Source organism: Primulina eburnea, chromosome 18 (genome assembly GCF_022965805.1).
Source record: "Primulina eburnea isolate SZY01 chromosome 18, ASM2296580v1, whole genome shotgun sequence".
NCBI lineage: Eukaryota > Viridiplantae > Streptophyta > Magnoliopsida > Lamiales > Gesneriaceae > Primulina > Primulina eburnea.
The window spans coordinates 19,071,111-19,143,199 of record NC_133118.1 but is presented as its reverse complement, the minus strand read 5'-3'; positions in this window follow the sequence as shown (position 1 = coordinate 19,143,199).

Here is a 72,089-nt window from a genome sequence, read left to right as displayed (position 1 = left end):
GCAACACCACTGCCACCTCCATCAATCAGTTGCTGATAATCGATGTGGACTCCTTCATAAACATCTTTCAGCTGCCTACTAATGGAATGGCTAACATCTCTGAAGCGAAAACATCTGATGTTGAGGAGATGCAGACTCTCCTATCTGCAGATGGACGAAAATACAAGGTTTCTGATCCCAAGAAAGAATTGAAGCCAGAAATCGAGTTACTGGCTGACATCGTGGCCAAAGGGCTACTTGCTAAAATAGGATCTTTCGCTGCTCCCAAACTTGAAAAATTTCAATTCATGACTGCTATCAAGGCTGGAAAGAGACTGCAATGGAAAGGTACAATCTTCAACCTTTTGAAAAACATGTTTCAGTTCTCGAAACAGTCCAAAATATTTGTAGTGCCGCTCAGTTATTTGCTGAAAAGCAAGTGCTTGGTGGGTGACTCCTCTGAGAGGTCATCCAAGTTCAAAATATTCAATGTCAAGAATGCTCAGCTACCGAAGCTCAGGCTGGACATCTCTCCTGAACAATTCATTAAGGTGAAAAGGGAGATTGGGATGCGGGAGGCTCCCAAATCAGCTAAGAAAGCCAAAAATGCAATTCAGAAGAAGACAATCAAACACAAACTGATTGTCAGTGAAACTGATTATGAGAAGACTCCCTCACCTAAAATCCCCAAGAAGCCCAGAACTCCGAAGACAAAACCATCCCAACTCAAAGGCTGATATAATTTAGAGCTGACCAGTCGATCAAGGCTACTCCGCTGAGAGAAATACCAGTTGGATCTTCAACTGAAGATCAGTTACCTCCTCCTGTTGCTCAACACTAGAAGACTATCACTGAATCTGACGATAAGAAGAAATTTGTTGGAGTTAAAGCTCCATTGATCACAATCTCTGGCCCAATTTTTTTCCATTTGCCAGACCCAAAGGGGCAGTGATTAGAGAACAGATTGATACAAATAAGTCAGGACTGAGTATTCCTCATGTTCTGACTGACTCGAAGGGCAATGATAAGGTTAAAGAAGATTTCAGACCCACAAAAACAATTCAAACTCATATTGACCTAATCTGGAAAGAGGTCAATGAGTTTTCTGAGAATACACTAAGAACTTATGATGAATGGGTCAGTTTCAGGACTGATGTGTTTGGTAGGCAACTTCATAAGAAATCAATTTTGAAGAAATTCATTGCACCAGAAACTATAGTCCTAAAATTGGTCAAAGCAGCTTCAGTTGTTCAAACTTTTTAGAGAAAGAAGTACTTCTTTAATCAAGTACGTTCAATGAAATTAGGACAAATGATTGTTCATACGCCAAAATTATGATCCCACCAGTCCAACTGTCTTTAATGACAAAGCCGTTAATGATCAATTGGACTCAATCTTTTATCACAACAGATGGAGATTAAACATTGGGAACTCGATCAAGAACTGACTATTCCAGTGGATTCCCAAAATCTTTCATCTAAAGAGGAAGCTGAACAATCAGTTCAACCACAAAAGCCATCCCAAGAACTAGTTGCTGAAGCTTCTGATCAAATAACTGATTCTTATTGAAAGGATGCTCAACCCTCATCATCTGCTCCTCAATCCCCAACTAAAGAACTTCAACTATACACTGAGTTTGAATTATCATTGGAAAACATTGACGAAGTTATTAAATAATTTGCCACGATATTCAGCTGAATACTACAGAAGCAATTGAAGAACAAATAGCAACTGAAGAACCTGCCTCACAGGTTATCTTTCAATGAACTGAAGAGCCAGTTCAGTCAGCTGTCACGACTGAACATGCAGTTGTCATAGAAACTGAAGAGACAGTTCAGTCATCTCCCATGACAGAACAAATCATTCTAACAATTGAAGAGGCTCAGCCGAACTTGGTACGATCCAAAAAGGTGCCAGCTGAAGAGTCAATCACAGTTTCAGTTGTTCAAACAATTGGAGAATCAATTTCTGAATCAGTTGAGCAACCAACTGTTGAACCAACTACCGATTCAGATGATCAACCTCCTGCAGAGCCTTCAGATTCTACTGTTGTTCCGAATATTTCTTCTCTTCCACAGCTTCAGCAGGAAGCTATACCAGACGATGTTTCATAAATGGTTAATCTTGAAGCTGCAACAACTGACAAGGCCTTGGTGATCTTCAATCAAGATAACAGGGAGCAGGAACCAAAAACCTCTGGAGCCATATCTCATGGTATATCAATAGAAACTGAATCCATGTTCAAATAAATGCAAGCTATTCAGACCAACCTTGTCGGCATAATGACTTCCATTTCTGACATCAATACAACACAATTTCTGGATACTATGAAGCTCGACTCTACAAAAGAGTACACCATGGGAAGGTTACAAAAAATAACGAAGGATGCAACTGAATTGTTATTTCAAATTGATGAGCTTAGAAAAGACAGAGGGTCAGCTGAAGCGCATTTCCTGACTCAAGCCTTGTTCTCAAGATGTCTTAATTTCTTGGAAAATACATACTCAAAGAGAATGGATTTGATGCAAGAAATCCTGATTAATGCAGTATCAAACCTATCATCGGATGTTCGAATATTATCCAAGAAGGTTGATGGGTTTGACGAAAAGGGGGAAGAAGGAGGAAAAGATCACCAGGAGCAATCAACAAAGAGAGAATCAACAAAAAACTGATATCTGGCAGATTATGAAAATTATTTTAGTCAGTTTGAAGATTTCTTTATTCTTTCATTCTTTGTACGAATCTGTAAATTTAAAGAGTTTTCATTAAAAACTATTTTATCTACAATGAGTTCAGTTGACCAGTTCATATTTTCTAAGTTTTGTCAAATACCAAAAAGAGGGAAATTGTTGGAAACTGAATTTCGGAGGTTTGACAAACAAAACGTTTAAAATTTTGAACCAAATGATCAAGAAGAAGTATAGAAACTGATCTAAAATATGCAAACTATTGGTTGCCCATAACTGGAGGTTAGTACGCAGATTCTCAAGGAAACTGGACTAGCAAACTGAACTACACAAACAACTGACTGATCAATTGTATATGATCAGTTACTACAATCAGTTGTGGGCTCATAAGCTACACTCTATTAGTTGATCATTCAGCAGGACACGTCATAAGTTAAGGAAAAGTACGTTCAACCGACAACTGTACAAAAGCTTACTGCAAAAAGTATTGGGATCGCCGTATTTCAGAAAAGCTGCAGTGTGCGACTGTCAGAAGAACGTTTATGAGACAATCAATGGATAAAAAGTTTCAAATCATATTCAATATTACCATTGGAGGCAAAGCCTATAAATAGCAGAGAAGAGCAGCTGAGAAACTCTCCGAATCAGATCTCTCCAAGTCTGAAATCTTTGCCCACTCTTATTGTATAATTTATAGCATTCAACGCTATAATTCGAGTATTATAAACTTGTTTGTAACTAAGAATTTCAGTTTGGCATTGTTAAGTCCATAACTGAAGTAGGTCTCTACAACTCATTGTATCGAACAAAGTTTTTTAGTGAAAATCCAATCTTTGTGATCAAAGGGGTGACGTAGGATTGTTTGAAATCTCCGAACATCAATAAAAAATTGTGTCTTATTATTTCAGTTTTATTCTATCTATCAATCAGTTTATTTCCACACTTTTATTGTTAACTGATGGATATCGACTTTCAAGATTATCGAGTATAAGTTTATAACTAAACTGACTCACAAAACGGAGAAAATGTTGTGAAAATTGTTAGTGTTTATTCAAACCCCCCCTGTAAACACTCTTTCACCTTAAACCGATCCTATCAAAGTTCCAAGTGAAGAAGTACCCGACTCATGATCTCGAGTTAGCTGCCGTTGTCTTTGCGTTGAAGATATGGAGACATTATTTGTAAGGCTAGAAATGTCAGATATTCACTGATCACAAGAGTCTCAATTACTTCTTCATACAGAAGAGCTGAATATGAGACTAAGACGGTGGTTGGAGTTGGTAAAATACTACGATTGTGAAATTAGCTACCATCTAGGGAAAGCTAATGTTGTGGTAGATGCTTTGAGCAGGAAATTAGCAGTCGTAGCACAACTATCAGCGCAGAGATCTCTTCAGTCAGAGATTCAGAGGTTTGACCTAGAAGTTTATCCTAAGGACAGAGCTCCCAAATTATCTAATCTGACAGTTCAGTCTTCTTTGTTAAACCGAATCCGTAGAGGTCAGTCTTCAGATTATCAGCTGAAGAAATGGAGACTGAAAGATGAAGCCAAGGGCAGTGTACTCTACGTAGTGTCGGATGGTATTTTGAGGTACAGAGGAATGATGTGGGTGCTTAGTGTTGATTCGATCAGAGAGGTTATTTTGACAGAGGGATATACATCTCCATATTCTATCCATCCAGAAGGTACAAAAATGTACAAGTACTTACAAATATTGTATTGGTGACCAGGGATGAAGCGGGACATTCGTCGAATTGTATTTGAGTGTCTCACGTGTCACCAATTGAAAGAAAAGCATCAGAGACATGCAGGTATGCTTAAGCCAGTCCATATTACCGAGTGGAAATGGGAGAACATCAGCATGGATTTGTTGTTGTATTGTCGAGGTCAATCAGAGGATCTAAAGCCATTTTGGTTATTGTGGATCGACTTACTAAATCTGCACACTTCTTACCGGTGAAGAAGACTCTCTCCATGACTCAGTATGCAGAGCTCTATATCCGGGAGATAGTCTGATTGCACTGGATCCCAGTTTCTATTGTGTCTGACAGGGAGCCGAGACTCACATCGTCCTTTTGGAAGAGTTTGTATTCAAATATGGGGATGAAGCTGCTATTCAGTAAGGGATTTCACCCTCAGACAGATGACAAGACTGAGGGAGTGATTCTGATATTGGAAGATTTGCTGCGAGCTTGTGTGATCGATTTACATGGGAATTGGGAATCAAAGCTACCTCTAGTGGAGTTTACCTATGTGGGGACCCGGGCTCTAACTTTTTCTTTGGGATTCAATGGATCATTAATATAAAAGTGGGTCAAATTTTTCGCTTTTCCACATTAAATCTAATGTATATACACAAGCATAAAGTCTTTATTTATTTAACAAACATAATGTACAAACGTAAGGTACAAACCTGTCTTGTTCCATTCTTATTTAACAACTAGTAATTAAATACAGTACATGATAAAAGTACAACTACTAGTCCTTCTGCTAAGCCCGAGATCACCACGCTATGTCCATCTCTCATCCTCTGCGTGACCCAGATCCTGCCCCACCTGTTGTTATGCACACATACAGACATAAAAACAGCCGGAAACTCCGGTGAGAAAAAATCCCAGTATAAACATGTATACATGCATATAATCAATTAAACATGAAACATGCTATCATGAATGACATCATATGTACATGCAATGCAATGCGAATCAAACCATGTATGGACTCAACTCGACTAGAACTCTAGGGATCCCGATGTGAATAAGACGTCAATGGCTGTCACCTACCCTCCCACTCGGGGTGACTGTACGTCTTATTCCTAGACTTCGGTCTGAGCTGTATCAACGACTGCAATAGGAGTCAAGGCTGCTCCTAAGCTGAGATACACCGAACATCTAGATAGTTGACAATGGCTGTCAACGACTCTCCTATCTTAAATGCAATGATTATCAACCTGTAACAAAGCATGCTCATATTCATATCTGAATATCACAATAATCTTACATGCTTGAATACAATTCTATAATCAAAGTAAAATCATGGAACAAGATTTGAATATAATTCTATAAACAAGTCATAAACATGTTACAATTAAATACAACCAATTCTAGTATGTGATTTTGATTTGGGAAACTCAAATAATATCTTATTTGAGTTGTGGCTTCCCAAACAACATGATTTATACCTTTCTTGTTGCTAAACCTTTATCGATGTCGAGGTTTTGATGTCGAAGTGAGGTATGATAAATCTGAAATGGCAATGTAGAGATGCATTCTATCAATATACAACTCCAAGCAACTCATATGTAATCCATATTCAATCTTGGTAACAATTGACGGCATAACGACATAGTTCCTCGATACTAATCAATCCATTCTCAACATATCACGATCAACTTTTAACATATATTAGATATTCATCAATCTTAACTCATAATCATCATCATAGCACATTCCAAGTTCTAAAATCTGAACATGCTCAATCAAAAATATGCTGAAAATCATAACAATTGAATTCGATATCAATTCTTCGTCCCGGTTTTGAATATACACTCATAATCATCTTAAGAACACATATCTATGAGCGTATTAAAGTTTCTCCAACACCTATATCTCAAATCATGCAGGAATTGAATGAAACTTACATCACCGTGAAGCTAATGATGAGAGGAACTCAAAACCAAAATCGGATTTAAATTTGGATACATAAATCTTACAAAATCATAACCTTAAAGCATGAGGAATGAAGCTTCTCTCCACTCTCTCCCTCGTTTTCAGCTGCTGGAAATGAAGAAAGAAGAGATTGACAACACCTCATATCGCATGGTTAAGGGCAAGTGTCATTATTTTTCACATTACACGCAAGACCGCAGGTGTGGTGATCTTAGGAGCGCAGGTGCGCCATGCTCTCGGCAACCCTATCATTTTCGGAATTTCGAGGACCGCGGGTGCGGTCACTGCACGACCGCGGGTGCGGTCTTATTCTACCGCGGGTGCGGTGTGGCTACTGGAATTTTACTAACTTTCTGCCCATTGCACCGCAGGTGCGGTGCTTGCCAGACCGCGGTGTGGTCTTGCACAATTAAAATTTCATATTTTATCGAATCGTTTCGCCCCGTCTGTTCTTGCGTTTCGTATTCAACTATCTACAAAAATCTCAGGCATTACATTTCTCCCCCTCTAAGAAATGATTTCGTCCTCGAAATCGCATGTCATTCTATCAATGCAAGTATAAAAGTAATCACATCAAATCTAGACAAATACTTACATCATTGAAATAACTCGGGATGTTTCTGGCGCATATCTGCTTCTGTTTCCCAAGTCGCTTCTTCGACGCTATGACGACTCCATTGAACTTTCACTAATGGAATAATCTTGGTTCTGAGCTTCTTTTCTTTCCGGTCAAAAATCTGTATCGGTTGTTCAACGTAGCTTAAAGTCTGATCAAGCTCAGCTTCGTCAGGACGAATGACATGAGAAACATTAGGCTTGTATTTACGCAACATCGATACATGAAAGACGTCATGTATCCCAGATAGAGAAGGAGGAAGAGCCAGTCGATATGCTCGATCGCCAATCTTCTCTAGAATCTCGTAAGGACCAACGTATCTAGGAGACAACTTTCCGCGTTTACCAAATCTCACAACGCCTCTGAAAGGAGAAATCTTCAAGAATACTCTGTCTCCCTGTTCGAATACTAACGGTCTACGTCTGATGTTGGCTTACTTGGCTTGCCTATCCTGTGCTGTCTTCATTCTTTTCTGAATAATCTTGATCTTTTCAGTCATGTCACGAATCATATCTGGCCCAAGTTCTGGCACTTCTGCGATATCATCCCAGTATAGTGGAGATCTGCACTTCTTGCCATATAACGCTTCAAACGGTGCCATCTCAATGCTCGTCTGATTGCTGTTATTATAGGAGAATTCACAAAGAGGTAGGGAATCTTGCCAACTAGTACCAAAATCTAGTACTACGGCTCTCAACATATCCTCTAGTGTCTGGATAGTCCGCTCTGACTTTCCGTCTGTCTGAGGATGATAAGCCGTACTTAGGTGTAATGTCGTACCTAAGGCCTGCTGTAAACTGTGCCAAAAGTGTGAAGTGAATCGTGGATCACGATCTGATACGATATACTTCGGCACACCATGCAATCTGACTACTTCTCGAACATATATCTCCGCCATCTGATCGTGTGTGTAAGTCATTCTGTACGGGATGAAGCAAGCTCATTTGGTCAATCTGTCGATAACGACTCAAATCGCATCACAGCCTCGGGAAGATCGGGGTAATTTCGTCATGAAATCCATGGAAATGTGATCCCATTTCCATTCAGGAATAGACAAACTCTGAAGTAACCCTCCGGGCTTCTTCCTCTCGACCTTCACCTGTTGGCAGTTCAAGCATTTAGACACATACTCTGCGATGTCTGACTTCATCTGTTTCCACCATAACTGTGTTTTCAGATCATTGTACATCTTCCTGCCACCAGGATGAATACTGAACCGACTACAGTGTGCTTCGGACATATCTGATGCTTCAAATCTGAAACATCTGGCACAACAAGACGGTTATTGACGTACAAAATATGCTCACGCACCTGATATTCTGACAAATGCCCTGATCTGACCATTTGAATCGATCTTTGCACATTCTGATCTGTTCGTTGTGCTTCTTTAATCCTCATGATCAAGTCTGGCTCAACTTGAATAACAGCAAGTCGTAGTGGCCTCCTGTCTGTATCAAATTCTAATCCAGAGAAACAGCAATTTTCAACAAGCTTCGTAACACCTATCGTCGATAAGGATAAGGAACAAACCTTTCGACTTAAGGCGTCTGCTGCTGCATTTGACTTCCCTGGATAATATTTGATCTCGCAATCAAAGTCCTTTAATAGATCAAGCCATCTACGCTGTCTCATGTTCAACTCCGACTGAGAGAACAAGTACTTTAGGCTTTTATGGTCTGAATAGATCTCGAATTTCTCGCCATAAAGATAATGACGCCAGATCTTCAGTGCAAATACGATAGCCGCCAATTCAAGATCATGAATGGGGTATCGAGTCTCGTGAGTCTTCAACTGTCTTGAGGCATATGCGACCATATGACCTCGCTGCATAAGAACACATCCCAAACCTCTGTGAGAGGCATCACAATATACAACGAAATTACCCGTACCTGAAGGAATCATCAAGACAGGTGCACTGGTCAGCCTCTTCTTCAATTCTAGAAAGCTTGACTCACACTCCTCAGACCATAGAAATGGCGCATTCTTCTGTGTCAATTGTGTGATTGGTTTGGTAATACGGGAGAAATCTTGGATGAATCGTCTATAGTATCCTGCTAGACCCATGAAACTGCGTATTTCTGGCATAGAAGTTGGTCTCGGCCAATTGATCACAGCTTCCACTTTACTCGGATCTACCGAAATACCATCTCCAGATATGATATGTCCCAAAAATACAACTCGATTCAACCAAAACTCACACTTTGACAATTTGGCATACAGTCTCTCATTTCTCAGTGTCTGCAATACAATTCTGAGATGTTCTGCATGCTCATTCCTGTTCTTAGAATACACCAGAATGTCGTCGATAAAGACAATAACAAAATCATCCAAATAACTCTGAAAGATTTGATTCATCAATCCCATAAATACCGCCGGAGCATTTGTTAAACCAAAAGGCATGACAATAAATTCGTAATGCCCATACCTGGTTCGGAATGCTGTTTTCGGTATGTCTACATCTCGAACTCGAAGCTGATGATATCCGGATCGCAAATCAATCTTAGAATAAACAGAGGATCCATGCAACTGATCAAATAAATCATCAATTCTAGGCAAAGGATACTTATTCTTTATCGTCGCCCTATTCAGTTGCCTGTAATCGATAACACAACCGCATCGATCCATCTTTCTTTCGCACGAATAGCACCGGAGCACCCCAAGGAGATACACTAGGTCTGATATATCCCTTGGCTAGAAGATCTTCCAACTGTGCCTTTAATTCTTTCAAATCTATCGGTGCCATCCTATAAGGAGCTCTCGAAATAGGAGTGGTACCTGGAATGAAATCAATACTAAAATCTATCTCTCGCACCGGAGGTAACCCTGGAATCTCCTCTGGAAACACATCTGCAAATTCCCGTACTACTGGCAAATCTGCCAATGTCGGGCTAGATTTCTGTACATCTACAGCATACACAAGGAACCCATCTGCTCCTTTCTGTAACAACTTATTCATAGACAAAGCCGAAATCAAGGGAATCCAAGATCTGGAACCCTTTCCATAGAATTTCCACTCGTCTGTCATTTCTGGTCTGAATTTGACAATCTTGTGGAAACAATCCACGGTGGCTCTGTACTTTGTTAACATGTCAATTCCAACAATACAATCAAAATCATCTAACCCGAGTACTATGCAATCTAGATCAATTTCATGACCCTCAAACCGTAAGATGCAATGTCTAACCGTGGTCACAGCTATCAAACCACTTCCCAACGGAGAAGTAATAGACACAACATCTAACAAAGACTCAACAGGCAAGGAATGCAATAATGCAAATCGTTCTGATATGAATGTATGCGATGCGCCCGTATCTATCAATATATAAGCAGGATAACCGCAAAGAGAACAGTTACCTACAATGACATCATCTGGGGCATCTTGTGCTTGCTTCTCTGTTAACGCAAATACTTGAGCCTGTTGTCGTGTCGGCTGGCTCCCGGTCTGAACACCTCTGGCTCGAGGCTGGGTCAGTGCAGGTGGCGGCTGAAATGAGTGAACAGATGAAACATGCCTCTCAGGCTGAGTCACTGAGGCAGACGACCCTGCAGCCTGGAATCTCGATGCACCACTTGTGGGGACCCGGACGCTAATCAACTTCTTAATCATTGTTGGGATTTAATTATCAGTTCTGATAAACAGGGCCTAAAAATTTTTCTTTTTAACATGTAAATGCGGAAGGTAATGGAATCTAGATAATATACATGTCTGTATAAAGACTACAATTTGATATAAAGATACAAGAATCTTTTAACTAATCTAAGGTTCAACTACTAAATTTCAAGTAATAAAACCAAATCTATCCAAGTCCGGAATCTCCACGCTAAACTCGTCTTCTCTCGTCGTCATCTCGACCCTGATCCAGCCCCACCTATTGTCATACACACATACAAAACAAGACAACAGCCGGATAACTCCGGTGAGAATAAATCCCAGTATAAAACATGGTAAACATGCCTATACACATTATAATCCATGAAACATGCTGTCATGAATAAATGAGAACAATAGGAATAGATTTCATCGTCTATGAAATCTAATCTAACTAAACATGCAACTTAATCAACGAAACATGCTTATAAACAATCTAAACAATGAAACATGCTGTCACAACTGAAAGCAATAACAATTAGTTCCAAAGTCTATGAAACCAATTCATATAAGCATGCAGTTACAAATCAAATCATGTCTAGACTTGACTCAACTATAACTCTAGGGATCCCGTGATGAATAAGACATCAATGGCTGTTACCTACTCAACCGATCGTGGTAACTGTACGTCTTATTCCTAGACTTCGGCCATGGCTGTATCGTGGTGCTACAATAGGACAATGCCTGCTCCTATGTACGATACACCGAACGTCTAGAAGTCTGACAATGACTGTCAAGACTTTCCTATCTTAACTGCAATGAATAACAATCTGTAAACAAAGCATAATCATATTCATAACTGAATATCACAATTATCTTACATGTTCGAATACAATTCTATAATCAAAGCATAATCAAGTAACAATATAAACAATAATCTAGTATGTGATTTTATTGGGAAACTCAAAATGATATCTCATTTGAGTTGTTCCTTCCCGAATATCACATGAATTATACCTTTGTCGTCCCGGTCTGACGAAGACGATGACCTGTATTCAAATCTGTCCATATCCAATCTGAAATGACAATATCGAATACACTGTATCAATGAATAACTCAAGACACAATCTGCATCTGATCAATGTCTGAACAAAATACCATCTGATTTATATTACGAATATCACGATGAAATCTAAATCATAACTGAATTTGATCAATCTGAATCAACTGATGTTTTAACGGTACAATAATACAGTCTTGATACCCCCGTCAATCTCAACATCACAGATATAATCTCAGAATTCATAATCAATATCGATACAACTCAACTCTGAACGATAATACAATTCTGATATGAAATCTTAGTCCAATCGACTCTGAAAATCATAACAATTACATAAACACTATGTTTCTCAATCTAACATCGATTCTATGATGTCTAACATGACAAGAACATCATATATGAATCCTATTCAATTCTGACAACATCATAAATTCAAAGCATGTCTAAACGTAACAAAACTTACGTCCAGTTGTAGCCTGTGTTGATAGGAACACAGTACCGAAATCGGATTTAAATTCTGACGGACGGATTTCTCGTAATTCAAATTCTAAAATCACGATGAGGCTTGAGAGAATTTTCTGAAATGTTGCTCGGTTGTTTCTGAGGAGAAGAAAAGATGAGGACACTCATATATATATATATATGTTGCATGAAAATCGTACGTGTCATCTTCGAACTTTGCCACAAACCACTCGCGCATATGCGCGCTCATTCTCGCGCATATGCGCGAGACTCTCGGCCTCGACGCATTCGCTACTGGTCCTCGCGCGCATATGCACGTTATCTCATCGCGCATGTGCGCCCCTCCTCGCGCATGTGCGTGCACCCCCATCGCGCATGTGCCCGAGACTTTCTGCTCGGCACTCGTTGGCTAGCGCATACGCGCGACACACTTCCGCGCATATGCGCCCAACCTACTGGACCATACGCGCAAGTGCGCGTGCTCGCTTCGCGCATGTGCGCCAACTCTTCGGACGGCTCGCGCATGTGCGTGCATATCATCGCGCATGTGCGCGCAAGCCTCGGCCAGCTCCGCGCATGTGCGCCATCTTCTTCGCGCATATGCGCTGCTGCTTCTGCCATCTCCGCGCATGTGCGCCCATACATGCTGCGCATGTGCGCGGGACCCTTTCTTGGCACACACATTTACACCTTTCTCATGTGTTCTAGTCCGATCCGTCCCGTCTATAATTATCGCGCTTAATTCAATAAATCATTCCAGATTAATCTCAGATTACAGTAATCGTATCCAAATCCTTTCAGATTACGATAATTAAATTCTCGGGCATTACATTTCTCCCCCTCTTAGAACTGAGTTCGTCCTCGAACTCACCAATCATCAACCCAAATCTATTAGAAAAACTGTAGAACAGAGTTAACATCCAAATTCATTTCACTAGCCGAATCAATCCCATATTATTGGCTATACAACACCCGTATACGCCAATTGCAATCCATAATAAAACAATACCACCTGTAGTTGCTATTCCATCTGTTTATTCCAATTAAGGACATAAGCAATCTTTATCTTCCAATACCAATCGTCATCATCCGACGTTGGTGTCTTAAATCTGTTCATGCTGAACTATCTGGATAACTAGTGCTAACATCCAGCACTAAAGTTCTACCAATATCTGTCAATATCTGATTACTACATCCTGACTATCTATCAATGTCTCTGACTACCTACCAATCTGTAATAAATCTGCACAAGAGAGCTTATGATATAGTCTATCACAAGTACCACTCCATCAAAATCACAATCTGATATCATCTAATTCAATATTCTAATCCATCTGATTATTTCTTTGACATCGATCTATGTCACCTAGTTCTGTTTGTACGTAATCTGGTACAAACTGATAGATATAGAGTGAGAAATCTGTCAATCATAATCATATCATATCAAAATCTAAAGAAATTGTTGTAATGTCATTACGAAAGTCATAGAAATGCCTTCCCATTTCTATTCAGAAATATACAAATTCTGTAATTATCTTCTGATTTCTATCTTTCTGTCTTCTTCTATTGACAATTCATACAATTCAGTACCATTTCTGTCAACCTTTCTGTACAATTTCTGCTATAACTGATTTAATCTGTCTATATCACAACTATCTGTTCGAATATCATACATTCACAATCATTTGAATGAAAACTGAACTCACTTCTGTGCATTTCTGACACTATCTGTGCTTTCAGATTCGAACTATTCTGTATAAACAATAATTTAATAATATAAAGTAAAGAAGAAATACCTACCTGGTATTCGGCACTGACTACAGATATCAAATTCTGTTACAAATTTCGGAAACATTCTGTTATCATAGAATAATCAGAAGCATACAAAGCACAAAATCACATATCTGTTAATCTGACTGATGCTCTGTTCTGATTAGCAAAATACAATTATGAACATTCTGATTACACTGCTACATTGTCATACTCTCAACTGTTTACAATGAGCTGTATCAAACAGACTTTAAACAACAGTAATAGCAATTTCGCTTCAGAATAGAAATAACCTATACTGATCTAGTGAGTTTACTAACTCATAAAACGACAATCTTTGGCAGTTGTTAATTCTGACTATCTGCTTAATCTTCACAGTGCCCGGAACAACTGCTATATCTCATCTGCAAATAGAATATGCTCCAAACAATAAAAGATATCTCAATTACTGATTTAGAGCAATCACAATACGCAAGCAGATATAACATAATAAGGGAATAAGAGAATAAGAAAATCTGTAAAACTCATTAATTCTGACTTTCTGACATTTCTGCTAATTCTGATATATCTGTTACCTGTGTCGTTTACAGTCGCTGATTTCTGTCTCAACTGTGCAAATAAATCGGTATACCACTGCAGATATCACATATTCTGAATACAATCTGTTTCAATTATGATTCATACCTGACCCATTTCTGTACACAATAATCACCATTCTCTGAATATTCAATAAAGGCTTCAAATATTCATTTCAACCAATCAGATGCTGCTAACATATCAAATATCATAGATATAACAAGCATACAATCATCAGAATATCTTCGAACATAAGAGTTAGCCATCTGTACCCTTCTATTAATCTTCAATATCATTCTGTACTGAATTCTAGTATATAACCATTGCCTGATATTGATTCAATTCTGAAATCTACCTTTCTGATATCAAATACATCTGAAATCTTATCTAGGCAAATATCAATCAATCCTTACGTAACTATCTAATCTGTAGTTGCTAAACTCGATTTCAGTAGGTCTACTGAGTACATAAGGATACCATCTGTTTCTTTCTGTAATAATCGAGTCATATATAATATGAGTATCACAAGAATTCTAAATCTAGAATTCTTACCGTGAAATCTCTACTCATCAGCCATATCTGTTCTGAATCTTATATGTTCCTGACTGGAATCTATCATAGTTTTGTACTTGTTCCGCATATACATATCAATAATGCGTTCAACTCAGAAATACAAGTACATCATAATCTATCTCATCTCATTCTCATCTTACTGTAGTATACAATATATACAGAAATCTCTGATATCAACATTTCCTCAACGAGCAAGGAAATCAATACTACGGTACAACTAGACCCAACAGATACAACATACCCCATGCAACTCAGTCAAAGATATTCTTAAAAAATGCATCAGTATATATCAATACATATGCAATAGAATCATAAATACTAGTACCTGTTGTGAATTCTGGATCTGTGGTTTCAAGTGAACTCTGTTCCCTACGATCTTCGGGAACGCTTCTGGGGACAGACTTTAGCAAAGTGTCCCGGCTGTCCACAAATATTACATCTACCAGTCACTCCCTGGCATTGCTCGGTGGAATGTCTCCCTCCGCAACTCCTGCAATACACTCCAGTATATCTTGGACTAGAACTACTGGAACTCGAGGAATCACCCCCTAATTTCTTGAATGGCTTCTTCCGAGCTTTCAGCAAATCTTGCTTCCCACTCGTACTGCCGTGATCATATCGAAGAGGGGATTGCTGTCCCTGAAGTGGCTTCACACACAACCTTGTCAATTGTCTAATCAGACTCGCCTCAGCTCTCTTCGCTCTACTCAAGATATCTGCAAAATTGTAAGGTTGCTGCAAATTCATAAATGCAACTACCTCTGAGTTCAACCCTCTGATGAACTGATGTACTATAGCTTCATCATTTCCAGCTAAATGAGGAGCAAAATGCAGTAGCGTAGAGAACTTAGCAATATATTGGTCAATATTCAGCTGCCCTTGGCTCAAATTCTCAAACTCTAATTTCTTGTCCTCCCGGTACGAAGCTGAGAAAAATCTTCGATAGAATTCAGTTCTGAATATTTCCCACGACATCACTGTACCTCTCTGCGCCCACATTCTTCTACTGGTAATCCACCAACTCCTTGCGGCTTCTCGTAACTGATAGGGCACCATTTTAACCCTCTGTTCATCTGTACAGTCAAGTAAATCAAACAAGATTTCTATATCATCAAACCAGTTCTGACAGTCTTCAGATGTCTCGGTACCATTCAGAACCGGCGGCTGTAATAACTCAAATTCTTTCATCTTTTCTTCTAACTGAGTTTCTGATACATCTCTCAGTTCAGACGAAGTACTGCCCTTTTCTGAAATTCTTCGAGGCGGTATATCTGAATATCAAACAGATTAGTACACAATCTATACAATCTGTCTCAGTCCTCCTCTGATCATATACCTCTGATTCAGACTCGGTTATGATCCAGACTTAGTAATTACATGCTGTAGTCAACTCAAATAACAAACAACATGTAATAGGGAAAGCAATAAATCATGCTAGCACACATGCAAGGAAAGAAAATTCAATCTACCCCGCTCATTCTCTTCTATCTCAGTCTAAAAGATCTATCAGCTCTGACTATCTCAACCTAAAGGATCTATCGCTCTGATAATCTAAGTCTAAAGGAACTATCAGCTCTGATACCACCTGTTGTGGGGACCCGGACGCTAATCAACTTCTTAATCATTGTTGGGATTTAATTATCAGTTCTGATAAACAGGGCCTAAAAATTTTTCTTTTTAACATGTAAATGCGGAAGGTAATGGAATCTAGATAATATACATGTCTGTATAAAGACTACAATTCGATATAAAGATACAACAATCTTTTAACTAATCTAAGGTTCAACTACTAAATTTCAAGTAATAAAACCAAATATATCCAAGTCCGGAATCTCCACGCTAAACTCGTCTTCTCTCGTCGTCATCTCGACCCTGATCCAGCCCCACCTGTTGTCATGCACACATACAAAACAAGACAACAGCCGGATAACTCCGGTGAGAATAAATCCCAGTATAAAACATGGTAAACATGCCTATACACATAATAATCCATGAAACATGCTGTCATGAATAAATGAGAACAATAGTAATAGATTTCATCGTCTATGAAATCTAATCTAACTAAACATGAAACTTAATCAACGAAACATGCTTATAAACAATCTAAACAATGAAACATGCTGTCACAACTGAAAGCAATAACAGTTAGTTCCAAAGTCTATGAAACCAATTCATATAAGCATGCAGTTACAAATCAAATCATGTCTAGACTTGACTCAACTATAACTCTAGGGATCCCGTGATGAATAAGACGTCAATGGCTGTTACCTACTCAACCGATCGTGGTAACTGTACGTCTTATTCCTAGACTTCGGCCATGGCTGTATCGTGGTGCCACAATAGGACAATGTCTGCTCCTATGTACGATACACCGAACGTCTAGAAGTCTGACAATGACTGTCAAGACTTTCCTATCTTAATTGCAATGAATAAAAATCTGTAAACAAAGCATAATCATATTCATAACTGAATATCACAATTATCTTACATGTTCGAATACAATTCTATAATCAAAGCATAATCAAGTAACAATATAAACAATAATCTAGTATGTGATTTTATTGGGAAACTCAAAATGATATCTCATTTGAGTTGTTCCTTCCCGAATATCACATGAATTATACCTTTGTCGTCCCGGTCTGACGAAGACGATGACCTGTATTCAAATCAGTCCATATCCAATCTGAAATGACAATATCGAATACACTGGATCAATGAATAACTCAAGACACAATCTGCATCTGATCAATGTCTGAACAAAATACCATCTGATTTATATTACGAATATCACGATGAAATCTAAATCATAACTGAATTTGATCAATCTGAATCAACTGATGTTTTAACGGTACAATAATACAGTCTTGATACCCCCGTCAATCTCAACATCACAGATATAATCTCAGAATTCATAATCAATATCGATACAACTCAACTCTGAACGATAATACAATTCTGATATGAAATCTTAGTCCAATCGACTCTGAAAATCATAACAATTACATAAACACTATGTTTCTCAATCTAACTTCGATTCTATGATGTCTAACATGACAAGAACATCATATATGAATCCTATTCAATTCTGACAACATCATAAATTCAAAGCATGTCTAAACGTAACAAAACTTACGTCCAGTTGTAGCCTGTGTTGATAGGAACACAGTACCGAAATCGGATTTAAATTCTGACGGACGGATTTCTCGTAATTCAAATTCTAAAATCACGATGAGGCTTGAGAGAATTTTCTGAAATGTTGCTCGGTTGTTTCTGAGGAGAAGAAAAGATGAGGACACTCATATATATATATGTTGCATGAAAATCGTACGTGTCATCTTCGAACTTTGCCACAAACCACTCGCGCATATGCGCGCTCATTCTCGCGCATATGCGCGAGACTCTCGGCCTCGACGCATTCGCTACTGGTCCTCGCGCGCATATGCACGTTATCTCATCGCGCATGTGCGCCCCTCCTCGCGCATGTGCGCGCACCCCCATCGCGCATGTGCGCGAGACTTTCTGCTCGGCACTCGTTGGCTAGCGCATACGCGCGACACACTTCCGCGCATATGCGCCCAACCTACTGGACCATACGCGCAAGTGCGCGTGCTCGCTTCGCGCATGTGCGTGCATATCATCGCGCATGTACGCGCGAGCCTCGGCCAGCTCCGCGCATGTGCGCCATCTTCTTCGCGCATATGCGCTGCTGCTTCTGCCATCTCCGCGCATGTGCGCCCATACATGCTGCGCATGTGCGCGGGACCCTTTCTTGGCACACACATTTACACCTTTCTCATGTGTTCTAGTCCGATCCGTCCCGTCTATAATTATCGCGCTTAATTCAATAAATCATTCCAGATTAATCTCAGATTACAGTAATCGTATCCAAATCATTTCAGATTACGATAATTAAATTCTCGGGCATTACACCACTTCTCTGAGGACAGACCTTGGCATAATGCCCCGGTTGCTTGCATATGTTACACCTACCCACTACACCTTGACACTGTTCTGTGGCATGCTTACCTCCACAAGTACTGCAATATCCACTTGCCACCTCTAGACTCTGGCCAAAACCTCTCTGTCTTGACCCGCTGGAGCTCGACAAACTGCTCCCTGCCCTCTTAAACTGTTTTCCCTTTGCTTTTAACGGATCCTTCCGCCCGCTGCTACTACCGCCGCTTTCAAATCTAAGAGGAGGTTGTGCTGGAGGTAGTGGCGGTCTCGGACTCGGAGCAACATACGGAGCACTCCGTTGCCTAAGCAATCCTGCTTCTGCTCCTTTGGCACGGTTCAATGCTTCAGCGAAATTATTGGGTCTCCCAGTATTTACCAATGTAAAGACATCAGGATTTAAACCGTTTATAAACTGATCTGCCACGGCTTCATCATTACCTGAAACGTGAGGTGCAAAGCGAAGCAAAGAAGAAAATTTAGCAACGTACACTTCAATGTTCAATTGCCCTTGCCTCAGGTTTGCAAATTCAGCGCCTTCATCTTTACGGTAGGATACAGGAAAGAATCGCTGATAAAACTCCGTCTTGAATGCTTTCCATGTAATCTCGGTGCCACGCTGTTCTAGTGCTCTCCTTATATTCACCCACCAATACTTAGCCACGTCTTGCAGTTGATGGCCAATGAGTTTCACTCGCTTCTCATCACTATATTCTAGAGACTCGAATAACATCTCGATATCCTCCAACCAGCTTTCACATTCAATTTCATTTTCTGTACCCTTTAAGGTCGGTGGTCGGAATGACTGGAATCGCTTTAATAGAGTCTCCATGGGCGTAGCAGTGACATCCATCGTATCTCCGGATGTGCTACCCTGCTCTGGCGCTGGTGGTCGTACTGGCACAACTGCTCTTCTAGGAGGCATGTATCTAATAATCCAACTGATTAGAATACAAGATATACAACTGTCTCAGCCCTCCTCTAGTCAGTTACCTCTGATCTAGAATCGGTTCTGATTCAGTATTAACCAATACATGCTGTAATTAATCAAATAACAAACAATATGTAATAAGGAAAGCAATAAACATGCTAGCACATAATAGAGCAAGGAAGAAGACTCGATCTACCCCGCTCATTCTATTCTATCATAGTCTACAGAACCTACGGCTCTGATACCACCTGTTGTGGGGACCCGGGCTCTAACTTTTTCTTTGGGATTCAATGGATCATTAATATAAAAGTGGGTCAAATTTTTCGCTTTTCAACATTAAATCTAATGTATATACACAAGCATAAAGTCTTTATTTATTTAACAAACATAATGTACAAACGTAAGGTACAAACCTGTCTTGTTCCATTCTTATTTAACAACTAGTAATTAAATACAGTACATGATAAAAGTACAACTACTAGTCCTTCTGCTAAGCCCGAGATCACCACGCTATGTCCATCTCTCATCCTCTGCGTGACCTAGATCCTGCCCCACCTGTTGTTATGCACACATACAGACATAACAACAGCCGGAAACTCCGGTGAGAACAAATCCCAGTATAAACATGTATACATGCATATAATCAATTAAACATGAAACATGCTATCATGAATGACATCATCTGTACATGCAATGCAATGCGAATCAAACCATGTCTGGACTCGACTCGACTAGAACTCTAGGGATCCCGGTGTGAATAAGACGTCAATGGCTGTCACCTACCCTCCCACTCGGGGTGACTGTACGTCTTATTCCTAGACTTCGGTCTGAGCTGTATCAACGACTGCAATAGGAGTCAAGGCTGCTCCTAAGCTGAGATACACCGAACATCTAGATAGTTGACAATGGCTGTCAACGACTCTCCTATCTTAAATGCAATTATTGACAACCTGTAACAAAGCATGCTCAAATTCATATCTGAATATCACAATAATCTTACATGCTTGAATACAATTCTATAATCAAAGCAAAATCATGTTACAAGATTTGAATATAATTCTATAAACAAGTCATAAACATGTTACAACTAAATACAACCAATTCTAGTATGTGATTTTGATTTGGGAAACTCAAATAATTTATACCTTTCTTGTGGCTTCCCAAACAACATGATTTATACCTTTCTTGTTGCTAAACCTTTATCGATGTCGAGGTTTTGATGTCGAAGTGAGGTATGATAAATCTGAAATGGCAATGTAGAGATGCATTCTATCAATATACAACTCCAAGCAACTCATATGTAATCCATATTCAATCTTGGTAACAATTGACGGCATAACGACATAGTTCATCGATACTAATCAATCCATTCTCAACATATCACGATCAACTTTTAACATATATCAGATATTCATCAATCTTAACTCATAATCATCATCATAACACATTCCAAGTTCTAAAATCTGAACATGCTCAATCAAAAATATGCTGAAAATCATAACAATTGAATTCGATATCAATTCTTCGTCCCGGTTTTGAATATACACTCATAATCATCTTAAGAACACATATCTATGAGCGTATTAAAGTTTCTCAAACACCTATATCTCAAATCATGCAGGAATTGAATGAAACTTACATCACCGTGAAGCTAATGATGAGAGGAACTCAAAACCAAAATCGGATTTAAATTTGGATACATAAATCTTACAAAATCATAACCTTAAAGCATGAGGAATGAAGCTTCTCTCCACTCTCCCCCTCGTTTTCAGCTGCTGGAAATGAAGAAAGAAGAGATTGACAACACCTCATATTGCATGGTTAAGGGCAAGTGTCATTATTTTTCACATTACACGCAAGACCGCAGGTGCGGTGATCTTAGGAGCGCGGGTGCGCCATGCTCTCGGCAACCCTATCATTTTCGGAATTTCGAGGACCGCGGGTGCGGTCACTGCACGACCGCGGGTGCGGTCTTATTCTACCGCGGGTGCGGTGTGGCTACTGGAATTTTACTAACTTTCTGCCCATTGCACCTCGGGTGCGGTGCTTGCCAGACTGCAGGTGCGGTCTTGCACAATTAAAATTTCTTATTTTATCGCATCGTTTCGCCCCGTCTGTTCTTGCGTTTCGTATTCAACTATCTACAAGAATCTCAGGCATTACAACCTACAACAATAGTTTCCAATCATCTATAGTTATGGCTCCCTACGAAGCACTGTAGGGAAGGAAGTGCAGATCGCCGATTCATTAGGATGTAGTCAGTGAGAGATCAGAACTTGGCCCAGAGATTTTTCAGCAGATTTCAGATGTGGTTGTCAAGATCCGAGACAAGATGAAGACCGCCCAGAGTCACCAAAAGAGTTATGCTGACAAGAGAAGAAGGGATCTTGAGTTCGCCGTAGGATATCACGTATTCGTGCAGATATCACCTATGAAGGGTGTTATGAGGTTTGGAAAGAGAGGCAAGCTGAGTCCGAGATTTATTGGGCCATTCGAAATTCTTGACAGGATTGGGACACTTGCTTATCGTGTAGCTCTATCGCAGAATTTGGCCGGAGTACACAATGTAGCGCCTTTAGCCGAGCCACTACTAAAGAGAGTAACAAACGTGAAACATTAAACTTAATAACAACAATTAAACAGCGGAAACAAAATTATTAATCATCTTACAACCCAAAAGAAAACAGAACAAATAACAGCAGTCCTAAACATTAATAAAACCATAACGAAAACTTAATTTTGAACGAGAAAACGATAAACCACATAAAAATTCCATTGGATTAGCACCGAAAGCCCAACTGCTCTAGCCACTGCCTTGGTCGTCCGAACTGTCCAACCTAAGATCTTCCCTATGGGGTGCCCAAGATGAAAACAAGAACGTGAGCGAAAATTGCCCAATATGAGAATGTACGAGTATACAAACTAATATGATGCATGCAAAATGCAATATGCTTGGATATCAAGGATCAAGTAAAGAATCTCATGTTCAGTCTAGAGGCGCCTGAGTGTGTAGTCTCTGATCTACCCTAGGCATGTTTTGGCTCCCACACTCATCATCAAGATGTGGACCTACAGTGTCCAGGTCATCAGAGCCCGTCGATCCCGTTGGACACTGTAGCTCTCGATGCCCCATCGTCCACAATACAAAATAGGGCTGAGCCGCCCCAACAAACGAGGTATATATCAAAATATATCAGGCTCAACATGATATGTCATGCACAACATTCCAAAGCAGTAAAACATGTATCATGCAACAGATAAATAAGCATCATATAAGTGTCTGTACTACTCTTGGATATCTCAGTCAGTACGTCACGTACCTCACTAAAACAATTTGACAGAAAGCTCTAAACCTAGACAATACCAACATAATGAAATCACAATCAAACCAGATCCTGAATTACGAAACATGCTACAAAGTTCTTCCTTAATGATTCTTAAATCACTATTTAAGGCTTTATAATTATACTTGCGTCCGTCGTTAGCCTGCTGATGATGTCTCGACCTCAGTTCACCGACCCATCCTCGAGTTGAAACTAGATCTGAAACTTTTCGACACCAAAGTGCCATAGAAACTCGCTAGAAAACCAAAGGATAAGTCTAGAACTCTCTCTGAAAATGCAGTGTAGGAAAAAAAAGAATTCAGCTTCCAATTATATGTTGCATCCGGACTAGTTTAGAAAATCCAAATAAATCTTAATAGCCACGTGTTAGAATATCATTTGTCTAGTTGGATTTCTAGAGATAATGTTATCTGAAGTAGATCGGGTTATCCATTATTAAATTCGGTGGGTCCTAACAGCTTCATCCCGAATTATCAATTTCTTAATAATACTTAATTAACAACTCTTTAATTATCTCTCAATTAATACTTCATTAAAAATAATGTTTCGGGTCATTACATCATCCCCTTCTTACAAAGATTTCGTACTCAAAATCAGAACTGAAGTACAATATAGCTCATGATTACAAAGGTACAACTCAAAACAAATGTGGATACTCTAAGTGCATACGACTCTCTAACTCCTAAGTCACCTCTGCAGTACCTAGACGTTTCCATTGCACTAGAACAAGTGGACTAGTCTTGTTTCTGAGCTTTTTCTCTTTCCTACCAAGGATTAAAAGCGGATGCTCGACATAAGTCAAGTCTTCTTCAAGTTAAACATCTGTCGAACCAAGAACGTGTGATTCATCTGATACATACCGTCGTAGCAATGATACATGAAAGACAATAATGTTGGATAGATACGGCGGCAAAGCCAATCGATACGCCAAATTTCCAACACATTCCAAGATCTCGAAAGGTCCGATGAATCTTGGAGCTAATTTTCCATTGAGTCAAAATCTCATCACCCTGCGGAATGCTGAAACTTGAAGGAAAATTTTTTTCTCTAACTGAAATTTTAGAGGTCTATGCTTGGTATTCGCGTAACTCGATTGATGATCTTGTGCAGTCTTAATTCTCTTCTTAATCAATTCCACTTGATCAATCGCTTGTTGCACTAATTCACGTCCTTGAACTTGTCGTTCTCCTACTTCGTACCAAAACAATGGAGTACTACACGTCTACCATATAATTATTTGAACGGAGCTATACCAATGCTGTTGTGGTAGCTATTGTCATATGCAAACCCCAAAAGTGGCAGATGATCATGACATGTTTTTCCAAAATCCAGAGCACAAGCACGCAACATGTCCTCGAGTGTCTGAATAGTCCTCTCACACTGATCATCAGTCTCTGGATGATAGGAAGTACTCAGATTGAATGTAATTACCGATTGTTTATGAAAACTTCCCCAGAACCTTGAGGTAAAGCGTAGATCTCTGTCACTGACTATACTTGTTGGCACACCATGATATTTAAGAATCTCTTGGATGTATAGTCTTGCCATGTTCGAAACTATATTCCCGACTATACGAAATGAAATTTTTTGACTTTGTCAGTCGATCCACAACAACCCAAATTGCATCACAATTCTAAAAAGACAACGACATGTGGGTGACAAAATCCATCGTTACATGCTCCCACTTCCACTTAGGTATAGGAAGACACTGAAGTAATCTTCCTGGTCGTCGATGTTCAGCTTTCACTTGCTGACAAACCAAACACTTGGCTACCAACTGGTCAAAAATTTTCTTTATACCTTTCCACCAAAACTTGGTCTTCAAATCCTTATATATTTTTATGATACTAGGGTGGATGCTCAACTTACTCCTATGGGCTTGAGATAAAATCTCGTTTTTCAATTTAGAATCTTCTGGAACTAAGATTCTTCCTGACAGGCACAAGGTTCCATCTGTTTGGTACGCAAAGCCTGATGTGTTGTCTCCGTTAGCTAAACTTGATAACTTTTTCACTTTCGGGTCTATAAACTAAGTGTAGGACCGAGTGCTTACCGCTTTACCAAAAGCTATAGCTAGTGGTAATGGTGCAACTAAAATCTTTTAAACCGCACAACAGCACAAGCACCATGGTTCGATCGCTCTACCAAGCAAGGACAATTATTGCACCCAACAATCTCCTTCCCAATAATTGCACTCCTTGCAATCAATGGGAATCGAACCCACGACCTTGGATCTGATACCAATTTTAGGACCGAGTGCATACCGCTTTACCAAAAGCTATAGCTAGAGGTAATGGTGCAACTCAAATCTTTTAAACTGCACAGCAGCACAAGCACCATGGTTCGATCGCTCTACCAAGCAAGGACAATTATTGCACCCAACACTAAGCTTCTCTGATTTTGGCATACAACGTCGGTTCAGATAAAATGCTCATTATTCAAATGTGTTCCATTCCATTCTTATGACAGAAGTGAAATCCCGGAGAACAACAATCTTGGATTAAAATTTATATGAAACTTGTTTGAAGTGTAGATAATCTCACCTTGCAAAAAAGAGCAGGTGCTGTAAAATAGTGCAGATTATCTCACTTTGCAACTAAGAGCATCTACTGTAAGATTAGCTGATCTTGGATAATACTTGATTTCACAATCATAATCCTTAACAAATCCATTCATATTATTTGGCGCATATTCAACTCTGCTCGAGTGAAGATATACTTCAAACTCTTGTGATATGTAAAAATTCTCAAATCTCTCTCCGTAGAGATAATGTTGCCAGATCTTCAAAGCAAACACAGTTGCTGCCAATTCCAGATCATGAACTGGATAATTTTCTTCATGCTTCTACAACTCTCTGGATGCCTATGCAATCACATGAACATTCTGAGTTAAAACACACCTAATTCCTTGAAGTGATGCATCAATGTACATAATGTACACTCCTCATCTAGATGGCAGAGCTAAAACTGGTGTAATTGTCAAACGTTGATGCATTTAATTTAAACTATTTTCACAATCATGTGTCCATTCGAACTGCACATTCTTACACTTCGCTTGTGTCAATGGTTTGGAAATCTGAGAAAATTCTGAGATGAATTTCCGGTAATAACCTGCCAAACCTAGAAAACTTCTTATCTCTTGAGCTGATTCTGGTCGTGCCCAACTCGACACTGCTTCAATCTTGCTAGGATCGACTGATATCACATCTTTGGATATAACATGTCCCAAGAAGACAACTCTGTCGAGCGAAAACTCGCACTTGTTCAACTTAGCATACAGTTGGTGATTCCTTAAGGTTAGCAACACATTCCTTAAATTTTGTGCATGCTCTTTAAGGCTACGAGAGTATACCAATATGTCATCAATAAAGACAATGAAAAACTTGTCAAGATACTCCTGGAATACACGGTTCATCAAATCCATAAATACTGCTGGAGCATTCTTCAAACCAAACAACATCACTAGAAACTCATAATGCCCATACCTTGTTCAAAATACAGTCTTAGGGATATCACGTTGATGAACTCGAAGTAGATGATATCCAGACCGTAAATCGATATTCGAGTACACTGAATTCCCTTGCAGTTGATCAAGCAAATCATCAATCTGTGGTAACAGATATTTATTCTTGACTGTTACTCGGTTCAACTGTCGATAATCTATGCAAAGTCGCATAGACCCATCCTTGTTTTAACGAATAACACTGGTGCTCCCCAAGGAGACACACTGGGTCTATTGTACCCCTTGTCAAGAAGATCTTGTAACTGTTGTTTCGACTCTTTCATCTTTTTTGGTGCCAATCTATAAGGCGCTCTGGAGATAGGTGCGGTTCTTGGTACAAACTCTATCTCCGCTTCCATTTCCCTCTCTGGAAGAAATCTACTTCAGGAAATTCATCGAAAACCGGAATGTCCTTCACATCGATTAAATCCTTCGATACGTCAACAACATAAATGAGGTATCCTTCTCCTCCTTTTGCTAAAGCCTGTCGTGCCTTTACAGCAGACACCACTAGCATTGGAGGTCGAGCTCCCTCACCGAAACTGAACGAGACGTTGATATCAATATACAGTCGTTCTATACTTAGTCAATAGGTCGATTCCCATGATACAATCTAAATCTTCCTTAGCCAATATCATAAAATTGGTAGACAAGTATTTTCCCGCAAATTCTAACAAAAAGTCTACTCCAAGTCGCTTAGCTAAAACCTCTTGTCCCATCGGTGTAGACACCGACATCAAAACATATAATGACACGTAGTGTAGTTTATGATTCTTAACAAATATTGATGCCATGAATGAATGCGATGCCCAGTGTCAATTAATATGTATGCATGAATACCACATAAAAGGAAATTACCCGCAATGACTCTATCGTGTTGCTCCTCAGCTTGTTCTTGGCTTAAGGAAAACACTTGCCCCTGAACTTGTGGTCGTTGCAGAGATCCTTGTGATATTCGACAACGAAGAGAAACTTGAGCAGGAAAACCTTTCCGTTGCACAATGGCCTCAGATTGTTTTCCATTGTAAGACCCTATCATAGAGTCTCCGCCTCCACTCTGATTTTCCAAATTAGGGAAATCCCTCTTCATGTGACCAAAACCACCACAATTGAAACAAGCACATGTTACTCTTCGACAATTCTCCGTCTGGAGATTGCCTCCGCAGTAGCTGCATTGCAACTTTTTCCTACGAAAGCTGTGCACCCCTCCAGAACCTGAAGAAGAAGAAGATACAGAATTCTTGAAAGACTGACCCCTCCGTCCCAACGAACTAGAACTTTTGCTGAGCTTGCATAGCATTCCTCCCAGAAATACTGATCTCAGCTTGACGAAAAAAGATTCACTAATCCTTTGTACGAAGTAGGATCGTCACAGACAGAAACCCGATAAAAAATCTCCTGATTCAAACCATTCAAAAAATTAGAATATTTTGCTACATAACTCTCACTGATGTGAGGAGCGTACGATAATAGATCTATAAAATGCTTTTGATATTCCTCAATGCTCGAATATCCTTGCTTAATGGTCAATAGTTCCATCTCCTTCGCCTGGCGAAGAGCTGGCAGAAAGTGATGGTTGATGAAGACCTGACTGAAATGTTCGCAACGAATCCGCGCATGCTGCTGAACTAGAATGGCAGAAACAAGTTTCCACCATTTCCGAGCTTTTCCTTGGATCATGAAATCGGATACGTCTATCTTCTCATCCTCGTTATAGTGTAACACTCAAAAACTATGGGGACCAAACGCTAATTAATTTCTTAATCGTTCTTGGGAATAATTCAATAAATTCGGATAAACATGGTCTAAATTTTTTATTTTTAAAATACAAGTGCATAACGTAATGGAATCACTATGATATACATATCAAAATTAAAGTACATGTCTTGTACTCAATACATTAAAATCAACTAGGGTTCAACTACTATATATCAAGTGCTGAAGCCTATATACTTTTGATCCGGATCTCCACGCTAACTTGTCCTCTCTCATCCTCTTCTTGACCCTGATCATGTCCCACATGTTGCCATGCACACATACAAACACGACAACAGCCGGATAACTCCGGTGAGAAATACATTCCCAGTATAAACCAAGTATACATGAAATCATATAAAAACATATATAACAGCACATAACAGGTATCAATTGTTAGAGTAGGTGCACGTCGAGCCAAGTGTTGGCCGAGTGTTCACAATGAAACTCTATGTATAAACAGTCTTTATTTTAATAATATTTAAAATTATTGTTTTGACACTTTTTTATCTGTATACACATGCTAGTTGCATAGATAAAGTCCTTGAATATACAAATAGTAGAAAGAATATGATATGCTCATATGATGAGTATCATGAAACTCATATTTGCAATACTGTATATTCTAAACAGTTCCTAGTCGATTCAGCCGCCGCTAAGAAGGATATTGTGACACCTTGACCCGTTACAATTAAAATACAGCGGAATTTAAAATTTTCTTTCAAATGGAAGGAGTTTCAAAATACATTTCATAAAAATGTTTACAAAATAATCACATGATCATTCAAATGATATGCAAAATACAAAAGAATCATTCTTATGATCATGTCCCAAAATGATACAAAATATCTTCCTTCCAACGGTGCTTGCATATGACTCCCATCCACAATCACTGTCCCGGCCGGTTACTCTGATCTGCATCACAAGAAATAACTTAAATGAGAATAAATCTCAGCAAGTGGAACTCTAACATAGCAATGATACAATATACTCTGAAAATCATGGCTTTGAAATCATAAATACCATCAACTCTGAAACATGAATACTGTAGCAATATCATAGCAATAGATAGCAATACGATGGTATTTCTCTTTTCTCTGATTGGATTGATATCAATAGTGTCTATGACTGTGGGTGCAAATATCCCATCGATATAAATCGATAACTGTGAGGGATATAAGCCTATAGGCGTTGATCAACTAATTGCATGCAATGCTCTGACTATGATAAATCAATCCAATAAAACATTTGAATTCTCAATAACAATTAAAGCCGTCATTTCGCAATCTCTATCTTTTCTTTTGTATTCCCTTTTAACAATAGTGAGACATACAATGCCTCCAATGAACATAGCAATGGAATCAATTGAAGGGAATAACACTTTGAAACCTTTAAAACACAATACATATAATATCATGTGAGCAAAAGGATGAAATTCCACTTACAACCCAATAGAACACCTCAAATAAGCTCTTGGTACACCACCTACAACAATAATCCATAAACAACACCAAAATCAACTCTATATCCACAAATACAAGTTAAATAATCCATTAAACCAACCAAAACATCAACCTATAACAACTCATCTCCAAAAACTACGATAGAATCGCACCAAAAACTTACCTAAGCTTCCTTATACCGCGAAGAACGTCGATCTCAAGTCGGAAATCGAAACAAAGCCAAGAATCAAAGGTAGGAAGCTAAAGAAATGGATGAAAACCCTTGCCAATGGAGGGAAATCTCGAATGGAAGGGAAAGAAATGGATAAGGTATGGCCAACAACTCCCAAAAAGTAGCTAAATATCTCGCCCATACCTACACCGCGGGTGCGGTCACACAAGCACCGCGGGTGCGGTCAGCTCACGGAAATCCAACAAAATTCCATGCACGAACACCGCGGGTGCGGTGCTACAACTACCGCGGGGGCGGTGCACACCGCGGGGGCGGTCCTTGTACTGCCGCGGGTGCGGTCATGCCACGGCCTTCAAAATGCAAAATGATGAATAGTACACCGCGGGGGCACTCATCTAAGAGCGCGGGTGCACTCTACTCACGGCAATGAACAGTACAAACTCAACTAAAATCGATCCGAAACGCTGAAACGAACAACCAACAACATCTAATACCTCAAGATAAATAATAACCAATAATACTAAGGCCCAAAACACAACTCTAAACATCTAATCACAAAACCCAAATAACACAATAAAGCTTAAACCGTACCGTACACCGGGCTCGGCTATTACAATCTCCCCTCCTTAGAGGAATTTCGTCCTCGAAATTGACGTCACTGCACGAACAACTCAGGATACTTCTCTCTCATCTCATCCTCTGGTTCCCACGTAGACTCCTCTATCAAATGGTTTCTCCAAAGGACTTTAACGATGCCGATCTCTTTGTTCCTCAGAACTCTAACTGTGCGATCCAAAATCTGGACCGGAATCTCTTGGTACGTCAAACTCGGTGTCAAGTCCAATGGTTCGTGGTGAAGAACATGGGTAGGATCTGCAATATACTTCCTGAGCATCGATACGTGAAACACATTATGGACTCTGTCAAGATCGGGCGGTAGGGCTAATCTGTAGGCTCGGTCACCAATTCTGTCCAATATCTCGAATGGACCAATGAATCTAGGACTCAACTTGCCCTTCTTGCCAAATCTCATCACACCCTTGAGAGGTGCTATCTTCAAAAATACATGATCGCCAACCTCGAACTGCAAAGGTCTGCGACGAACATCTGCATAGCTCTTCTGTCTGGACTGAGCAGTTTTCATCCTCTCTCTGATCACTGCAACAACATCGGCAGTCTGCTGGACCAACTCGGGACCCAACATCTTTCTCTCACCAACCTCATCCCAAAATAAAGGCGATCTGCACTTCCTGCCATAAAGTGCCTCATACGGTGCCATCCCAATCGACGCCTGGTAGCTATTGTTGTACGTGAACTCCACAAGTGGCAATTTAGAATCCCAGCTACCAGAAAAGTCAATAGTACAAGCTCTGAGCATATCCTCAAGAATCTGAATGACTCTCTCTGACTGACCATCGCTCTGAGGGTGATAAGCTGTACTGAAAGCTAATCGAGAACCCATAGCTCTATGAAGACTCTTCCAAAACTCGGAGGTAAACCTGGGGTCACGATCAGACACAATCGACACGGGCACACCATGAAGTCTAACAATCTCTGCAATGTAATCCTCGGCATACTGAGACATGGAGTACGTCGTCTTGACTGGGAGAAAGTGCGCTGACTTGGTCAATCGATCAACGATGACCCAAATGGAATTATAACCTCTCTGAACTCTGGGCAGACCAGTCACGAAATCCATAGTGATATGCTCCCACTTCCACTGAGGAATCGGCAAAGATAGCAATGTCCCAGCAGGTCTCTGGTGCTCAATCTTAACCTGCTGACAAGTAAGGCACTGAGAAATGAACAAAGCAATATCTTTCTTCATACCTGGCCACCAGTAGAGTCGACGAAGATCCTGATACATCTTCGTACTGCCTGGATGAATCGAATAAGGTGCGGTATGAGCCTCTGACAGAATGTCTCGACGAATATCATCGCCAACAGGAACACAAATACGGCCTCTGAAAGTCACCAAACCATCACCATTCGAACCAAACTCTGAGTTACCCCTCTCCTCAGCTCTAGCTCTCAACTCTGTCAACTGAACATCAGTCGACTGCTCTCTACGGATTCTGTCCGTCAAAGTAGATCGAATAACCAACGCTGAAAGACGAGCAATGGTACCTGGAATAACCAAATCTATCTCCTCTCGATGCAAATCCATCAACAATGGCCTCTGAATCAAAGAACTCAATGAAGCACTCGACTTGCGACTCAACGCATCTGCCACAACGTTCGCCTTCCCTGGGTGGTAACTGATAGTCACATCATAATCCTTGACAAGCTCTAACCACCGCCTCTATCGCATGTTGAGCTCTTTCTGCGAAAACAGATACTTCAAACTCTTGTGGTCTGTGAAGATCTCACACTTTTCGCCATACAGATAATGTCTCCAAATCTTCAGGGCAAAAACCACAGCTGCTAACTCCAAATCGTGCGTCGGATAATTCTTCTCATAGTCTTTCAACTGGCGAGAAGCATAGGCAATAACCTTACCTCGCTGCATCAGAACTGCACCAAGGCCTCTCTTCGACGCATCGGTATAGACAACGAAATCCTCAGAACCACTAGGCAAAGAAAGAATAGGAGCTGTCGTCAATCTATCCTTCAGCTCTTGGAATGCACTCTGGCAATCGATGGACCACTCGAACTTCACAGTCTTCCTCGTCAGATTGGACAATGGCAGGGCAATCTTGGAAAAATCTGAAATGAAACGACGATAATAACCCGCCAAACCAAGGAAACTGCGTACCTCAGAGACAGTAGTAGGAATAGGCCAATTCTGAATCGCCTCTATCTTCAATAGATCGACAGCAATGCCATCTCTCGAAACAACATGGCCTAAGAAAGAAATCTGATCCAGCCAAAACTCACACTTCTTCAACTTGGCAAACAGCCTCTTCTCTCGCAACAACTGAAGAATAACTCTGAGATGCTCGGCATGAAGCTCTCTGGTCTTGGAATAGATCAGGATATCGTCGATGAAAACAATGACGAAGCTATCCAAGAACGGCTTGAACACTCGGTTCATCAGGTCCATAAAGACTGAAGGGGCATTGGTCAAACCAAAAGACATCACAAGAAACTCAAAATGACCATACCTGGTCCTGAAAGCCGTCTTAGGGACATCAGACTCCCTAACCTTCAACTGATACTAGCCAGACCGAAGATCAATCTTCGAAAACACAGTGGCACCATGGAGCTGATCAAACAAATCATCTATCCGTGGCAACGGATACTTGTTCTTGACAGTCACTTTGTTGAGTTCCCTGTAGTCGATACACAGCCGCAAGGAACCATCTTTCTTCTTCACGAAAAGAACCGGAGCTCCCCAAGGCGAAGAACTCGGACGAATGAAACCCTTATCTAGAAGATCTTGCAACTGCGCTTTCAACTCCTTCATCTCAGTAGGGGCCATCCGATACGGAGCCTTAGAGATAGGAACCGTACCTGGAGCTAAATCAATCACGAACTCAACATCTCTGTCCGGTGGAAAACCCAGAACATCATCCTCAAACACATCAGCAAACTCCCTCACAACATCGATATCATCAATATTCAACTTAATCAGTCTATCAACATCCACAGTAGAAGCAAGAAACCCATCGCAACCTCTACACAACAATCTCTCAGCCTCAAGACAAGAAATAAAAGGAAGGACCAGCGAAGTACCTGAGCTGGCGAGAACTCCTCCCTGGCCATCATCTGAAAAAGTCACCTCCTTAGCAACACAATCGATAACTGCACGGTAAGTCGAAAGCCAATCCATGCCAAGAATAACATCGAAAGCAACCCTATGAAAAACAATCAAATCAGCGAAGACAACTCGCTCCTCAATACGAACAGGGCACGCAAAGACAATCGATGTCGGGCACAAGACATCTCCCGAAGGCAAAACAACACTAAGCTGAATGGGAAGAACAGAAGGAACTATACCCAAAGATCTCAAAAACAAATCAGACATAAAAGAATGAGTAGCACCAGTATCAATCAAAGTAGTAGCTACTCTGCCTGAAATCAAAATAGTACTAGATATCAATGAAGAATCGCGATTAATACCTTCCTTCGTCATCGAATAGATACGACCCTGCACCTTCCCTTGGCTAGCTCCCTTAGGACAATTCCTGGCAACGTGGCCTGCCACGCCACAACGATAACAAGACTGAGTGTCAAATCTGCACTCTCCACGGTGATGCTTGCCACATTTCTGACACAAAGGCTTCTCGGGATCAAATGGAACTGGCGGAGGTCTAGGACTCAACTCCATCTGGCCCTTGCCCTTGAAACGATCCCTGCCCCTCTGACTAGAACCCTGGCCTCTCTGAGCAACAGCTTGGTGTCTCTCTTGCCTCTCCCTGGCGATGTCCTTCTCGTCCTGCTCGGCCAACAATGCCTTGGACACAATCTCCTTGAAAGTAACAGCTTTGGACATATTGATATCTCGGCGAATCTCCGCTCTAAGGCCTCGAATGAAATGAGCGCCTTTGTCCTTGTCGTTCGAAGCAATATACGGAGCAAACAAGCAACCCTCTTCAAACTTCAGAATATACTGACCGACATCTAAGCTCCCCTGTCGAAGCTCCAAGAACTCCGTAACCTTCCTCGCTCGAAGTGCATCGGGGAAATACTTGTCATAGAACAAGTCAGTGAACTCAGACCACTTCAGTGTCGCAACATCAACTCCAACTTTCGTGGCATTCCACCAGATGCGTGCAGCTTTAACCAACATGAAAATGGCACAACTGATCCTGTCTTTGTCCTCATACTGGAGATGATCGAAGATAGCTTCAAGCGCCTTGACCCACTCGACAGCAACTAAAGGATCGGTGCTACCTGCGAATTCCGGTGGATCCATCCTCTTGAAAGCAGAAAAGACGGCATCAGTGCCAACAGCCTGAGCAACCTGACCTCTCACTTGGCCTCGACCCTGACCTGCTCCTTGCAATCGGAGCAACTGATGAATCTGATCGCAATGCACCTTGGCCTGCTCCTTAAGCAACTTGCCGAACTCGTCGACAACTCTCGAGGAAGAACTATCCTCACCCTCAGCCGCCTTACGCTTAGGAGGCATACTCTACAATTGCTCACAAGACACCAATCAATATATAACAATAGATAGATGCAAGAAAACATACCCGGACAGTTGACAGTAGACGAAGTCATATGCATTGGTCCGAAGAACACCGCTCTGATACCACTAAATGTGACACCCTGACCCGTTACAATTAAAATACAGCGGAATTTAAAATTTTCTTTCAAATGGAGGGAGTTTCAAAATACATTTCATAAAAATGTTTACAAAATAATCACATGATCATTCAAATGATATGCAAAATACAAAAGAATCATTCTTATGATCATGTCCCAAAATGATACAAAATATCTTCCTTCCAACGGTGCTTGCATATGACTCCCATCCACAATCACTGTCCCGGCCGGTTACTCTGATCTGCATCACAAGAAATAACTTAAATGAGAATAAATCTCAGCAAGTGGAACTCTAACATAGCAATGATACAATATACTCTGAAAATCATGGCTTTGAAATCATAAATACCATCAACTCTGAAACATGAATATTGTAGCAATATCATAGCAATAGATAGCAATACGATGGTATTTCTCTTTTCTCTGATTGGATTGATATCAATAGTGTCTATGACTGTGGGTGCAAATATCCCATCGATATAAATCGATAACTGTGAGGGATATAAGCCTATAGGCGTTGATCAACTAATTGCATGCAATGCTCTGACTATGATAAATCAATCCAATAAAACATTTGAATTCTCAATAACAATTAAAGCCGTCGTTTCGCAATCTCTATCTTTTCTTTTGTATTCCCTTTTAACAATAGTGAGACATACAATGCCTCCAATGAACATAGCAATGGAATCAATTGAAGGGAATAACACTTTGAAACCTTTAAAACACAATACATATAATATCATGTGAGCAAAAGGATGAAATTCCACTTACAACCCAATAGAACACCTCAAATAAGCTCTAGGTACACCACCTACAACAATAATCCATAAACAACACCAAAATCAACTCTATATCCACAAATACAAGTTAAATAATCCATTAAACCAACCAAAACATCAACCTATAACAACTCATCTCCAAAAACTACGATAGAATCGCACCAAAAACTTACCTAAGCTTCCTTATACCGCGAAGAACGTCGATCTCAAGTCGGAAATCGAAACAAAGCCAAGAATCAAAGGTAGGAAACTAAAGAAATGGATGAAAACCCTTGCCAATGGAGGGAAATCTCGAATGGAAGGGAAAGAAATGGATAAGGTATGGCCAACAACCCAAAAAGTAGCTAAATATCTCGCCCATACCTACACCGCGGGTGCGGTCACACAAGCACCGCGGGTGCGGTCAGCTCACGGCAATCCAACAAAATTCCATGCACGAACACCGCGGGTGCGGTGCTACAACTACCGCGGGGGCGGTGCACACCGCGGGGGCGGTCCTTGCACTGCCGCGGGTGCGGTCATGCCACGGCCTTCAAAATGCAAAATGATGAATAGTACACCGCGGGGGCACTCATCTAAGAGCCTGGGTGCACTCTACTCACGGCAATGAACAGTACAAACTCAACTAAAATCGATCCGAAACGCTGAAACGAACAACCAACAACATCTAATACCTCAAGATAAATAATAACCAATAATACTAAGGCCCAAAACACAACTCTAAACATCTAATCACAAAACCCAAATAACTTAATAAAGCTTAAACCGTACCGTACACCGGGCTCGGCTATTACAGATATAGGTCGCTCGAGTTTGAGACTAGTATCTGCGATGTAGGTACCATGTTTCATTGGTAGGGGACATTGTGATGTCCGAGTATGCAAATAGGTGCTCCTGGTAGAGTGCACTGAACAACCCTCCATAAAGGACTTTCCAAGTGGTTCTCACTTATCGAGTGGAAACGTCCTAGTTTATGGTTGTACACCATTAGTCCTTATGAACCGGGACAACATTGAGACTCTATGTGCTAGCATTACACTTTGACTTGTTTACCGACTCTCATGGGGTCATCAGGTGGCAAGGTTTGGTGTTTTGTCGAAACATATAGGAGTCGATGCATTGTAGTTGGGGATTCACCGCTTACCTTCGGGTATGGATATCTTATACAATCTCATGTGTATGTAGTTTGAAATATCTGATCTGAGTATGGTGGTAATTAAGAAATGGGTTTCTTAGATTACACCATCGATGCAAACACGACATGACACATAGTATCGATTCATTGACAACTCTCGATATACCAATGGTTGTCAAATCGGTCGAGATATATGAGATGAAGAGCCATACTGTACGCTAACCATAATAGAATGGTTCTTACAGACACTATCATTTGATACCTAGGGAATCATGTAAGCGATGCTGCTAGGTGTTTAACATGATTGGTTGGGTACTATCAGACTTGAGTTCTGACGTTCTTATTATCAAGGAGTTGATAATTAAGAATGGAGCAATTGGGGTATGTTCGTATAAGGACATGTTTAGTCCGAATCACATGGAGATGTGAACCCACGGCTAATTGTATCAATGAACCATTGAGGGCCACACAAGTACTAGCTTTCTAGATCCCGTTGAGAAGTAAAATAGTTCAAAGTGTTGAATGGCATATAAAGGAGTTTATAATTGTAAGGAAAAATAGAAGTATGACTTCTTTGAGGGAAATGTAACTTTTAATTTGTGGAATATTCCTAAATTAAAATTTGGCCAAATAAATAATGTATTTGAAAATTGTGATTTACATAAACATTATTATGGACTAAATTAAATTAATTCAAGTGTTGAATTAATTAAACACTAGTGGGACTAATTAATTCAAGAGTTGAATTAATTAAATCATATTGGGTCTTGTAGATCCCAATAGTATAATAATTATTCAACTAGTGGCTTGAGTAAATTCAAGCAATGTTTAATTAGTCTCAATTTTTTTTGAGATAATTAAATTTAGTCCATGTGTTTTTAATTGTTAAAAAACCAAATAAAATTGCATGCATGGGAGGTGAAGAGTTGGATATTACTTTTTCAATGTCCAAGGCTTGGCATGCTAAAAGTGGTTTTAGTTTTTCACACAACCAAGGCAACTCATTCTCCCCTTCACTCTCACCCCCTTGGCCGAAATTCTCCTTCACCATTCTCTTCAATTTTTCTTCTTCAATTGTTGAGGAAAGAAATTACTTTTCCTTGAATAATCCTCTTATTTTTCTAGTGCAAAATAAGAGGGGTTCTAGCTAGTTGGTGGTGGGCCTAATTTTTGAACAAGGAGTGTTCAAAGGGAGGCTTGTAGATTGTCATCCTTGAAGAACTTAGTTATTTATCAACTAAGTTGGAGCCAAACATCAATCTCAAGAGATTGATAGGTATATTTTTTTTCTTAACACCCTATGTATGATATTTCGGTGTTTTTGTATTTGCTTCAAATTTCGTTGGGTGCTCGGTTTTCTTGCTAAAAATTAAATTTTTGAAACTTCCATTACGCAACTGGCACCATAACTGATACCCTTTCAAGTGGTATCAGAGCCAAGGTTACAATTTTATTGTAGCCAATACATGATATTATGTTGAGGTCCATTTCTAACCATATGAGACAATCAAAACAACTTTTCGAAGGCCGGTTTTTGGGGCGGTTTTGGGCAGCATATTGATGCCCATTTCGGGCAGCTCGGGCAGCCCAAAACGGGCAGCAAGGTCAGCCCAAGGGGCTGCCCGAACAGCCCCATGATTTTTAAATAAATTTTTTTTTGTAAGTTGTTCGGCATCCGGCGACGACGACTTGGGTTTCCAAAAGTGTTTTGAAATATCAAAGTGTCATGAGCCTTGATCTTGTTGGGCCATTAGATGGCTATTACAATTTGTGAATTTAAATGGGCCAAAATATTTTTGGTGACAAATGATTTTTGGGCCCTTAAGTTTAAATCCACAAAACTTGTACATATTATCTCATAAAATAAATAATTGAAGTTGTACTTTAATTATTTATAGTAAATTTTGGTTTACAAGAAATTCAGTTATAAATAAAGTAATTAGAAAGTAGACAAATGAGTTTGTATACTTTGTTAATTTAGTTTATAATCGTGGCAGTTAGTGATTAGATCAAGATATATAATATTGGATCAATTAATTATTGTAATAATTAATTGATGGTGTATGATATGTGATATTATGCATGAAGGATGATCAAAATCCCAAGCCCAATTTGCAAGGTGTATGCTAGGAAATTTTGTGTTGAATGATTGTAATAATTATCAAATTTAAAGTGCGCTTGGTTTATGGCCCCTTCCCACCCCCATGAGATGTATCTCTATTTGCCGTGGATATTTATTTGTAAATATTAGTATAGTGAAAGAATAAGATTGGAAGACGGTGGCCTTGATGATTATGAAGATCGAAGACATGTAAATATTGGAGGCTAATGTAATAGTTGCATTTGCATCCCATGCATTTTCCTAGGACTGGACCTAGGCCCGTGTATAGCTCACACGGGCCATTGTTTTGGGGCGATTGATCATCCTTGTTTTGTTTACTGTTTATAATATATGCATCATATGTTATAAGTAATGAGTATGTGCGTTATTATTATGATAATAACAAAGTTGCATGAATCCGGCAAAAAAACGATCAAACATGGAGAGCTTTTAAATAAAATTAATGATGAGACCTTTCAAAATTAAAAACCCTCATTTTGAATAAGATTCAAAATAAATATCATGCCCGAAAAATGGAAATATAAAGTTGTTTATAATTTCCATGTCTTCCATCAACAATGGGTGCATGATAAACGCTACCCATGTTCGGGGCTCAGCTTATATTATTGGGGGGGCCCTGGGTTTGGAAAGCTGTATCCATTGACATGGTGATGTGAACTACGTGGAACTCCCATGATTTCGGCTCATATTATTGAGGGAACTCATGGCGATCGTCCATTAAGGTTCAACATCGATGGGTAAGGCTTGACACATAAAGATGAACGACGTCATATTATTGGGTCCTAATCAAACATGAGACAAATTTACGTAGAGGGTTGCATGGAGATGCAATTGGAAACTACCTTTTAGGAAATGTGATTGGCTGATATTATTCGGGATCATAATTTGATATTGGACCTTACGTACCTACTGAAGAAAGGAGTTTTCCGTTTTCACTAGAGGGTAGTGAAAGATGTCAAAACAGTGGGAGTAAAAATTTATAAAGTAAAAGTCCATACTTTATATCTTAATAAATATTTTAAAATAGTAATTAACATTTATCTTTTTACTTTTCAATACTTTTTGACAATTTCTTCGATTCGCAATCCGCTATCTGTAATACTCAACAAACACGTATTAACCAGATGTAATTACCTCAATTGACTAAGAAATCTGAAAATCTTCTTGAATTCGGAAAGGATAGCGTATACACTTACCGAGTCGCCCCTGTTGAGGGTCCGACTGACTGAACTGTTGATGAATTGCAGACTTACAAGTAATGGTGTTGTAGAACCCGTTAAACCAGACTACGTATAAGCCATTCATAATTACTATTATTTAAATTGAAAATGATTTCTTTTAAATTTAAGGCATTTTAAAGTTGGTTAGCCATGGTTATTTATTTTAAATCGCATAAGTTTAGCTTTTGTCTTTTCGGTTAAATAAGCTAGGCCAGACTGGAGTCGGAGAATGGAGATAAAATTTAATGATAAGAAAATATTCCTAGAATTTATTTAAGATAAAGAATAATTTATTTTAATGAAAAATAATGTTTAAGGATTTAATTAATTAATTGGAGTTAAGTAGTAAATAAGTTCTTTTATGTCCATTAATTTAATTAAAAGCCTAAATTAAAATGTGTGACCAATTGAGATAGATTAATCTAGGTTTATTTTATTTAGGAAATTGTAACTTAACATGTTAGTAATTTATTTTAAAGAATTAGCCATGCATGCAAGATAATTACCATCCTAAATTAAATTTACTATTTCACTAAAATACATAATTAGTGTTTAAAATTTTAAGGAGATAAAATTTATAATTTAAGCAATATTTTACCCTATTTTAGTAATCATAATTCGGCCACCCTTTGTAGGATTTAAATATGGAATGACAACTAACCATTTTAATATCATTCCTTAATCATTTTCTTGGTATGATTAATTCCTTCTATTTAATTCAACAAAAATTATTAATTAAGCAATATTTCTACCCATTTTTGAAAGAAGAAATCGGCCAACACATCCAATTAAATCAACCCTCAAATCCCTTGATATCATATAATTTCCCATCTAACAAACTCAAAGGATAGAGATATTTTATCATCTCCCATCTATTTTGCAACTTCCTCATTCATCTCCTAGCCATTTTCCCTCCCCATATTCTCGAAAATTTCAGAGTATTCAGCAAGAAAAAAATCGTGAGAATCTAGAAAGAAAATAAGAGAAAATCAAACAAGAAAAGAGAACTTCGTCTCCGCCACGCCGTGTTCGTCGTAATCGTTTGTTTTCTTTCAAAACAAATTCAAGGCATGTCTAATTACTCTTTTATCTTCAATCAAGTCATATAATTATTTTAAAACATCACATTTACATGATTCATGAAGCAAAACCGATTTTTGGACAGCAACATTTCATCAAAACATGCACAGAATTTTCAGCTTCCACCTATACCTTCACGGGTTGGCTTGTTCTTTTGGTTTCAGAGTTTGGCTCGGTTCCAGGCGTGCAAGGCTGCACGCCTAGGTGTTTGTTTGGATTTTTTTTGGCCTAAGACCCTTAGCCATGGTTCAAACCATACCTTAGGATGTAGAGAAGAGGCTCTGGTTTGTGGTTCAAGCCCCAATGGCCAATAGCCTCGTAAACGAAGCGATGCAAGCAAGTGCCGCTGCAGCATTTTTTTGACAACAGTTTGAGCTTTGGTTCAGAGGCTTGTTTCGAGCTTGTGGTTGGCTTTTTGTCTATGGCCTTGGACTGGACAACGCCTTAATGAGTTAGGAAGGTCATGTTTTTGGCCGTTTGTGATTTAATTAAGTTTAGAGGTCGTATGCGAATTTACGGTGCAATGTGCCAAAGTGACTCTCGAAAGAGCGTTTTTTTTCGATTTTGTCCTCCATTCACCATTTTTGTGCATTTAAGTTAGTATGAACATTATTTCATCATTTTAGGTGTATTATAATCATGGCTAAACGATGGTTTAATGTTGATTCGGGTTGGTACGAAGCCATGGTTTAATATTAAGTTTGTTGGGCGTAATAGTCTCGTTTTTGGTCCGGTTATGTAGTGTTGGACATGCTAAGTTTATTTGGATGTCCTAATGTTAGAATTAGGTCGCACCGAGCCTGGGAACGATTCAACAAAATTGGTGAAATAAAACAGGGTTTTTAATTATATTACGTGCATAATATAAAATGTTTATTTTTGAGATATATGCAATATGTCTTGTGGCCACCTCACGCTTATGAGATTCAGCTTATGGGAATATTACTTCACTCGGTGACTTACAACCGGTTCATGTTCATGTATGGGTATGGATATCTAGTACAAGGGCTGTGATGATCTCTACCGCCCAGTATACTGTGGTTTAGTCTGATCATACGATTCATGTTATGTTATGGGCCACTTGCGTAGAACATTATCTCAACAGAAAATTATGATATGCTATTTTATGACAAGGCTCTATTGAGCAAACATTTTACGTACAATTTTTCAGATATGCACGTATTTATAATTATTCATGATACAATTTCACGTTACGCTTTACGAGATGATATCTTTGCACGGCATGAAATTTTATGATATATTTACTTGTTATCTATGATATATGTATGCTGAGTCTTTAGACTCACTAGACTTGAATGTTGTAGGTACTGATGAGGTCGGGGCCGAGGGCGGGGACCAGTGAGCCATCTTGGGTCGGCAGTAGTAGTAACCCGAGGACCTCATGTTTCAGTTTATTTATCTTTATATGCTCAAAATTATTTTTTTACGATGAATTATTTTAAGTTGTTGTTCGAAAAACAGTATTTACTTCCATTGTTACTTTAAACATTTAAACTTTTTAACATTTTATTTAATGAATGAGGCAAATTATTTACTTTTAAAGAAAATTTTTAAATAATTCCGCAAATTTACAAATACAAAATACAGGCCTCTACAGGTGTTACCATGACATGAAAAGCCAAGTGTTATATGCAGGCTTCTATGAATGACGAGAAGTCGGTTCTTTATGTGGGCTCTTCATCTGGTACGAAGACTGGTCCACCTGGGAATGGAAAGAAGCGTTCTTTCAACGTCCCAAGAAGAACGTGCCCTTGAAGAGGCAATCTCCGAGTCCCGTTGTGGCAGCCATATCAGTGAAGGCTGACAAGACTGTTGATGTATGTGATCACTGCAAGAAGCCTGGACATTGGAGGTATAATTGCAGGGAAAATCTTGCCCAGAAGAGTTCTGGAAACGGTATGTTCTATATTGAAGTAAATATTTCAATTAACTCTACTTCTTGGTTATTGGATACCGGTTGTGACTCACATCTCTGTAATGAGTTACAGGTGATGGGAAGAAGTAGAAGGCTTAGGGAAGGTGAGACCTTCTTGAGGGTGGGCAATGGAGCAAGAGTTGCTGCCAAGGCCATAGGACATGTTTACTTGCTTTTGAACAATGATTTTAAGTTAATTTTAAGAGATGTTTTGTTTGTACCTGATTTGGTGAAAACATTGTTTCCATTTCTATGCTAGATAAAGATGGATAATTCTTGTTTATTTAGCAAAGGTGTTTGCAACATTTTCAAGAATGAATGTTTAGTTGGTACTGGAAAACTTGAAAAATATCTCTATAACTTAAAATTTAAAGATATTCCACTAAACAATGTCCAAGCTATAACGACAACAAACAATCGAAAACAAGATTCTCTAAATTCGACACAATTGTGGCATGCTCGATTAGGACATATTTCCCTAAGAAGGATGAATAAGCTAGTGAGAGTGGGCATTTTTTATATGTCTGATATTAATGCTCTCACGACTTGTGAATCCGGTCTGACAGGAAAGATGACAAAAATTCCCTTTAAGGGCCATGTGGAGTGAGCCAAAGGGTTATTGGATTTGATCCATACCGATGTGTGCGGTCCGCTTAGCATCACCACTAAGCATGGACATGCCTACTTCATCCCCTTTACCGATGACTTTTCGAGGTATGGGTATGTGTATTTGATGAAATACAAGTTTGAAGCCTTTGAAAGGTTCAAAGAATTCAGAAGTGAAGTAGAGAAACAGTTGGGATGTGGGGACCCGGACGCTAATTCATTTCTTAATCATCTTTGGGAATAATTAGATCAATAAAATAAACAGGGTCTAAATTTTTTTAAAATACAAAAGCGGAAACGTATGAAATAAATCTTATTTCATTTACCAGATCATTATCCAGATCTAAGTACAAGTCCTGTACAAAAGTAAATCATAACAACTACTGTTCATTCACTACATGTCAGATAATGAAACAGATCTACTTCGGGGTCCGAATCTCCACGCTAAACTAGTCCTCTCTCGTCCTCGTCTTGACCCTGATCTTGTCCCACATGTTTTCATGCACACATACAAACAAGACAACAGCCGGATAACTCCGGTGAGAATTATATTCCCAGTATAAACCATATATACATGCATTTCATATAATCAAATATAAAAGAATGAAGCAGATATCCATAACATGTATCACAGTCAGAAACATAAATCGATATCAAAATATAAATCAAACTCTGAACATGTATCGTAATTAGAAAACATGAATCGATATCACACGTAAATCATACTCTGTGACTATGAGACTCTGACTCGACTCATTCCTATTCTAGGGATCCCGGTTCCTGGATATTGTCAAATATATCGAATCTCAGCGATGGGAGTGAATCAACTCCTAAGCGACATCGATATAAACCATACATCCAGTGTCTTGGCGCATCAGCCTAAGACTTGGCGTATCAGCCAATGACTAGGCATATCAGCCTATGGCTCAATACATACTCTATCTATGAATCAATAGACCACACATATCAATTTCATAATTCCGGATATCAATGCAATAAAATAAAGTATGTGATTTTGGGAAACTCGAGTCCAATCTGACTTGAGTCGATTTCCCGGATAACATTGATTTTGTAGAACCCGAAAATCAGATTACGTATAAGTCATGCATAATTTCTATTATTTAAATTAAAAATGAATTATTAAGAAAATATGAAGTGTTTTATTTATTTTAAAAGAAGATGTTTAGCTTTATCTCTGCAGGGTAAATACGCGAGGCCGGACCGGAGTTTGGAGATTAGAAATAAGATTAATAATAAGAAAAATATTCCTAAATTTAATTTAAGCTAAGGAATAATTTATTTTAATGAAAATAATGTGTTTAGGATTTATTAAATTAATTGGAGCTAAATTAGTAAATAAGTTCTTTAGGTTAATATTTAATTAAAGCTTAAATTCTATGGAGGATTCTAAACTAAATTAATTTTTTAATGCATTAAAATATATATAATGGAGGTTTAAAAACATAAACAATTAAAATGCAAAGTTAAACCATAAAATACCATTCAAAATTAGTTGGAAATTCGGTCAAAGCCTTAAACCATTTCAAATGTGATTGGTAAACCCCATTCAAGTCACTTCTAAATGGTCTTCATAGTGTATTCATTTCCCACTTTTGAATTCAATAATGAAGGGTAATGCAAGCACCATAATTCTCCTCAAGACTCCTTAAAACATTACATTAGCAATTTAACTTCAAACGTGCAGCAAGAATAATGAATAAAATGAAATATTCTTCAGCAGCAAGGGGTGAAGGAGAGACAATTCAAACCCATTCAAATTCTCACTTGTAACTCCTAACTAAATTCATATTATTACCCCTTAACATATCCTATATCATTCACCTTCATCCCTTACATTTCCTACACTCATATGCTCGAAAATACATCAGAAATAGCAGCTGAAATTGTGAACAACAGCAGAAACGAGTAAGAAAGAAACCAACTCCGTTCCGTCGCGTCGTGTTGTCGTTTTGATTTGTTTTCTTCAAAACAAATTTCAGGCATGTATATATTATTTATTTGCCTTCACTCAAGTCATATTTGATATTTTAAACCATTATATATTCATTATATAAGCAGCAACTCGAAATTTTGACAGCAACTGCACAAAAGTTTCGGCACAGATTTTTTGGCTTCTTTGTGTCTAACGGTTTTGGCTTGTTTTGTGATTCAGGAGGTTGACTTGTTTTCCAGGCACACATGGCTGCTTCTAGGCATGAATTAGAGCGTGTTAGAGTGTTGTTGGTTCCCTCGTTTCAGTCCATATACTCAGGAATAAAGATAGGACAACAACAATTTTCTTTAGATACAGCATGTGTCACGATTTTTTTTGTGCTTGGATGTTTAGGGTGGTGTTCGAATCTTGGTTGTCTTAGGGACTATAGTCGTTGTTAAAACCATTACTTATCATGTCTAAGACGTGACCAAAGTGTCCTTTCAAAGCTTGGTTCATGGTTCCAATAGAATTTTAAAAACAACAACACAAGCATCACTCGAAAATTTCTGCTTCTGGATTGACTTCGGTTTTGAGGTGTTAGCATGGGCTGTGGCTGGCTTGTAGTCCATAGCCATGGTTCATACAAAACTTCATCATGTATAGATCGAGCCATGGTTGATCATGTAGCCACTGGAACGATCTAATACGACAAAACAATTCAATTTACACCCCTGCACAGAATATGCACTCTCGGCTAGCATGTTGTATTGTCCCATGTGTTGGCTGAGTTTTTGGCTGGCTTTTAGCCCTTAGCCATGGTCCAATCCATGACTTAGGATGTTAGTAAGAGTCCTTGGGCGGTGGTTTAAGCCCAAAGTCATTAATTTCAGAATTTTCACTACAAACCCACAAGCTGTTACTGCTGCCTTTTTTACAGAAGCTTTGGGTCATGGTTTTGGTGGTGGTTTGAGTTCTTGGTTGGCTTTTAGCCTATGGCCTTGGATTGGGCACTACCTTAATGAGTTAGGAAAGTCGTTTTTTTGGCCGTTCGTGATTTGGTCGAATTTAGAGGTCGTACGAGAATTTACGGTGAAAGGTGCCAAAATGACTCTCGAAAGAGTGTATTATGTTTTTGTGTTCCATTTCGTGTTTTACAGTCCTTGTGCATATTTTTCACTATGTTTGGGGTATTTTTAATCATGGTTAAACGTCGGTCTAATGTTGGTTCGGGTTGGTACGATACCATGAAATGTTGGTTCGGGTTGGTACGATACCATTATTAAAAATCAAGTGGTTGGTCCTAATAGTCTCATTTTTTGGTTCTATTGTTGAGTTTTGGTTCTATGGTCAAGTTTAAGTCAAGAAAATATTATTTGCATGTGACACATATTAGAGTTAAGTCGCAGCAAGCCTGGGAGCAATCCAACTCATCCGGTAAAAATAAGGTTATAATTATATTACGTGCATAAAAATATAAAATGTTTATTTTTGAGATATATGCTATATGTCTTGTGGCCACCTTATGTTTATGGGTTTGGAAGTCGGTAGGTGCAACGAGGACCTCTCCACCCGGTGACTTACGACCGGTTTATGAATATGTATGGGTACAGACATCCAGTCCAAGGGCTGTGATTGATCTCTACCACCCAGTATACTGTGGTTTAGTCTGATCAGGCGCTCACGTTATGTTATGGGCCACTAGCTTAGAAACATTATCTCTACCAGAAAATTATGATATGTTATGACAGAGCTCTCTATGTGTGGGGACCCGGACGCTAATCAAGTTCTTAATCATAATTGGGACTAATTAATCAATTAAAACACAGGGTCTAAAATTTTTTTAAAATGCGGAACGTAGTGACATCAAACATATATACATCACAGTATATAAAATACAATACAAGTCCTGTACTGCATATAATCAAATTAAACTAAGGTTTAAACAACTAATGTCAAGCGTCCAACCCTATATCTAGTCCAAGTCCGGAGCCTCCACTCTAATCACGATCTCTCTCATCTCCTGGACCCTGATCCTGTCCCACCTGTTGTCAAGTACACATACAAACAAGACAACAGCCGGATAACTCCGGTGAGAATAAATCCCAGTATAAATCAACGAAACATGAAATCATATAAACAAATATAAAGCATGTAATCAGGTAACATGAATATGTATCATAATCCGAAACATAAACAATACTCGTAGCTACATCATTTAAGACTAGACTCAATCCTAGTCTAGGGATCCCGGTTTCCAGATGTGGTATTCCTATATTGAATTCCGTAAAGGAGGGAACCATAATCTCTATTGCTCGATATAACCAGTGCCCCGGTATTCATATATCGAATTCCGTAATAGAAGAATTCCAACCCCTTTACTCGATATAACCAAATATGGTGTTCCTATATCGAATTCCGTAATGGATTCCATTACTCGATATAACCATACATCCAGTGTCCTGACCTAACCGTCCAGGACTGTAGCTCTATCGCTAATATCCTATCTTGAGACATCGTGCAATGTGCCATGGCGATACCACCACTATCCAGCACGGTGTGTCACAAGACAATTCAACCAATACCTGTTGTCTAAATATCAAGAGAACAAGTATATCAATCAAATCAATGCAAATATCCATGCAATAAAGTAAAGTATGTGATTTAGGGAAACCCAAGTCTAAACCGACTCAAGTCCATCTCCCAATACCACATTGACTTATACCTTTCGTTGCAGTCTCGGTTTCCTGCTCAGTCGAAGTCCTGAACTCACAATCTGTCTGGTACTGACAATATCAATAATCTCATATCAATATATCAGTCAATTCCATAATAATCTGATCAATCTGGACTTAATTCAAAATCAACGGTATAACGGTATAATTCCAATATCCCCGTCTATACCAATTCACCAGATAATAGTTACAATCTATAACTCATATCCAATACAATCTATAAACAAACCATAATCCAAATCTGTCCGGTATTAACTGATTATAATCAGAAAATCATAACAATTCCATAATCAGTCTATTTCTTACTCTGACTTCGATTCTATGATGTCTAACATGTCAAGAACATCATATCTGAATCCTATTCAATTATGACAATAGCATAATTTCAAAACATGTCAAAACGTAGCAAAACTTATGTCAAGTTGTAGCCTACGTCGATAGGATTACCGTACCGAAGTCGGATTCAAAATCAGACGGACGGATTTTACACAGTAGGAATTGGAATCACAAGAAGCTAAACTTCCCTCGGCTTTCCCTTTTCTTTTTCCGGAAAATGAAATGCATGTGTATATATATATATACACAACTCACACATGCATGTCGGCACTTGGCGCGTCCTTGGCCAAACACATCTCGCGCTCGAGCGGCGGAAAGCTACCGCTCGGGCGGTTAAAACCTACCGCCCGGGCGCGGAAGGTTCTGTCTCTCACCAACATTCTTGGCGCTCGGGCGGTCAAAAACTACCGCCCGGGCGCCACCTTCTCTGCCCGAACATTACCTTCTTGGACATTGGCGCTCGAGCGGTCATTTCTTACCGCTCGGGCGCCACTTGTTCTGTCCAAAGCTTGCACCCTTCATATCTAATTTTATTTTGTGTCCCGATTAATCCTTTCGTAATCATATCACATTATAATTCAATAAATCTAGATTACTAGGATTAAATTTCCGGGCATTACATTTCTCCCCCCCTAAGATACGATTTCGTCCTCGAAATCACAAACTGTCAATCGTATTAATAAGGAGTATATATACAAAAACTGTATAAATATTTACATCAGTGAAACAATGCTGGAAATTCCTGTCTCATGTCAGATTCAGTCTCCCACGTGGCTTCTTCAACCCCATGACGAGTCCATTGTACTTTCACAAGAGGAATCGTCTTTGTTCTGAGCTGTTTTTCTTTACAATCTATAATCCGGATCGGTTTCTCGACATAACTCAATGTCTCATCCAGCTCAGTCTCGTCTGGTTGAATCACGTGAGAATCATCAGGGAGATATTTCCGCAGCATTGATACATGAAAAACATCATGTATTCCAGATAATGAAGGCGGTAATGCTAGTTGATAGGCACGGTCTCCTATCTTCTCGAGAATCTCATAAGGACCCACGTATCGTGGAGACAATTTCCCTTTCTTCCCAAATCGCACAACACCCCTGAAAGGAGAAATCTTCAGGAATACTCGGTCTCCTGCCTCAAATACCAACGGTCGTCGTCTGAGGTTGGCATATTTGGCTTGTCGGTCCTGAGCTGCCCTCATTTTCTTCTGAATCAACTTTACTTTTTCATTCATATCTCTGATCATGTCAGGTCCAGTCTCAGGAACTTCAGAGATATCATCCCAGTAAAGAGGCGATCGACATTTCTTTCCGTACAACGCTTCGAATGGAGCCATCTCAATACTTGTTTGATAGCTGTTGTTGTACGAGAATTCACAAAGTGGCAATGCATCCTGCCAATTAGTACTAAAATCCAGTATCACAGCTCTCAGCATATCTTCCAATGTCTGGATCGTACGCTCTGACTGTCCGTCAGTTTGTGGATGATATGCGGTACTCAAATGCAACTTCGTACCGAGAGCTTGCTGCAAACTCTGCCAGAAGTGCGAAGTAAACCGAGAATCACGGTCTGAAACAATCGACTTCGGCACTCCGTGCAGTCTGACAACTTCCTTGACGTAGATATCGGCCATCTGATCGTATCTGTAGGTCATCTTGTATGGAATGAAACATGCCGATTTGGTCAATCGATCAATCACGACCCAAATCGCATCATAACCTAGGGAGGATCTCGGCAATTGTGTCACAAAATCCATGGAAATGTGATCCCATTTCCATTCAGGAATGGACAAACTCTGTAACAATCCTCCTGGTTTCTTTCTTTCAGCCTTCACCTGTTGGCAATTCAGACACTTGGCTACAAATTCAGTTACATCAGATTTCATTTGTTTCCACCAATACTGTGTCTTTAAATCATTATACATTTTCCTACCACCAGGATGAATGCTAAAACGAGTGTTGTGCGCTTCTGTCAATATTCGATGTCTCAAATCTGAAGCATTTGGCACAACAATACGATTATTCACATACAAAACACCATTTCGAACCTGGTATTCCGATCGATGTCCAGATCTAACCATCGCAATCGAATTCTGTACATTCTGATCAACTTTCTGAGCTGTTTTAATTTTCAAAAGCAGCTCTGGTTCAGCTCGAACAGCACACAATCTCAGAGGCTGACGATCTGTCTCAAATATTAATCCAGACAAACAGCAGTTTTCAATCAAATTCGATACACCAATCGTCGATAAGGATAGTGCACATACCTTTCGACTCAGTGCATCCGCTGCTGCATTGGACTTCCCTGGATAATACTTGATTTTACAATCGAAGTCTTTCAATAAATCTAGCCATCTCCGCTGTCTCATATTCAACTCTGATTGCGAAAACAAGTATTTCAAGCTTTTATGATCAGAATAAATCTCGAATTTCTCACCGTACAGGTAATGTCGCCATATTTTCAGTGCAAAGACTATGGTTGCCAATTCAAGATTATGAATTGGGTAACGAGTTTCATGGGGTTTCAGCTGTCTCGAGGCATAAGCAATCACATGCCCTCGCTGCATCAATACACAACCCAGTCCTCGGTGAGATGCATCACAATAAACCACAAAATCACCAGTACCTGAAGGAATCGTCAACACAGGCGCACTGGTTAATCTTTTCTTTAACTCAAGAAAACTGGTCTCACATTCCTCAGACCAATTAAACGGAGCATTCTTCTGAGTTAACTGCGTAATCGGTTTGGCAATACTCGAAAAATCCTGAATAAATCGGCGATAATATCCTGCCAAACCCATAAAACTGCGAATCTCGGGTACAGATGTCGGTCTTGGCCAAGAAATCACTGCCTCAACCTTACTGGGATCAACTGATATACCATCTCCGGATATAAAATGACCCAGAAATATCACCTGTTTCAACCAGCACTCGCATTTCGACAATTTAGCATACAGCTTCTCAGCCCTCAAAATTCTCAACACAGTCCTCAGATGATTTGCATGCTCAATCATATTCTTTGAATAAATAAATATATCATCAATGAATATGATCACAAAATCATCTAAGTATTTCTGAAAGACGCGGTTCATCAATCCCATAAATACCGCCGGTGCATTCGTCAAACCAAATGGCATGACAATAAATTCATAGTGTCCATACCTGGTTCTAAATGCAGTCTTAGAGATATCAGAGTCCCTGACTCTCAGTTGATGGTATCCAGATCTTAGATCGATCTTGGAATACACAGATGAACCCTGCAACTGATCAAACAGATCATCAATACGAGGCAATGGATATTTATTCTTTACCGTTGCCTTGTTCAGTTGCCGGTAGTCGATACAAAGTCTCATCGACCCATCTTTCTTTCTCACGAACAGTACTGGAGCACCCCAAGGAGACACACTCGGTCTAATGTACACCTTGGCCAGTAAATCCTCCAACTGTTCTTTCAATTCCTTCAACTCGATAGGTGCCATCCTGTAAGGAGCTCTTGAAATCGGAACTGTTCCTGGCATTAACTCAATGCTGAAGTCTATCTCTCGAATCGGAGGCAATCCAGGAATCTCGTCTGGAAAGACATCCGCAAACTCACACACCACTGGCAAATCCGCCAATGCTGGGCTCGTCTTCAGTAAATCAACTGAATATACCAGGAATCCATCCGCTCCCTTCTGCAATAATCGAGTCATATTCATTGCAGATATCAAAGGAATTCTCGCTCGAGAACCCTTACCATAAAATTTCCACTCTTCAGCCATCTCAGGTCTGAATCGAACAATCTTGTGGAAACAATCGACTGTAGCTCGGTACTTGGCCAACATATCGATACCGATAATGCAATCAAAATCAGATAAACCAAGCACAATACAGTCTAGCTCAATCGTATGTCCATCGTACTGCAGTATACAAGGTTTCACAGATTTCACTGACATCAAACCTGTTCCTAACGGGGAAGACACAGACACTACTGCAGACAATGACTCAATTGGTAATGCACGACTCAATGCAAACCTCTCAGAAATAAAAGTATGCGATGCACCAGTATCAATCAATACATATGCAGGATAACCAGAAATAAAACAGTTACCTGCAACTACATCATCAGGTGCATCCTGTGCCTGCTCCTCGGTCAAAGCAAAAACTCTGGCCTGCTGTCTCGGAGGCTGGCTCACGATCTGGCCCCCTCCTGGCCTCTGCTGTGACAGAGTAGACGGTGCTGGCTGAAAGGAATGAACGGCAGATGGTCGTCTACCTGCCTGAGCCACTGATCCCGATGACTCAGCTGCCTGTGATCCCTGGGCCCCTCGCTGTGGACACACTCGGGCAAAGTGTCCCTGCTGTCTACAGATACGACAGCTGCCAACTACTCCTCGGCACTGATCTGTGGAATGCCTCCCTCCACAAGTACCACAGTACGGTCCTGCATAGCTCTGGCTCTGACCGGTCTGTCTAGAGCCACTCGAACTGGACGAAGTAGTCCCTGATTTCTTAAATTGCTTCCCTCTAGCCTTCAAGAAATCCTTCTTCCCGGTACTACTGCTGTTGCCACCTTCAAATCGAGGAGGTGGTTGTTGTCCCGGTGCTGGAAGCACAAACGAAGCTTCTCTCTGCCTCATCAGGCCTGCCTCGGCTCCCTTGGCTCCATTCAGGGCATCGGTGAAATTGTTAGGCCTCCCAGTATTCACCAGCGTAAAAATCTCAGGATTTAGGCCATTTATGAACTGGTCTGCTACGGCCTCATCATGTTCAGCTACGTGGGGAGCAAATCGGAGCAATGTCGAAAACTTAGCCACATAATCCTCAATGTTCAACTGGCCTTGTTTCAGGTTTGCAAATTCAGCTCCCTTGTCCTTCCTATAAGAAACTGGAAAGAACCGTAGATAAAATTCAGATTTGAACACATTCCAGGTAATGGCCGTACCTCGCTGTTCCAATGCCCTTTTTGTCGTGATCCACCAGTGTTTAGCAACATCATGCAACTGGTGTATTATCAGTTTCGCCCTCTTTTCCTCCGTATACTCCAAAGAGTCAAACAGTGATTCAATGTCGTCCAACCAACTTTCACAATCCACGGAGTTCTCCGTTCCTTTCAAAGTCGGTGGGTTAAATGACTGAAACCGTTTAAGCAATTTCTCCATTGCTGTAGGTGTCACATCCATGGGAGGATTCGAGGTACTACCCTGTTCTGGCATTCTTCTCGGAGGCATATCTGAGAACCAAAAGGGTTAGCAGTTCCCACAAGAATCCTGTTTCAAGTCTCCCTGGATCATCTTACAGCTGATCCATTCCAATAATATACAATACCATATCAATATCAGATAATTCAGGTAGCATATATTAAAACAGGAATCATGCTAGCAATCAAAAGCAGGAACGAAAATCAATCTACCCTGCTCACTAGCTTCTATCTCAGTCTAAGGGATCTATGGCTCTGATACCACCTGTTGTGGGGACCCGGACGCTAATCAAGTTCTTAATCATAATTGGGACTAATTAATCAATTAAAACACAGGGTCTAAAATTTTTTTAAAATGCGGAACGTAGTGACATCAAACATATATACATCACAGTATATAAAATACAATACAAGTCCTGTACTGCATATAATCAAATTAAACTAAGGTTTAAACAACTAATGTCAAGCGTCCAACCCTATATCTAGTCCAAGTCCGGAGCCTCCACTCTAATCACGATCTCTCTCATCTCCTGGACCCTGATCCTGTCCCACCTGTTGTCAAGTACACATACAAACAAGACAACAGCCGGATAACTCCGGTGAGAATAAATCCCAGTATAAATCAACGAAACATGCAATCATATAAACAAATATAAAGCATGTAATCAGGTAACATGAATATGTATCATAATCCGAAACATAAACAATACTCGTAGCTACATCATTTAAGACTAGACTCAATCCTAGTCTAGGGATCCCGGTTTCCAGATGTGGTATTCCTATATCGAATTCCGTAAAGTAGGGAACCATAATCTCTATTACTCGATATAACCAGTGCCCCGGTATTCCTATATCGAATTCCGTAATAGAAGAATTCCAACCCCTTTACTCGATATAACCAAATATTGTGTTCCTATATCGAATTCCGTAATGGATTCCATTACTCGATATAACCATACATCCAGTGTCCTGACCTAACCGTCCAGGACTGTAGCTCTATCGCTAATATCCTATCTTGAGACATCGTGCAATGTGCCATGGCGATACCACCACTATCCGGCACGGTGTGTCACAAGACAATTCAACCAATACCTGTTGTCTAAATATCAAGAGAACAAGTATATCAATCAAATCAATGCAAATATCCATGCAATAAAGTAAAGTATGTGATTTAGGGAAACCCAAGTCTAAACCGACTCAAGTCCATCTCCCAATACCACATTGACTTATACCTTTCGTTGCAGTCTCGGTTTCCTGCTCAGTCGAAGTCCTGAACACACAATCTGTCTGGTACTGACAATATCAATAATCTCATATCAATATATCAGTCAATTCCATAATAATCTGATCAATCTGGACTTAATTCAAAATCAACGGTATAACGGTATAATTCCAATATCCCCGTCTATACCAATTCACCAGATAATAGTTACATTCTATAACTCATATCCAATACAATCTATAAACAAACCATAATCCAAATCTGTCCGGTATTAACTGATTATAATCAGAAAATCATAACAATTCCATAATCAGTCTATTTCTTAATCTGACTTCGATTCTATGATGTCTAACATGTCAAGAACATCATATCTGAATCCTATTTAATTATGACAATAGCATAATTTCAAAACATGTCAAAACGTAGCAAAACTTATGTCAAGTTGTAGCCTACGTCGATAGGATTACCGTACCGAAGTCGGATTCAAAATCAGACGTACGGATTTTACACAGTAGGAATTGGAATCACAAGAAGCTAAACTTCCCTCGGCTTTCCCTTTTCTTTTTCCGGAAAATGAAATGCATGTGTATATATATATATACACAACTCACACATGCATGTCGGCACTTGGCGCGTCCTTGGCCAAACACATCTCGCGCTCGAGCGGCGGAAAGCTACCGCTCGGGCGCGAGCTCGGCGCTCGGGCGGTTAAAACCTACCGCCCGGGCGCGGAAGGTTCTGTCTCGCACCAACATTCTTGGCGCTCGGGCGGTCAAAAACTACCGCCCGGGCGCCACCTTCTCTGCCCGAACATTACCTTCTTGGACATTGGCGCTCGAGCGGTCATTTCTTACCGCTCGGGCGCCACTTGTTCTGTCCAAAGCTTGCACCCTTCATATCTAATTTTATTTCGTGTCCCGATTAATCCTTTCGTAATCATATCACATTATAATTCAATAAATCTAGATTACTAGGATTAAATTTCCGGGCATTACACTATGGAGCAAGCTTTTATGTATGATTTTCAGAGATGCACGTAGTTATAACCATTCATGATACGATTTTCACCGTACGCTTTACGGTACTTTATTTTTACGTTGCATGCAATTTTATGATTTATTTACTTATTATTCACGATATATACATGTTGAGTCTTTAGACTCACTAGACTTGATTGTTGTAGGTATTGATGAGGTCGAGACCTCGGGCGGAGACCAATGAGCGATCTTGGGACATCAGTAGTAAACCCGAGGACCTCATGATTTAGTTTATGCACCTTTTATCATTCAAACTCGATTTCAACATGTTGGATTATTTTTAAATTTTTGTTTGAAATAAAATGTTGACTTCCGCTGTTATTTTAATATTAAAATTATTTACATGTTTACTTTATAAATTGGGCAAGTTATTTATTTATTTAGAAAAATTTTAATAATTCCGCAAAATTATGAATAGGAAATACGAGCTTTTACAGTTGGTATCAGAGCCTATGTTTTTGTAAAGGGTTGTACTACTACTGATCTCGAGAAGCTCAAGAAGTCACGTCTTCGGTCCGTAAGTTTTATGATTACGCATTTCGTCTAAAGCATGAAATATTTTTACAGCATGATTATATGAAATATTTTATGTCAATATTATGATTATGCAGTATTTATTTAAATTTAAAGAAAATAGTGGAATTATGCATGTTGGTTATGTAGGGGTTATATATATGGAAGAGTATGCTTCCTCGACGCATTATTGATCGCACGGGTGGTCATGAGCCGCGTCGTGAGAACGAGGAGACTGTTGTGGGGATCCGGACGCTAATCATCTTTTTAATCGTGATTGGGACTAATTAATCAATTATAATAAACAGGGGTTAAATTATTATTTTTTTACAATGAGGAAGGTAATTGTGACACCTTTGACCTCTTTAAATAAAATACACAGCGGAAATTAAAATTTTCTTTAAAATATGGAAGGAGTTTCAAAATACATTTCTTTAAACATCTTTACAAAATAATAAATACATGATCATTTAAATGACATAACAAAATACAAAACGTCATTCCTATGATCATGCCAAAATCGTCCTTCCAACGGTGTATGCATATGACCCCCTGTCCACAGTCAACGTCCCGGGCCTCCACTCGGGTCTGCATCACATGAAAATAACTGAAATGAGTATAAAAACTCAGCAAGTGGAACTCTACATAACAATGATACATAGTATACTCTGTAAAGCATGACTTTGAAATCATAAATACCATCAACTCTGAATCATAAATACTGTAGCAATAGCATAGCAATAACATAGCAATAAGATGGTATTTCTCTTTACTCTTGTTGGATTGATATCAATAGTATCTCTGACTGTGGTGCTCGTATCCCAAATCGATATAAACCGATAACTCTGAGGGATATAAGCCTATGGGCGTTGATCAACTAATTTCATGCAATTCTCTGACTATGTTTCTATCAATCCAATAAAACATTTGAACTCTCAAAAGCATTTAAACCATCACTTTGTAAACTCTTTCTTTTCTTTTGTATTCTCTTTTCAATAAATGAGACATACAATGCCTCCAATAGATATACAATCGAATCAATACATAACTATGAATCAAATGAAGGGAATAACACTTTGAAATCATTAAAACACCATACATATATCATCATGTGAGCAAAGGGATGAAATTCCACTTACAACCCACAATAACACATTGAATCAAACTCTTGTATACCACCTACAACAATAATCCATAAACAACACCAATATCAACTTTATATCCAAAAATACAATTCAAATAATCCATTAAACCATCAAAAACATCAACCTATAGCATCACATCTCCAAAATACCATGATAGAACTCAACCAAAAACTTACCTTAGCTTCCTAGCACCACGGATAACCTCGATCTCAAGTCGAAAATCGAACTAGATCCACGAATCGAAGATAGGAAGCAAATGAAATGGAAGAAAACCCTTGGAAATGGAGAGAAAATCGGAAATGAGAAGGAAGGAAAGGGGAAAGTATGGCCAACCACTCCCAAAAAGTAACTTAAAATCTCACCCATACCTAGACCGCTGGTGCGCTGCTACAAGCACCGCGGGTGCGCACAGCTCACGGCACAACACAATAATTCTGCAACACAAACACCACGGGTGCGGCGCTGCAACCACCACGGGTGCGGTCCTTGCAATACCGCGGGTTCGGTCCTTCCACGGCTTCCCAACTCCAAAATTATGAACAGTACACCGCGGGGGCACTCCTCTAAGAGCGCGGGTGCACTCTGGTCACGGCAATGAACAACTTCCAAGCAACTAAAATCGATCCGAAACGCTGAAACGAACAATCAATACCAACTAACACCTCAAGATAATAATAACCAATAATACTATAGCCCAAAACACAACTCTAAACATCTAATCACATAACCCAAATAACATACGAAACTTAAATCGTACCGTACACCGGGCTCGGCTGTTACAATCTCCCCTCCTTAGAGGAATTTCGTCCGCGAAATTGACGTCATTGCACGAACAACTCAGGATACTTCTCTCTCATCTCATCCTCTGGTTCCCACGTAGCCTCCTCGATCAAGTGGTTCCTCCAAAGGACTTTAACAATGCCGATCTCTTTGTTCCTCAAAAATCTAACATTGCGATCCTGAATCTGAATCGGAATCTCTTGATAAGTAAATTTCGGCGTCAAGTCCAATGGCTCGTGGCGAAGAACATGGGAAGGATTCGCAATATACTTTCTGAGCATCGAAACATGAAACACATTGTGAACTCTGTCAAGATCTGGCGGTAGGGCTAATCTGTAGGCTCGATCACCAACTCTGTCTGAGATCTCAAAGGGACCAATAAACCTCGGACTCAGCTTACCCTTCTTGCCAAACCTCATCACACCCTTGAGAGGTGCTATCTTCAGAAACACATGATCGCCAACCTCGAACTGCAACGGCCTACGACGAACATCTGCATAGCTCTTCTGTCTCGACTGCGCTGTCTTCATCCTCTCTCGGATCACCGCAACAACATCCGCAGTCTGCTGGACCAACTCTGGTCCCAACATCTTCCTCTCACCAACCTCATCCCAATACAAGGGCGATCTGCACTTCCTGCCATAAAGTGCCTCATACGGTGCCATGCCAATCGTCGCCTGGTAACTGTTATTGTACGTGAACTCAACCAAAGGCAACTTAGAATCCCAGCTACCTGGATAATCAATAGTAAAAGCTCTGAGCATATCCTCTAGAATCTGAATTACTCTCTCTGACTGACCGTCGCTCTGAGGGTGATAAGCTGTACTAAACGCTAACCGCGAACCCATAGCTCTGTGCAAACTATTCCAAAACTCTGAAGTAAACCTGGGGTCACGATCAGACACAATCGACACAGGCACACCATGAAGTCTAACAATCTCTGTAACGTAATCCTCGGCATACTGGTTCATGGAATATGTCGTCTTGACTGGGAGAAAATGCGCTGACTTGGTCAATCGATCAACGATAACCCAAATGGAATTGAAACCTCTCTGCACTCTGGGAAGACCAGTCACGAAATCCATCGTAATATGCTCCCACTTCCACGGAGGAATCGGCAATGATAGAAATGTCCCAGCAGGTCTCTGGTGCTCAATTTTCACCTGCTGACAAGTAAGGCACTGAGAAATGAACAAAGCAATATCTTTCTTCATACTTGGCCACCAGTAGAGTCTACGAAGATCCTGATACATCTTCGTACTGCCTGGATGAATCGAATATGGCGCGGTATGAGCCTCTGTCAGAATATCTCGTCGAATTTCATCGCCAATAGGAACACAGATACGGCCTCTGAAAGTCACCAAACAATCACCATTCAACGCAAACTCTGAATTCCCTCTCTCCTATGCTCTAGCTCTCAACTCTGACAACTGAACATCGTTAGTCTGCTCTCTACGGATCATGTCCGTCAATGTAGCCCGAATGACCAACGCTGAAAATCGAGCAATAGTCCCCGGAACTACCAAAGCAATCTCCTCTCTCTGCAAATCCATCAACAACGGCTTCTGAATCAAAGAACTCAAGGAAGAACTCGACTTACGGCTCAAAGCATTAGCCACAACGTTCGCCTTCCCTGGGTGATAACTGATCGTCACATCATAATCCTTGACAAGCTCTAACCACCTCCTCTGCCGCATATTGAGCTCTCTCTGAGAAAACAAATACTTCAAACTCTTGTGGTCCGTGAAGATCTCACATTTTCGCCATACAAATAATGTCTCCAGATTTTCAGGGCGAAAACCACAGCTGCTAGCTCCAAATCGTGCGTCGGATAATTCTTCTCATAGTCTTTCAACTGGCGAGAAGCATAAGCAATAACCTTACCTCGCTGCATCAGCACTGCACCAAGGCCTTTCTTCGACGCATCGGTATAGACAACAAAATCCTCTGAACCACTAGGCAATGAAAGAACAGGAGTTGTCGTCAATCTATCCTTCAACTCTTGAAATGCACTCTGGCAATCAATGGACCACTCGAACTTCACAGTCTTCCTCGTCAAATTGGACAATGGCAGGGCAATCTTGGAAAAATCTGAAATGAAACGACGATAATAACCCGCCAAACCAAGGAAACTGCGTACCTCTGAGACAGTGGTAGGAATAGGCCACTTCTGAATCGCCTCTATCTTCACTGGATCAACTGCTATGCCATCCTTCGAAACGACATGGCCTAGAAAAGAAATCTGATCAAACCAAAACTCGCACTTCTTAAACTTGGAAAACAACCTCCTCTCTCTCAACAACTGAAGAACAACTCTGAGATGCTCTGAATGAAGCTCTCTGGTCTTGGAATAAATCAAGATGTCGTCGATGAAGACAATCACGAAGCTATCCAGGAACGGCTTGAACACTCGGTTCATCAGATCCATGAAGACTGAAGGGGCATTGGTCAGACCAAAAGACATCACAAGAAACTCATAGTGACCATACCTGGTCCTGAATGCCGTCTTAGGGATATCGGACTCCCTAACCTTCAATTGATATTAGCCAAACCGAAGATCAATCTTCGAAAATATAGTGGCACCATGAAGTTGATCAAACAAATCATCAATCCGTGGCAACGGATACTTATTCTTGACAGTCACTTTGTTGAGCTCTCTGCAGTCGATACACAGCCACAACGACCCATCTTTCTTCTTAACAAATAGAACCGGAGCTCCCCAAGGCGAAGAACTCGGACGAATAAAACCTTTGTCAAGAAGATCCTGCAACTGCGTCTTCAACTCCTTCATCTCGGTAGGAGCCATCCTATACGGAGCCTTAGAAATAGGAACCGTACCTGGAGCTAAATCAATAACGAACTCAACATCTCTGTCCGGCGGCAAACCCGGAACATCATCCTCAAACAGATCGGAAAACTCCCTCACAACATCAATATCATCAATATTCAACTTAACCAAACCATCCACATCCAGAATAGAAGCAAGAAACCCATCGCAACCTCTACATAGCAATCTCTCAGCCTCAAGACAATAAATAAAAGGAAGGACCAGCGAAGTACCTGCACTGGCGAGCGAACCTCCCTTATTGCTATCATCTGCTAAGGTCAACGTCTTAGCAACGCAATCAATAACAGCACGGTAAGTCGATAGCCAATCCATGCCAAGAATAACATCAAAGGCAACCATCGGGATCACAATCAAATCAGCAAAGACCTCTCTATCATCAATACGAACAGGGCATGCATACACAATAGACGTCGGGCACAAGACATCTCCCGAAGGCAAAACAACATTGAACTGGAGGGGAATAACAGAAGGAACTATACCCAAAGATCTCAAAAACAATTCAGACATAAAAGAATGAGTAGCACCAGTATCAATCAAAGTCGTAGCTACTCTACCTGAAATTAAAATAGCACTAGAGATCACAGTAGAATCATGATTAATACCTTCCTTAGTCATCGTAAAGATACGACCCTGCACCTTCCCTTGGCTAGCTCCCTTAGGACAATCTCTGGCAATGTGGCCTGCAGTGCCACAACGGTAACAAGAATGAGTGCCAAATCTACACTCTCCTCGATGATTCTTGCCACACTTTGGACACAGCGGCTTCTCGGGATCAACTGGAACTGGCAGTGGTCTAGGACTAGACTTTATCTTGCCTTTCCCTTTGAAACGATCCCTGCCCCTTTGATTCGAGCCCTGGCCTCTCTGAACAACAGCTTGGTGCCTCTCCTGCCTCTCTCTGGTGATGTCCTTCTCATCCTGCTCGGTCAACAATGCCTTGGACACAATCTCCTTGAAAGTAACAGCCTTGGACATATTGATATCATGACGAATCTCAGCTCTAAGGCCTCGAATGAAATGAGCACCTTTATCTTTGTCATTGGAAGCAATGTAAGGAGCAAACAAGCAACCCTCCTCAAACTTGAGAATATACTCACCAACATCCAAGCTCCCCTTTCGAAGCTCCAAGAACTCCGTAACCTTCCTCGCTCGAAGTGCGTCGGGAAAATACTTGTCATAGAACAACTCTGTAAACTCTGACCACTTCAGTGTCGAGACATCAACTCCAACCTTGGTCGCATTCCACCATATGCGAGCAGCTTTAACCAACATGAAAACAGCACAACTGATACGGTCTCTGTCCTCATAGTGGAGATGATCGAAGATTGCCTCTAAAGCCTTGACCCACTCGACAGCAACTAAAGGATCGGTGCTCCCTGAAAATTCTGGCGGATCCATCCTCTTAAAAGCAGAAAAGACGGCATCAGTGCCAACAGCCTGAGCAACTAGAACTCTACCTTGACCTCTGCTCTGACCTGCTCCTTGGAATCGGAGCAACTGCTGGATCTGCTCACTATGGACCTTGGCCTGCTCTTTAAGCAACTTGCCGAACTCGTCGACAACTCTAGAGGAAGAACTATCCTCACCCTCTACGGCTTTCCTCTTAGGTGGCATACTCTACAATGGGCTCACAAAAGACATATCAATATATAACAATGGATAGATGCAAGAAAACATACATGGACAGTTGAAAGTAGACGAAGTCATATGCATTGGTCCGAAGAACACCGCTCTGATACCACTAAATGTGACACCTCTGACCTCTTTAAATAAAATACACAGCGGAAATTAAAATTTTCTTTAAAATATGGAAGGAGTTTCAAAATACATTTCTTTAAACATCTTTACAAAATAATAAATACATGATCATTTAAATGACATAACAAAATACAAAACATCATTCCTATGATCATGCCAAAATCTTCCTTCCAACGGTGTATGCATATGACCCCCTGTCCACAGTCAACGTCCCGGGCCTCCACTCGAGTCTGCATCACATGAAAATAACTGAAATGAGTATAAAAACTCAGCAAGTGGAACTCTACATAACAATGATACATAGTATACTCTGTAAAACATGACTTTGAAGTCATAAATACCATCAACTCTGAATCATAAATACTGTAGCAATAGCATAGCAATAACATAGCAATAAGATGGTATTTCTCTTTACTCTAGTTGGATTGATATCAAAAGTATCTCTGACTGTGGTGCTCGTATCCCAAATCGATATAAACCGATAACTCTGAGGGATATAAGCCTATGGGCGTTGATCAACTAAATGCATGCAATTATCTGACTATGTTTCTATCAATCCAATAAAACATTTGAACTCTCAAAAGCATTTAAACCATCACTTTGTAAACTTTTTCTTTTCTTTTGTATTCTCTTTTCAATAAATGAGACATACAATGCCTCCAATAGATATACAATCGAATCAATACATAATTATGAATCAAATGAAGGGAATAACACTTTGAAATCATTAAAACACCATACATATATCATCATGTGAGCAAAGGGATGAAATTCCACTTACAACCCACAATAACACCTTGAATCAAACTTTTGTATACCACCTACAACAATAATCCATAAACAACACCAATATCAACTCTATATCCAAAAATACAATTCAAATAATCCATTAAACCATCAAAAACATCAACCTATAGCATCACATCTCCAAAAAACCATGATAGAACTCAACCAAAAACTTACCTTAGCTTCCTAGCACCACGGATAACCTCGATCTCAAGTCGAAAATCGAACTAGATCCACGAATCGAAGATAGAAAGCAAATGGAATGGAAGAAAACCCTTGGAAATGGAGAGAAAATCGGAAATGAGAAGGAAGGAAAGGGGAAAGTATGGCCAACCACTCCCAAAAAGTAACTTAAAATCTCGCCCATACCTAGACCGCGGGTGCGCTGCTACAAGCGGGTGCGCCTAGCTCACGGCACAACACAATAATTCTGCAACACAAACACCGCGGGTGCGGCGCTGCAACCACCGCGGGTTCGCTAATCACCGCGGGTGCGGTCCTTGCACTACCGCGGGTGCGGTCCTGCCACGGCTTCCCAACTCCAAAATTATGAACAGTACACCGTGGGGGCACTCCTCTAAGAGCGCGGGTGCACTCTGGTCACGGCAATGAACAACTTCCAAGCAACTAAAATCGATCCGAAACGCTGAAACGAACAATCAATACCAAGTAACACCTCAAGATAATAATAACCAATAATACTATATCCCAAAACACAACTCTAAACATCTAATCACATAACCCAAATAACATACGAAACTTAAATCGTACCGTACACCGAGCTCGGCTATTACAGTAATGGAATCAAACTCCTATACATATCAGTATAAAAGTATAAATCTGATAAAATATACAATCATACACATCTCAGGTTCAACAACTAACTATCAAGTGTTTAAACCCTATCTCTAGTCCAAGTCCGTAGTCTCCACTCTAACTCGATCTTTCTTCACCTCTGTGACCCTGAACCTATCCCACCTGTTGCCATGCACACATACAGATAAGACAATAGCCGGATAACTCCGGTGAGATATAAATATCCCACTATAAACAATGTATCAATGCAATCATATAAAACATATATAAAAGCATAAACAATCATTAAAACATGTATTCAATCTGACTACATGAACAAATACGAATCTGTATTTAAATCAATGACTCATTATCTTATCTCTAACCTAGGGATCCCAATCTAATTTGGACTTTGGTATGCTGTATCGAGTGTCTACAATAGAAGTGGATCTACATCTAAGCTCATCGATACATCGTAAGTCTAGAGTCTCAGCGGTTCTGACAAAGACTCGGCGGTTCTGCCCTAGCTAGGCTGTTCTGCCCTAGGCTCAAACTCTGACTCTGTTCTAAGTCAATAGATTAACATATCAATCTGATAATCTGCGAATATCAATGCAATAAAATAAAGTATGTGATTTAGGGAAACTCAAGTCAACCTAACTCGAGTTGTGCAATCCCGAATCAACATTTATTTATACTTTTCTTGATGTCGCTATGATACAATCGAATTCTTGATTCAAAGTCTGTCACTGTTCAATCTGGCAACAACAATATCAATATTCTGTATAAATATTCTAATCAAATCACGACATCTCTATTTTATCAAATTCTGATAGTACAATAGTACAATCTTGCGATATCTGTGATACCAAACCAGTATCTTCTAATTCCAATAATTTACAATCAACCACCGTACAAATCTGATATCAATTCTAGTCAATCTCATTCTGAAAATAGTAACAATTCCATATTTAGTCCGTTTCTTAATCTGAATTTGATTCTACGCTGTCTAACATATCAAGAACGCTATATATGGCGTGTATTCAATTCTAACAACATCATATTTTTAAAACATGTCAAAACGTAATAAAACTTACGTCCTGTAGTATCCTGCGTTGATACGAACACAGTACCGAAGTCAGATTCAAAATATAACGGACGGATTGCTCGCAAATCGAATTCTAAAATCAAGAATCAACTTTTCCCCTTCTCTTTCGTTTTCCTTTCTTCTGAGGAAGGATTTGCATGTATATATATATACACGTAACATGCAAAAAGACGAGTGGCTCAATCTTTGTAGCGCACGTCTCGCGCATATGCGCGACATTACTGACGCATATGCGCGAGACCTACTGGTCTCGGCCTTGACAGCGCGACATTACTGGAGCATATGCGCGATGGCTTCTGGACCTCACTTGTATAGGCTCGCGCATATGCGCGACATCTTCCGCGCATATGCGCGAGGTCTTCTGCCTGTTTGGCGCATGTGCGTGCATCCGGTCGCGCATGTGCGCCGATGCTACTGTCCTCACACATATATATCTTTATATCAAATTCAAACCGTGTCCCGATTAATCCTCTTATAATCATGTCAAATTATACATCAATAATTACAGATTATTAGGATCAAATTCTCGGGCATTACATTTCTCCCCCTCTAATATACGATTTCGTCCTCGAGATGACAACCCATTAATCGTATCAATAAGGAGTATATATATACAAAACTGTATAAGAAATTTACATCATCGAAATAACTCTGGGAACTCTTGTCTCATGTCTGATTCAGTTTCCCAGGTGGCTTCTTCAGTGCCATGACGAGTCCATTGAACTTTTACAAGTGGAATAGTTTTCGTTCTGAACTGTTTTTCTTTACGATCAATAATCTGAATCGGTTTTTCAATATAGCTCAACGTCTCATCCAGTTCGGCCTCGTCTGGTTGAATAGCATGTGAAGCATCAGGAAGGTATTTCCTTAATAACGATACATGAAAAACATCATGTATCCCCGATAATGAAGGCGGTAAAGTGAGTCGATAGGCACGATCTCCTATTTTCTCAAGAATCTCATAAGGCCCAATGTATCGTGGAGACAATTTCCCTTTCTAGCCAAATCTGACAACTCCTCTGAAAGGTGAAATCTTCAAAAATACTCGGTCTCCTACCTCAAATACCAACGGTCTACGTCGAACATTGGCATATTTGGCCTGTCTGTCTTGTGCTGCGTTCATTTTCTTTCCAATTAGCTTCACTTTTTCTGTCATATCTCTGATCATGTCAGGTCCAATCTCAGGTAATTCAGAGATATCATCACAATAGAGAGGGGATCGACACTTCTTTCCGTACAACGCTTCAAATGGTGCCATCTCAATACTAGTCTGATAGCTGTTGTTGTACGAAAACTCACAAAGAGGCAATGCATCTTGCCAATTAGTGCCAAAATCTAGCACTACTGCTTTCAGCATATCCTCCAGTGTCTGGAGAGTCCGCTCTGACTGTCCGTCGGTCTGTGGATGATATACGGTACTTAGATGTAACTTTGTACCGAGAGGCTGCTACAAACTCTGCCAGAAGTGCGAAGTAAATCGAGGATCACGGTCTGATACGATAGACTTCGGCACTCCACTTCTCTGACCACTTCTCTGACATAGATCTCTGCCATTTGGTCAATTCTGTACGTCATCTTGTACGGAATAAAACATGCGGATTTGGTCAATCTATCAATCAAGACCCAAATCGCATCACAACCTCGGGAGGAACGCGGTAGCTGCGTCACGAAATCCATGGAATGTGATCCCATTTCCATTCAGGAATGGATAAACTCTGTAATAGTCCTCCTGGTTTTTTTCTTTCCGCTTTCACCTGCTGGCAATTCAGACATTTGGAAACAAACTCAGCAATATCATTCTTCATTTGTTTCCACCAGAACTGTCTTTTCAAATCGTTATACATCTTTCTGCCACAAGGATGAATACTAAATCGGCTATTGTGCGCTTCTGACAATATCTGTCGTCTCAAATCTGAAATATTCGGCACAACCAGACGATTATTCACATGCAAGATGTTATCACGTACTTGATACTCTGATCGATGTCCTGTTCTGACTATCGATATTTATTTCTTTATATTCTGATCAACTTTCTGAGCCGCTTTAATCTTCTCAAGAATCTCGTAAGGACCAATGTATCGAGGAGATAGTTTCCCACGTTTTCCAAATCGTACAACGCCTCTGAATGGAGAAATCTTCAAGAATACTCTATCTCCTGCCTCAAATACTAACGGTCTACGTCTGATATTGGCATACTTTGCTTGTCGATCTTGTGCTGTCTTCATCCTCTTCCGAATGAGTTTCACCTTCTCTGTCATGTCACGAATCATATCTGGTCCAAGTGCTGGCACTTCTGAAATGTCATCTCAGTATAGCGGAGATCTGCACTTTTTGCCATATAAGGCTTCAAACGGTGCCATCTCAATGCTCGTCTGATAGCTATTATTGTAAGAGAATTCGCAAAGAGGTAGAGAATCTTAACAACCAATGCCAAAATCTAGCACGACGGCTCTCAACATATCCTCTAGAGTCTGGATAGTCCGTTCTGACTGTCCGTCTGTCTGAGGATGATAAGCAGTACTCAGGTGTAATGTCGTACCTAAAGCCTGTTGTAAGCTGTGCCAAAAGTGAGAAGTGAATCGTGGATCCCGATCTGATACGATAGACTTCGGCACTCCATGAAATCTGACTACCTCTCGAATATAAATCTCCGCCATATGATCTTGTCTATACGTCATTCTGTATGGAATGAAACAAGCAGATTTGGTTAATCTATCAATAATTACCCAAATCGCATCACAGCCTCTGGATGATCGAGGTAACTTCGTCACGAAATCCATGGAAATGTGGTCCCATTTCCATTCTGGAATAGATAAACTCTGAAGTAAACCTCCCGGCTTCTTTCTTTCAGCTTTTACCTGTTGACAGTTCAAACACTTAGACACATATTCTGCGATGTCTGACTTCATCTGTTTCCACCAGAACTGTGTCTTCAAGTCATTATACATCTTTCTGCCACCAGGATGGATGCTGAACCGGCTGCAGTGTGCCTCTGTCAGAATCTGCTGTCTCAAATCTGCAACATCTGGCACAACTAGACGGTTATTCACGTACAACACATGATCTCGTACCTGATATTCTGATACATGTCCTGCTCTGACCATCTGAATCGATCTTTGCACATTCTGATCGGTTCGTTGAGCTTCTTTAATCCTCCTGATCAAGTCCGGCTCAACTTGAATAGCTGCAAGTCGTAGTGGCTTCTTATCTGTATCAAATGCTAATCCCGAGAAACAGCAATTTTCAACTAACTTTGTAACACCTATCGTCGATAAGGACAAGGCACATACCTTCCGACTCAAGGCATCTGCTGCTGCGTTGGACTTTCCTGGATAATATTTGATTTCACAATCAAAATCTTTCCATAAATCCAACCATCTACGCTGCCTCATGTTCAATTCTGATTGAGAGAATAGGTACTTTAGGCTCTTGTGATCGGAGAATATCTCAAATTTCTCGCCGTAGAGATAATGACGCCAAATCTTTAATGCAAATACGATAGCCGCCAATTCCAGATCATGAATGGGGTATCGAACTTCATGTGGCTTCAATTGTCTCGAGGCATATGCGATCACATGGCCTCGCTGCATAAGAACACATCCCAAACCTCTGTGAGAGGCATCACGGTATACAACGAAATCACCCGTACCTGAAGGTATCGTCAACACTGGAGCACTAGTTAGCCTTTTCTTAAACTCTACAAAGCTAGACTCGCACTCCTCTGACCAAACAAATGGTGCATTCTTTTGCGTCAATTGAGTTATTGGCTTGGCAATACTGGAGAAATCTTTGATAAATCTTCTGTAGTATCCGGCTAAGCCCATGAAACTGCGTATTTCTGGTACAGAAGTCGGTCTCGACCAACTGATCACAGCTTCCACTTTACTCGGATCTACAGAAATACCATCTCCTGATATGATATGCCCTAAGAAGACGACTCGATTCAACCAAAACTCACACTTTGACAATTTAGCATACAGTCGCTCGTTTCTCAACGTCTGCAAAACAATTCTGAGATGCTCTGCATGCTCATTTCTGTTCTTTGAATACACCAAAATATCATCAATGAAGACATTCACAAATTCATCTAAATATCTCTGAAACACTTGGTTCATCAAGCCCATAAATACTGCATGAGCATTTGTTAAACCAAAAGGCATGACAATAAATTCGTAATGTCCATACCTGGTTCGAAATGCTGTCTTTGGTATATCTACATCTCGAACTCTGAGCTGATGATACCCAGAACGCAAATCAATCTTAGAATAGACAGAGGATCCCTGCAACTGATCAAATAAATCATCAATCCTAGGCAAAGGATATTTATTCTTGATCGTTTCCTTGTTCAGTTGCCTGTAATCAATACATAAATGCATCGAACCATCTTTCTTTCGCACAAACAGCACCGGAGCGCCCCAAGGAGATACACTAGGTCTGATATATCCCTTGGCCAGAAGATCTTCTAATTGTGCTTTCAATTCTTTTAGTTCAATAGGTGCCATCCTATACGGAGCTCTTGAAATAGGAACGGTACCTGGTACAAGTTCAATGCTAAAATCTACCTCTCGAACCGGAGGTAATCCTGGGATCTCATCTGGAAAAATATCTGGAAATTCCCGTACTACTGGCAGATCTGTCAATGCCGGGCTCGACTTCTGCATATCTAAAGCATAAATAAAGAAACCATCTGCTCCTTTTTGTAACAATTTGTTCATAGTAAGAGCCGAAATCAAGGGAATCCGAGATCTGGAACCCTTCCCGTAGAATTTCCACTTGTCTGTCATCTCGGGTCTGAATCTGACAATCTTGTGGAAACAATCCCCGGTGGCTCTGTACTTTGTTAGCATGTCAATACCAACTATACAATCAAAATCAGCTAGACCCAACACTATACAATCTAGGTCAATCTCATGCCCCTCAAACTGTAGAATGCAATGTCTAACTATAGTTACAGATATTAATCCACTTCCCAACGGAGAGTTAATAGATACAACATCTAGCAAAGACTCAACAGGCAATGAATGCAATAATGCAAATCGCTCCGAAATGAATGTATGCGATGCACCTGTATCTATCAAGATATAAGCAGGATAACCATAAAGAGATCAGTTACCTGCTATAACATCATCTGGTGCATCTTGTGCTTGCTCCTCTGTCAAAGCAAACACTTGAGCTTGTTGCCTCGGAGGTTGACTCACTGTCTGACTACCTCGAGCTCTGGGTTGAGTCGGTCCTGGTGGAGGCTGAAAAGAGTGAACCGATGATGCCTGCCGCTCAAACTGAGGTACTGACCCGGATGCTCGTCCACTCTGGGCTGGTTGTACACTCCTCTGGGGACAGACTTTGGCAAAATGCCCCGGTTGCCTACAAATGTTACATCGGCCTGTAACTCCTTGACACTGTTCAGTCGCATGCCTACCTCCACAAGAATTACAGTAGACGCCTGAAGCCTTTGAACTTTGATCAAAACCAGTCTGTCTTGATCCGCTGGAGCTGGACGAACTACTCCCAGGTCTTTTGAACTGTTTACCCTTGGCTTTCAATTGATCTTTTCTGCCGCTGCTACTACCGCCGCTTTCAAATCTTGGAGGAGGAACTTGGAATGGAGGTAGTGGCGGTCTTGGACTCGGTGCAACATACGGAGCACTCCGTTGCCTAAGAAATCCTGCTTCAGCTCCTTTGGCACGATTCAATGCATCCGAGAAATTATCGGGTCTCC